The sequence below is a fragment of the Lemur catta genome, chromosome 20 (assembly GCF_020740605.2).
Source record: "Lemur catta isolate mLemCat1 chromosome 20, mLemCat1.pri, whole genome shotgun sequence".
Classification (NCBI taxonomy): Eukaryota; Metazoa; Chordata; class Mammalia; order Primates; family Lemuridae; genus Lemur; species Lemur catta.
The window spans coordinates 31,642,517-31,712,099 of NC_059147.1; the positions used below are offsets into that span (position 1 = coordinate 31,642,517).

General features: G+C 56.1%; 1 protein-coding gene across 2 annotated transcripts; it reads left to right on the forward strand.

Annotated features, from left to right (window-relative positions):
* Window positions 1-243: 243 nt before the first annotated feature.
* CRISPLD2 (cysteine rich secretory protein LCCL domain containing 2) lies at window positions 244-56,553 on the forward strand. Of its 2 annotated transcripts, none has more exons than XM_045533714.1 (15): window positions 244-347; window positions 14,622-14,961; window positions 16,975-17,093; window positions 20,046-20,178; window positions 20,621-20,736; window positions 22,867-22,967; window positions 26,533-26,676; window positions 28,241-28,301; window positions 32,567-32,633; window positions 33,094-33,224; window positions 35,426-35,469; window positions 36,609-36,681; window positions 39,049-39,124; window positions 43,786-43,919; window positions 54,007-56,553. In XM_045533714.1, exons 2-15 carry the CDS (start codon window positions 14,722-14,724, stop codon window positions 54,059-54,061), a joined length of 1,494 nt encoding a protein of 497 aa, XP_045389670.1. In that variant the 5' UTR covers window positions 244-347; window positions 14,622-14,721; the 3' UTR covers window positions 54,062-56,553. The 2 variants fall into 2 exon arrangements, with proteins under 2 accessions (XP_045389670.1, XP_045389671.1); XM_045533715.1 differs by lacking the exon at window positions 244-347 and adding an exon at window positions 13,846-13,919.
* Window positions 56,554-69,583: the final 13,030 nt, after the last annotated feature.

The following is a 69,583-nucleotide window of genomic DNA, read 5'->3' on the forward strand; positions in this document are numbered from 1 at the left end:
CGGGGCCTGGGCAGGGGCGGGGCCGGGCCTGGGCGGGGCCCGGGCAGGGGGCGGGCCTGGGCAGGGGCGGGGCCCTGGCGGGGCCGGGGCAGGGGCGGGGCCGGCGGGGCCGGGGCAGGGGCGGGGCCGGGGCAGGGGGCGGGGCCGGCGGGCTGCGCGGCCCGGCGGGGCGTGGCCTCAGGCTTCGGGCCGCGTACAAAAGGCGGCGCTCTGCACCGCAGGGCTCGCTCGCGTCCCGCTGCGTGTGCGGTGCCCCGCGTCCCGCGACCCGCCCGCCTGCCCGCGCTGCCGCCGCCGCCTCTCCACGCGGAAGACGCCGGCGAGGTGGTGACTGGAGCCCCGCGGAGGTAAGCGTGGCTCTGAGTCCTCTCCTCCTGCAAGCTGAGATCCGCGAGCCTAAACCCGAGCGGTGAGCGGTTGCCGTCCGGGGCTCGCTGTGTGCAGGCGCTCCGCGCTCCGCTTGCGTCTCGGAGCCTGGCTTTGCGGCATGCCCTGTTACAGATGGAGAAACTGAGGCTCAGCTTGCGTCTCGGAGCCTGGCTTTGCGGCATGCCCTGTTACAGATGGAGAAACTGAGGCTCAGCTTGCGTCTCGGAGCCTGGCTTTGCGGCATGCCCTGTTACAGATGGAGAAACTGAGGCTCAACGAGGACATTTGCCTAGGCCCCCACAGCTAGGAATTCCAGGGAGCCGGCATTCAAAGCTGGTCTGAAAGCTGAGCTGTGCTCCTCGGGGCTGTGTCCTCTTCTGCTTGCCTTGTGCAATTCGCCAGCTTTTGTCGCGTTCCTGTGTTCACACGGGTGTCAGTAAATGGAAAGCTGGAATGTGTTCTACCCACATGGGCAGAGCTGGGGGATCCAGTGGCGTGTGCATCATGCTCTGCAGGTAACAGGGTCACATCCCCCTATGGTTTCGTTTGCAACAAACCTGCAAGGTAGCCTTCTTCCATATTTTGGATGAAGATGCTGAGGGTCAGAGAGGTGAAGTGAGTTGTGTAGGCAGAGCCCGGGCTCTGTCTGCCTCCAAAGCTCCAGATGGATGTGTCCAGGTGTGGGGCCATGCCAGAGTTCCTGAAGTTTCGGGGAACACGTTCCTGGGTCTCTTTAGCCAGAGGGTCCATCTGCATAACTCCTTGTGCTGGAGTCCCGGGGAGATCAGCTGCCCGGGTGGAGAGAGCCACATCCGGCCCCGCTCTGGTGCAGACCCAGAGCCTTGTAGCCAAGGGCTGGGAGGACAAGCCAGGAAGGTTTAGCTGATGCCTGCCCATTGCAGTCTGACTTGAATTGGGCGTCTTTCAGCCAAAAGGTGAGTTGCTGCCCCGGCCAAGAGAAGCGTCTGGGAGCTTGTGCAAGTGCCCAGCTTGCCTTGCAACCAAGAGTGGCTCTGTGAGTTTCCCCTTTGAGCTTTTTGGTCCCTTGCCCTGTAGAATGGGGTGAGCCTGCCTGTCTCACCTAGGGCCTGGGGTGGAGAGACCAGAGTCCTGCAGCACCCTTCCGTGCGCCCTCCCTCCCAGGAACTGGGGCTACTGTGTTGTCACTGTTGTCCTTCCCGGGGCCCTTTGTGCTGTGTGCTCCTGGTTTCCTGCCTCTGCCCCTTGTCCGGCTGTTTCCACACAGGCGAAGGAGCAGGAGGCTGGGCTGTAGTGCCTATGTGGCAGGTATGAGGCCCGTGCCATGCACTTCACCTGCATTATCGTCCCCACAGCACACCTGGGCAGTCAGCCTCTTGGTCCCCATTTCACAGCTGGGGAAACCGAGGCTCAATGAGGCAAGATCCCCTACTGGGGCGGGATGCCCTCACACCCAGGTGGGTCTGGCTCCGGACCCTGCACTCTTGATCTCTGGGTCCTGCTTCCTTTCAGACACCTCTCTGCCCACTGCCAGCTCCACCCCTGACCCTGACCTTCACGCAGGTATTGTTTGGCCCAAGAGGGGGCCCAGGTAGAACAGCTGGATGACGTTCCCAGGGAGGAGAAACAAAGAGGATGGTTTTGATTTTCACAGAGTCCCTTAAAAGATGTAAGAGTAGGAAGAGCAATAACAACATTTATGATGATCCCGGCAGCTAACATCTGTCTGGCGCTCACTGCAGACCAGACGTGCCCAGGGTTTTCACGGATGCTCGCACTGGCTGCTCCGAGCTGGGTGCTTTTCACGGGAGTAAATCGAGGGTCGGAATGATGGAGGCATGTACCCAACATGACGCAGCCAGGGTGGGGTGGAGCTGCCATCCCGGCCTCGCCTGCCCCAGATTCTGGGAGAAGGTGCTTGTCAATGACGAGCCACGTGACTGTCACAGCAGAGCTTACTACTATTCAAGGCATCTCATGCCATGCGGGTGCTTTTAAACGTTGCTGGCAATCTGGGTCCCGGGCCCCGGTTGGGGTGGAGCTAGAAGGGGAGGTGCTCACTCTGGGCTGGGGCTCAACTGTGCTGACGGGGACTGGTCTGTACCCACTGAGAGGCTGCCCCGGCCCAGATCAGTGCCGGCTCCCAGAGTCCCGCCTCCGGACTGGGGAGGACAATTGGCTTGATGGGGGTGGCCCGGCGCCAGGGAAGGAGAGTGTGGGGCCCCTTAAAATGCCTGCACTTCATTCCTCAAAGACCCCGGATTGAATATGTGGCCTTTTGGAGGTTGCAGTTGAAAATCTTTAGAGGCAGGAACCCCCGACACTGACCTCTTCGTCCTTGTGGGATTGGGAATGTTTCTTTCCTCTGTCACCAGCGTGATTTGCTGTGTGGGGGAGGTGCCTGTGTGTCTGCCTGCGCCTGACTCAGGAGGCTTCTCTTTTTCTTTTTTTTGTGCAAACTCACTGATTTTTGATCAGTCCCAGATGTGTAAACCCAGCATCACTCAAAGGGGCTGATGGCTTGTCAAGAAAGGAAAATAAACCCGGGCGTCATTTTATTTCCCTTCGTCTTCAGTGTGTTCAGTGGAGTGGATGGATGCTCGGACCTTCATGGACTGGGACCCGGAGCACCTTGTAAAGTCCCAGAGGGAGAACACTCTGTCCTGGGACAGGCAGGGTCGGGTCAGGCAGAGCTGGGTGGTGGTTGATAGGACAGGCCATGTTTTTTTTTTTTTTCCTTGAAAAAAAATTTTTATTGTGGTAAAATAGACATAAACATATAATTCACCCTTTTAACCATTTTAAAGTGTGCAGTTCAGCGGCATTTGGTGCATTTGCAGTGTTGTGCAACCATCGCCACTATCTAGTTCCAGAACATTTTCATCATCCCGCGAGGAACCCCATCCACAGAGACTCCCCAGCCCCTCCCTCCAGCCCCTGGCGGCTGCTAATCCACTTGTGTCTCTGGGGTTGCTTATTCTGACACTTCATATCCGTGGAGTCAGTGATACTCGAGTCTTTTGAGTCTGGTTTCTGTCCCTGGCATCATGTTCTCAAGGTCCAGCCACACGTAGCGGGGATCAGTACTTCTGTCCTTTTTTGTGGCTGAATAATATTCCACTGTACGAATAGAGCACATTTGGGGGAAAGTTTCCAATTAGCAATAATCACACTCCGGCTAAACCCCATTGGCTGTGATCCTGCCACTGCCCAACGCTAAATAGACGGCATTCTGTTTACCCATTCTTCCGCTGATGGAAGCTTGGCTGTTTCCACCTTGGGATTTTGTGGATAGTTCTGCTATGAACATCTGTATACGAGGTTTTGTGTGGGTGTGTGTTTTTATTTCTCTTGGGTATATTCCTAGGAGTGGAATTGCTGGGCCATGTGGTAATTTTATGCTTCAGTTATGGAGGAACCTGTGTCCTCTTTTTTGACTTTGTTCTTGAAGAAGCGTCGACTCAGGTCACCTCATTGCAGAGTGTGTTGAGGTCCGTTGCCATGAGCATAGGGAAACCCCGGCATCTGGGTGTTTTGTGGGCAATGTTGACATCCCACCTGGTCACAGCAGCGACTGGCAGGGAATCCTGTCTCAGACGCTGCCCTGGGGGAGCCTGCTTTGTACCCCAAGCTGTGCAATTGTGGGCACTTTGGACAGACACCCCCCTCTCAAGGCTGTGAGGACATTACAGCCCAGCCCCAGGGAGAGTTGTCTTCTTTGATTATCTCGACTGCCGCGTCAGCTTAGACAAAAACCACAGAGTCAGAGGAAAAAACGTCCGAATGAGAGTTACGCAACTTCCAGACCATCATTTAAAAAAATTAGAAATTATGAAATCCCACATTTTTCAGTCCCAATTTCTGGAACGTGTTTTATTTTGAGTGCAGAGTGGCAACATCCCAAGAGGAAAAAGGATCACACTTGCATTTTGCTTGCAGTCAACTGATCCTGGAACTGACGCTGTCCCCAAATTATCCTGGGCAGGACAGGCCCGCTCAGGCCTCTCTAGGATGGGAGCTGGCATCTGGCGGGTGTATCCTGAGACTGACTTGATAACAGCCTGACAACTGCCAGGGGAGACAGGCGGTGTTGGCGAGGAGGGAAAGACGATGGTGGCTGGGCGGGGGGCAGGGGAAGGTGCACCAGGCGGAGGCACCGTGTGTGCAAAGTCGGGGGTTACAGAAGTGCTTGCAACCTGTGGAGAATGGCGGGAAGTTTGGTGCATCTGGAACCTACAGGTCAGGCTCAGGGCAGCAGAGGTCTGCCCTGCAGGTGTGGTGGGCTGTGCCACTGAGGGGTGCAGGTCACACAGGAGAGTGACACGGTGGCATTCGCACTAGGGATTGCACTTGGGAACGGCTCACTCTGGAATGAGCTGCCTCCCCCAGAGTGTGTGGAGCCTGCCTGGCGGTCCCCATGGTGGCTGAGCACGTGCACAGACCCGGCGGCAGAACCCCTGAATCCCAGAGCTGCCCTTTCCGCTCCCTGCTGGTCTTTCTGCTCACGGTGAGGCGAGTCTCAGGTGGTGCCATCTGTCCCTGACACCTTCCCACACCCCGACCTCCCTTTAAAACAAAGAGCGAACATCTACAACAAATCATCAGCACCCTGCCGGCAAGAAATAACTTTGTTCTTTTTTCATCGTGTTTAATTTTACTCTTGCCTTCCCTTCATGGCGTAGTGGTCAGGCTCTCTGTGAATGACAGAGACAGAAAGTTACCTTTTTAAAGTACATTTCTTGGAATGCGAAAAGCAAGCCACATAAAAATATGAAACGTACTGGTGCAGGGAGGGGTAGGAAGGTGGGCCAAGCTTGGGAAGGTGGGTGTGAAGGGTTGAGGTTTGGGAAGCGCTGGATTGAAGTTGGGGCGAGATTGGAGAGGCTATTCCAGTCTAGAACAGCGGTTCTCAAAGTAGGGTTCCTGGACCAGCAGTGGCAGCACCCGGGTAACCATGGAAGTAACAGATTTTCAGGCCCCACCCCAGACCTGAATCAGAAGCTATGGGGGTGGGGCCCACAGTCTCTTTGAACAAGACATCTAGCACTTTCTGACGCAGGCTCAAGCACGAGACCCCCTGCCCTAGAAAGCCAAGGAAGGCTTGCCCAGGCCGCTGGCGCAAGGATGGGACATGGAGGAGCTGGCCAGCGGGGTAGTCGTGAAGCCGTGTGGATGGTTCTGGTGACAGGGACTGGTGTGAGCAGAGAGAAGTCACGCTGCAAGAATGGAGGGAGTGGTCGGTGCTAAAAGACCACCTCCCTAGGAACAGGTGGTTGGTATATTTCTCAGCCTTTCTTCTGGAAGAATGCTCAGCTTGTGCTAAGAGCTGTCATTCCCAATGCTCTGGGGCCTGAGCAAGTGTCCCAAGGATTCCAGCAAATTCCATGAGGGCATATTTCGTGTCCCTGTGTGCCCAGGACCAGCCTGCTGTGTGCACATTTATAACCCCTGAAAGAACGAGCTGTTTCCTCAAGGGCGTTTAAAACACGTCTATGCCATGTGTGTCCGTCACCTCTGCCGTCCCCGCCCCAGCCAGCTCCCAGCCCGGCCAGCCTGTTCCCCCCGCGGGGCACACTCCTGCCGAACGCCGCTCACTCCGGGACCAGCAAGGTGTGGCTGTCCTGGGACTGAGAAGACACTTTCAGCCGGCCTTTGGTGTCGCTGGACAAAGTGCCCTCTCAGGCCGGGCTGAGCTGGGCCCCGTCTGGGACAGTCGGCGCCCTGGTCCGCGTGGGCGGCCCCGCGGCGGCCGGGCTTTACCCGGCTCTGCCAGGCCTTGGTTGGCTTTGACGCCGGTGACGGCCCGGCCCGGCCTGTCGCAGCCCTGGACTCCCAGGAAGGCCCCGGGGTTTCCGGTCACGGCCGTGTGTTCTCCTGCGGCCACCCCTGCTGCCTTAATCCGTTCTTCAAACCGGGGTCAGAGTGACAGCGAGCTTTTTTTCTAACTTGTTGTTGACACTTAACACACTAGAGAGGAGCCGGGAGACCGTGTGTGGCAGATGCGATTCCTCGAAGTGCCGCGGCAGAGCCGGGCACCCCCGACGCCCCTCGGGGCCCCCCCACCCCGCCCCCCCCAGGGAAACCATTTCCTGACTTCCCACGGCACAGGCTGGTTCCGCCTGGTTTTGAACCTTACATGAGTGGAACCACGCACGGTTAGTCATCGGAGTCTGCCGCCTTCGCCCAACACCGCGTCTGCGAGGCTCGTCTGCGAGGCTCGTCTGCCCAGGGGCCCTCAAAGCACAGTCAGACCCTGTCACCGCCCGCCTGGCTCCCCAGGGGCCGTCTTTGTATCTGTTGTAAAATCCAGACTCGGACCCCCAAGGCCCTCCCCGCCTGGCCCCGGCTGCCTCTGTGAGGGGCAGGGGTCGAAGCTGCCAGTGTTGGTGCCTGGAGCAGGGATGATTGGGGACCCTGGATTCACCCCAGAGGAGAAGGGAAAGAAACAGTCATCAAACACCCTTAAGTTCCCAGAAGTCTGCCGCTGGGCCCTTTATAAACACCGTTCTGCGTAGTCCTCACCCTCCCTCCCCAACCTCATTGCTCAGCCCTGTGCGGTGGAGGCAGAATTCGAACCCAGGGCCGACCCAAAGTCCAAGCTTCTCTACTCTGCCTTCTGGGAGTCAGTAATCTCCTTCTCTTTGGAGGCAGAGGGCTCCTACCATCTCTCTTTTAAAGGTTTGCTGGGAACATTGTTGCCAGGGAAACATGCACACATCTGCAAGGAGGGAGGAAGGAGCCCTGGGAGTTATGTCCCAGGCATGTGAGGAACGTATTGCTTTGTTATTCAATCGTTTTAAAGTGGCTTTTCTTGCATATTACCTTGGCTTGCCTTGAACGCACTTGATTTTCAATGTTTCCTTTTTTTGCACAAAGTAGATTAAATTGTTTGTTGAACCATCATTCTTTTTGTCCAGCATTTTATATATTCTCAGCATAGTATTAAAAAAAACTGAATGGGTTTTGTATATTGCATTTGTTCGATGAACCATCCAGACACATTGTCCCATAAATCCTATAAGGCTGTATCTTTTGCCGAGGGGACAGGAGGAAAGAAGGTGCCCGTGGGCTGGCATCCCCACCGAGCCGAGGGGCTGTTGGCCGTCCTGGCTGTGGGGAGCCCAGGGTGGTGCAATCAGGGAGCTCCTGTCGCCTCCCTCGGGGCTGGCCCTGATCCTGTCCAGAAGGGCTTAAGGGAAACCGCGGGACGCGATGGAGGAGGGGCGACGGCCCCACTCACTAACGGGATGTTCTGCTCAGTCCTGGGATCTGCCAGAGACACCCCAGGGCCGGGGGGAGGGGGCGGGGGTTCCTCCTGCAGCTGCCACCTCATTCCTGGAGTTTCTGGGTGGTTTGTGGATACGACTCCACTCCGATCTGTGCTTGGCCTGTTCCCCACACTCTGAGTTCTCCTTTTACTTCTGAGGAAGAGCAGAGCCTTCGCCAGGGACCTTCCCTCCCTGGCCCCCAACCCCGGCCTTTTAGGGCCAGCTGCTGTTGTGGGTGCAGTGTGACAGTGTGACAGCTGAAGGACAAGGGCAGGGGGTCAGGGTTGCCCGACATTTCGGAGAGTCACGGTGCGGATGGGACAGGGTTGGCAAGGATCAGAGTGTGATGTATAAGTCGACCCGTCCTCAGGCATTCCGTACGACCGCGGGCAAGTTGCTTGTCTGTTTTGAGCCTCAGTTTCCTCCTCTGTAAAATAGGGCTAATAATCGTGGTGAGGCCATAGTTCGTGGAGAACTGGAAGCATGCGGGGCTGGGAGTAGAGGATCTGCTGCCTCCCTGACCCCATCATGCCTCGGCTGGGTCACAGGTAACAAAAAAATCAAACAAGACTCAGCGCTGGCCAGGGATGGGCGGGAGCCGGCTCATACCAGCTCCTGCCAGCCTGTGAGAGCTGATAGGTAGGTTTTCGGAAGGGCTGTGAACCAGTGAAACATAGCCATCATTATATGTTGAATTATTAAAACTTATGTTTAAAGTAAAGGCAATTAATATTCAAAACTTAGCGCTTCCTCACTTTTCACTACATTTTACTATGATCTCTGCTCCTGAGGCTGGTGGTGCCTATGGGATCAATGTGATGGAAAGACCCCATAATGCTACGCGGTGGGAATCTCTTTCCAGAAAGTCCACGTTCAGCGAGTTCACACTGGTTGTTTGAAACTGGCGATGGTGGGAGTGTTTACACCGAGGGAATCGGCAAACACTACGCGTCAGGGGGTTGGTTTGTGTTTTGTCTTGAAGTCGGTTTGCCGGCGCACCACGGGTTCCAGCCCCGCAGAAGCCCGTAACCTGGGCGGAGAGGACACAGTGTGTGCGGATGCAGCCCGGGTGGCGAGTCCCGGGGCTGAGGGACACGCACGGGCCTGTCCACTCAGCTGGGCTTGAGCCATGGAAGGGGACAGAGCTTCATGGCAGAAAGGGCATCTGACCGGGCATGTGTCATCAGCGTGAATTACCAAGCACATCTGTGTGACGCTGGCTTCGGGCCAGAGGGTTGACATTAACCCTCCAGACGTGGTTCATGACGTCATGGAACCGACGTCCTCAGAAAGCTGGAGAAACGGCTGATGCCCAAGGCACAGACTGAGCTTATGCTGGGGGAGGGTGTTCCCCGAGCATTGGACATTGAACAGGATTTTTAAAAACTGGATTTTGTTAAGGCAACAGTGTGGCTTTGAAATAATATGAAGAAGGGAGAATTGTCTCCTCACTGCATTCCACGTTATTAGTCCCAGCCCTCTAAAATTCCTTCACGCAGCCGTCTGGGGGGCAGGTGGCATTGCCGTCATTGTCATAATAGCTGGCACTTACTGGGGGCTTTCGTTACCTTGTTCCTTCCGCAGAGCCGCAGGGCCGGGAGCTCCCCTCTGCCCTGTCAATGTGCAAGTGCTGCGTCCAGCCTGTCAGCTGGTGCGGGGCAGCGTCAGGACCCGAACCCCGTCTCCCTTCCCTCAGTGCCTGCGCTGCCGTCAGCAAAGAACCCAAAACCACGTGGCTCTTCCCACCTAGCGGGGCGGAGGAGGGGCCCCACATTCATCCCGTAAACATTCGTGGGACACCCGCGTGTCAGACACTGGCAGCGCCGCGGGGAACGGGACCGACAGGTCTGCGGGTGTGACTAAGCTCGAGGCTTCTAGGAAGCGGTGACCCTTGAGCTGAGTCTTCCCCGTGAGCAGGAATGAATCTGCCCGGCCTGGGCGGGGCGGGGGGGGGCACGCCGGGGTCACGGGATGAGCTGTGGGAACAGCATGTGCAAGAGCAGGGCGCTGGCACGGCCGCGGAGCCGCCGGCTGACAGGCCGCGTCCTGCGATTCATCTCCCTGGCAGGCGTTCCCAAACACAGCGAGGGCGGCCGGCCAGCTGACGCACTGAACTTGCACCGAGTTCCCTTTGTCCCCCCGCTGCTCGGTGCTGGGCACGATAGCGCGTCACCGGGAGACGCCGTCGAGGAGACCCCCTTGCTAGATCAGGAGCACAGGGTGGCCGATCCCCCGATGCCCGCAGAGCCCTGGCTGGGTGGTGGGCGGCGGGAGGGTGCTGTTGCAGCACAGGGGTGTTGAACGTTCCCCAGGCTTTGGGAAGCTTGATTTCAAGTCTTGGTTCCACCTTTAGCCACACAACCTCACACATGCCAGTTAATGTCTCCCGGACTCAGTTTCGTTTTCTGTAAAATGGGGCTGAACACAGCCACCTCCCTGGCAGAGGCAACACGTGTCTCACAGCTCTGGGTGACGCCGCGGAAACCGGCTCCTACGGCTTGGATTCGCCCGGCGTGGCTCCTGCCGCTGACCCTGGGACTCGAAAGCTCTGTCGGGTCCCCTCCAGCCTCCGTGGTGTCCTGCTCCGATGTGCTCTCGTGAGATCTGGGAGCCGTTACCTGGCTTGTGGTTTTATGGGCGCAGTTTTGCAGCCCTGGCCAAGGAGGACAGAACCTTCCAGAGCGCGTTTCTGCTGTGCTGCGCCGCAGTCCACGGCGGATGTTTCGTGATGGGCACTGGGCCAGGGCTGACGGTGAGGAGGGTCCTCTAGGAGCGATGCTCGCGCTGGACAAACCCGGGACCGGGGCCAAAAGAGCCCGGGCCTCGCTCCCCAGGTACCGAGTGCGAGCTCTTCCAGGACGTCAGCGAAACAGCCGGGGCCTGGGCAGCTGGAAAGCACCTTGTAGGATGTCCACAGGGCCCAGGGCTCAGAGGTCAGCTCGTGCCATTTGAGTCGAAGGCGAGTGGGCAGATGGACGGTGGAGGGTGCTGATGAGGGGGGCGTGTTTTGGTGACATGTCACCATGATGTAAAGGTTTCTTTCATCTCCCGTGGGGGTGACACATGGGTGCCTTCTCATTGACAGAGCCACCGTGTGACCCAGGGGGCCACCAAGCCCAGCAAGCAGCCTCCCCAGGACACAGAGAACCTTAGTGCAAGATGTGGAGGCCCTTGCCCTGCACGGGTGGGGAGGGCTGGGGAGTTTTCAGTCCCGAGGGAAGCCCCTGCCTGGGAGAGGCACGGTGGCCTTAAGGAAAGGGCGTGCATGATGCGCGGACCTTGAGGGTGGGCAGGGCTGAGCTCCAACCCCAGGTTTCCTGCTCGCCGTGAGCAGGTTCCTTAAGCTCCACAGGCCTCAGTCTCCTCATCTGTGGAATGGGAGCGGCAGAGCCCAAACCTCCGGGTGACCAGGAGAGCACACGAGAGAGTGGGGACGAGGGGCTCCCATAGCGATGGGCACGTGTGGGTCTTCCCAGCGCAAACGCCGTGGCCTCGAGGTTTTCCAGCAGGAACAAGTTCTCAGCCTTGGACAGTGCGTTTGTCCCACTTGGAAAAAGCTTGTATTTTTTATTTGTCTGTGGAAAAGGGGCGGAAGTGCCCGGCTCTGTTGGGCTGCTGCGGCGGGGGAGGCAGAGTGGCTAGCGCGGGCCGCGGGGTCTACACAGCGTCCCTGGGAACGGGGCCTCGGCCGGGGCTGTCGCTCTGATGGGCGGACGGCGCCAGCAGGGTCCGGCTGGGGGGACCTTGCCTCGGCCTCCCTCCGAGCAACAGCCGGTGCCTTATCTGAGGGGTGTGTCGTCTGCCAGGCCCCCGGCAACGCACCCCAGGCCGGCTTGCACAGCACGGGTTTATTTGCTCACAGTTGGAGCCCAGAGTCCGAGACCAAGGTACTGGCAGCGTTGGTTTCTCGGAGGGTGGTCGTCCCTCTGCGACGTCTGTGTCCTCATGTCCTCTTCTTACAAGGACGCTGGTGAGACTGGATCAGGACCCGCCCGGATGACTTCATTTCACCCGAATCACCTCTTAAAAGGCCTCATCTCCAAATACAGTCGCGTTCTGAGGTCTCGGGGCCTCAGCCTGGGAGTTTAGGGGAAGCACGGCTCAGCCCGTAACCACGTGCCCGTGTCCTAGTGCCGAGCACCGCGCTGGGCTCTGGGAGTGGGGACCTGACGAGACTGCCCTTTTATGGTTACTTTCCCACTGAAAATCTCCAGTGTTCCCCCGCAGCCCAAACTCAGCAGGAGCCATCCAGATCCCGGCCTTGTCCCCGCCCCAGCAGGGACCCCCCAGGTCCCCTGGGCCCCCAGTGTGCCACCAGCGTGGTGCCCTGCATGGCTTGACCAAGGGCAAGTCTGCGTCTCCCAGGGCAGCGACTTCCGTGATTCGAGGAGCCCTGGGACAACCGCCGTCCCCTCCTTTGCCCGTTCTCTCCCGGTGTGGAGCTGCGGCTGAACTCTGTGGCCCCCAGCTCTAGAGCTCCCTCGAGACTGTAGGTCTCTTTGTGACCCTGGAGAGAAGGGTCAGTCTATAAGCCGTGTAGACACCCCTTGAACACGCAAAAGGAAGGGTCTTGTCGGACGTCTTGCAATCAGGTGGGGGTTGTCTAGAACAGGCCAGAGGGTGCACTGGGGACCAGCACTGGCCTCATTGTGTTGTCGTGCTCTGGCATTTGGCTTTATTTTGTTAAGAACAGGGCATCCCTAATCCAAAAACCCAAAGTCTGAAACGCACCAAAATTTGAAACTTTTTGAGCGCTGAAACGAAGCCACGTGTGGAAAATTCCGCACCTGACCTCACGTGACGGGACGCAGGCAACACGCAGTCAAAACTTTGCTTCGTGCACAAACTGTTCACAAATATTGTGTGAATCACCTTCAGGCTCTGCGTATAGGGTATAACACGCATGAAACGAGCGAATCTCACACTCAGACTTGGGTCCCTTCCCCAAGACAGTCCCACTGTGTATATGCAGATATTCCACAACCTGAAAAAATCCAAACTCCAAAACACTCGTGGTCGCAAGCATTTCGGACAAGGGTTATTCTACCTGTGATAATGTAAAACAATAGAAGATAGACAAGTGCAAGGGTAGGACAGGCCCGTGGGGAGGCCCTGCCCCTGAGACGCCGCCCGGTGGGCACCGTCTCGCGGTTCCTGCCCACTCGGCCTGTTCACCAGACGTGAACAGGTCTCCACATTTGGCATATTTGCTGGAGATTTTAAAAACAGAAATATTGATAAGATCTTAAAGATAGAAATGAAGGCTGTCATATTCTCTACCCTGGAGCAAACCCCACCATGAACTTGGTCTGAATCCAGTCCTGGCTTTGTTATACATATGGACACCCCCATATGCACATACTTATACATACACACACTTGTGTATGTGTCATATACATATATAAATACATAAATTTTACAAAATATGGTTTAAATGTTTTTGAATTTACATAAGTAGTATCATTAGCACAATATTCCACAACTTGCTTTTTTTTAGCTCACCACTGTGTATGAGATTCATTTGTGCCCGAGCCCACCCTTTTACCTGCTGTATAATATTCCACCGCACAACGCCCCGCCCCCCTGCATAATTTATTTATGCATCCCCTACTGACAGCCGTCTGAGTTGTGCCCATTGGCTATTTGAATCAGAACTGGGTTTTAATCCACTTGGGTCACAGTGGAGTCGCGTAAGCAGTTTATGCTTCGTGCCTCTGGGGGTCCCTTTGCTCAAGCATGGGGTAAAACAGATCAAGTGTCACTGTGATGCCTGGGGACACCCAGCGTGTCGACTCTCGCCCTCCCAGATCCTAACCTGACGTCAGAGTCTTCTGGCCTCTTCTTTGAGCCGCGCGGCTGCAGCTGGAAATGTTCATATATGGCGCTGTGACTGACCCGGGAGCGATCGGGGACTCTGAGGAATTCTGCATTCTTGGTCTGGTTCCCAGCGGGGAGTGCACAGAGGTCCTCCCCACGCGTCCCCGGGGCTCTGCCCTCCGAGGAGGCGGCCGGCTCTCACCCGCTACAAAGCAAGCCGAGCCTCTGCTCTCTGCGCCGGGTTATTTTTATCGGAGCGCAGGCTCGGTCAGGACCCTGGAGAGTTGCCAGGGGACAGCGACGGGAACCGCGGCATTCCCATCGCTCTCTGGCCGCGCTCTGCCTGCTGGTGCCAGCGTTTCTGCTTCCTGGGAAGCCTGTCCCGGCCTGGGTCCAGTCCGTGTGGGCCCTGAGGACGCCCTCCTCTGGCTGCCATTTTGCAGTCCCAGCCGGCACGACAGGCACACACCTGGGTGTGCTATGAGGGTGAAGACTGGGGAAGGCTTTTCTTCAAACAACTGAGCCCCTCGGAGCCCCAGACGGGTCAGCTTGACACATGGCTACCACCCTTCCCCTCTCCGTTCTCTGAACAAAAGCCACCCTGATGTGCTCGTTGCTTACTAATCACCCGCAGGAACCACTAACGTATGGCGGTGGGTGGGCGGGGGGGGGGGCGTGATCAGAGGGCTTCGTGCAATGACGGGTCCGATGGGGCCTGTCTACCGCTTTTGGTAAACTGAGTCTCACCTGGCAGGGGCGAGAAGTTTGCTGTTAACGTTGGTGCGTGGCATATCCTTTGGTGATGTGAAGTGACTTATCAATCCCTTTTGGGAGTAGAAGACAAGTCAGTGCGTGCCGCAGATCTACCCCGGTCCCGAATGAGTAAGAAATGCCAACTCACAACCAAAAACACGGCAACTCCCACAGGGAGAGCTTGAGTCCGAGAGAAACCGTTCCAGGATGTGCCCTTTGCCACCCAGACAGCTCGCCCTGCCAGAAACCCCTGGCGTCCATCCCGGCTCCACCACTTCCCGTCCCTGGGCCCTTGGTCATTTGGCGTCTGCGAGCCTCAGTTTCCACATCTGCGAGATGGAGCATGTTCCCACTCCATTCGCTGCTCGAGCCAGCGCGGTGGCGGCTGCGTCACTAACTCGTCTTCTCCCCGCCCCGCTCTCTGCTTCCTTCCAGAGCCCCGAGTGCCCAGCCTTGCCGCAGGAGCCACGGCCAACGTCACCCCGCTGCCATCACCCCCTTGCCGTCACCTCGCTGCCACTGCAGGCGTGGAGCCATGAGCCGTGTCCTGGGCTGCGCTGTCCCCCTGGGGCTGGTCTTGCTGGTCTGCGGGGCCCAGGGCTACTTCCTGCCCAACGTCACCCGCCTCGGGGAGCTGCTCAGCAGGTACCAGCGGGCCGAGCCGCACTCCCGGGTGCGCAGGGCCATCCCCCGGGCGGACAAGGAGGAGATCCTCATGCTGCACAACAAGCTGCGCGGCCAGGTCTACCCTCCGGCCGCCAACATGGAGTACATGGTGAGCGCCAGCCCGGAGGGGGAGGCCTGGGCCACTGCCCCGTTTTGTCCCCCGGTCAGTGGGTGGTGGCTGGGCAGGGTCCCTGGCTGCGTTCTTGACACTCTGCCCCAACAGGGCTCCCCACGTGAAGCCTGCCTCCTCCCCGATTCCTGCGCGTCACCCCTTTGTGGCTGAGCCGGGAGCCCAGCCCGCCTCTCCCGCCGGGGCTCCGAGGCAGGGGGGCGGGGCCAAGGGCAGGGCTCTGCTGATGTCTGTCCAGCTCTGCCACGTGCTAGCCATGTGACCATGTGGCACCGTAGCCAGTTTGAGCCTCAGTTTCCACTTTGAGAATTGTCACTCGCATGGTTCCCATGACCGTGAAAGGAGTGGCCCCCACGGAAGCCGCACGGACGCTGTCCTCCCCGGGCTGCAGCGCCGGCCACACTCTGGGCGGCTGAGTGGAAGGGAGACGGGCTGTGTCCAAGAGGGGACAGCAGGGGACGGGTAGGGGACGGTCCCCTCAGGATCTGGAGAAACCCACATTCTGGCGTGGAGGGGAACTAACACCCCCCCACCCCCGTCTCCGGCTCCCGCCCCACCTTCCCACGTGTATCTCCAGGGTCCGGCGGAAGTTTCTATTTGGACGTCCTCAACTCTGCGGCCGCACAACCCAGGAGGACGTTCTCAACCATGGGGAGTCCTGTCCCACGCGGTGGCCATTATCCACCGGTGGCTTTTGAAATGTGGCCAGCGTGACTGAGGGACTCAATTTTTAATCTGATTTCGTTTTAATTAACGTAAATTCAAGGAGCTGCATGTGGCTAGTGGTTACCAGAGTAGACAGCGCAGGTCTGACGGGCCAGAGAGAAAACGTTTAACCACACCTCACCCCGAAGGCAATCTCCCCTCCTCCCAGCCCTGGCCATGCCGCCCCTCCTCCCAGCCCTGGGGAGTGGGTGCTGCTGTTTCCCCATTTCAGAGACCAGGACCCCGAGGTCACAGCTGGTTAGTGGCAGAACCAGGGTCTGGGCCCGGGCTTAGCTGACTGCGGGGCCCCTGCTCTCGCCACCATTCCCCGTCCAATTTATCCCCGCCCGGTGCCAGGGATGCTTTCTCCAGCATTTTCTGTCCTCTGTCTGCATCCTGTCCCTGCCATACCCCTGGGGCTGCCACCGCCCGCGGCCCCGTGGACTGGATGGAGCCCACGTGCTCTGCGCCTGGCATTCGAGGCTTTCTTCCAAAAGAAGCCCTTGTGCGTCTGACAGCTCTGTTCTCTGACCTTGCTTCTGCCAGGGACGTTGGCCGCGTCCCCTGAGGATGCTCTGCAGGTGCAGCCACTACACCCTTTCCTGGGCTGGTCCCTCCCCGGAGCCTCGGCCTCATCCCGGGACCTTCCTCCCAGGCCACGGCCCCGCTCCTCCCCCTCCTCTGGACACGCAGTCGAGTCTCACTTTGCTTTGACAGCTGTGGCCCTCGTGGTCAGAGGCCCCGTGCACCTGCGCTTGCCTCATGGTTGCTCACGTGGGACACGTGGGATCTCAGACCGGTGGCTGCCCGTCCAGGCTGAGCCCACCCAGCAAGGCTGTCCTTTGGGGACATGTTACAAAGCTGCGTCTTTTTTCCCTCCACAAAATTGTCCAGGCGTTTGTTCCAAAGGGGCTGTGCTGATTTCAGGAGGAAATACAGCACTCTCAAAGTGCTAATGCATCGGGCAGCTTGTGCAGGCTTTTTAAGGTTAAAAGTATAGAAAATTAGCGTAGATTTCTTTGGGGCTTTGGGTGCAGACTCTGCCCGCATCCTCCCTGGGACGGTGGTTGGATGCCGGGGCAGGAGGCCAGGAGACAAGGGACACAGCCCTGGGGCCGGCACCGCTGGCCCAGTGCAGACCTGCCACTTCCCACCCGCCACCGTAGGAACCCAGCGATACGGCGGCTGCACACGGCCGCGGGCTCACTGGAGCCCAGGCGGGGGATGGCTGCATCCTCGCGGCCGACACTCCTTCCCGACCCTGACCTGGTCCCGTTTCCCCCGCAGACCTGGGACGAGGAGCTGGAGAGGTCCGCGGCAGCCTGGGCCCAGGAGTGCGTCTGGGAGCACGGGCCCGCCAGCCTGCTGGTGTCCATCGGGCAGAACCTGGCCGTCCACTGGGGCAGGTAAGAGCCGCAAGCCGCCCGCCAGCTGCGAGGTCCCCCTGCTTGGGAACTGGCTCCCACTGCCAAGCCCCTACTGTGTGCTGGGCCTGGTCCTTGTGCCATTATCAAAATTAGCCCCCAGGGAGAGAGGGAGAAGGGTGGGAGGGAGAGAGAGCACCCGTCCCACTGGCACGTGGGGAAACTGAGGCTCGGCGCCCAGGAACACTTCTGAGTAACTGACGAAACGTATGGCAGCTCAATGGCTGACCCAGACACTGATGATTGGATTAGGGTTCCCAGAGTTGGGGTTTTCCGTTCCCTCTCCGTAGAAGGTTCTGGAGCCCCAGTTGCTGCTGCCAGGCAGGACCTGGTGGGTGAGCTGGGGGTGGGGATGTTTGCTCCTGTCATGGTGGGTCATTGCTGTCCTCGCTGCCACGGCGCATCTGGGTTCTGCTCTGGGTCTGGGACCAAGCCGGGTTCCACCTCGCTGGGAAGGTGCGCCTCACTGTCCCCGTCATCCGTGCGGCCACCGGGAGGCTCGCTGACCCCTCTGGACCCCTGAGGCTTCTTGGTCTGACAGTACTTTTGTCCCCTTCCCGGGCGAGGCGTTGACGGTTGTCTATTGAATGTAGCTGACTGGCCTTCCCCAGAGTCACCCGGGCCATGTATCTGTGCGCCCCGAGAGGTTGGAAGTCCCCTCCCCGGGCTGAGGCCTGGCTTCACTGGGGAAAGTGGAGGAAATGTCTTTTGACCACAGCCAGGGTGACCACTAATGACCGATTAGAACCCAAGGACCAGCCAGGGCGTGGGCCGGGCCCGAAGTCCCGCATCCGCGTTCTCACACCCACCCGGGCCTGGGGCTGCTTCTGAGCGGGCCCCGTGAGAGCAGAGTTGGACTGGGCTGCCGCTGTCCCCTGCCGCGGGGTGGGCCTTGCTCCCGCCTCCGACCCAGAGATCGCGTGGCCACGGGCGGCCACAGTGTCCTTTGCTTGGGGGAGTTTTCAGGACAAACCAGGGCAGGTGTCACGGTGGGTCAGAGGTAGGACTTCATGGATGCAAAGTGACACTGTGGTTTTCCTTTGGTCCATTTTGCTTTTTATAAAGACAGTTTCACAATAACATTAAAAGAAAATGTCCAAAGGGGGCAAAACCGACGAATTCCACCAGCCTTTCCATTATTCTGGGCTCGTCTGTAGCATTTGGCTAAACGCCGACATATTTTTATGTAGTTGTAACCGTGGCCCAGACAGCTCTGAAATCTTTTCTTTCCTTTCCGTTACGATATCAGGAAAGGTTCTGCCATCGCCGTCCTGGGCAGGCTGCCCGGCGGTCCGGCAGTGGGCGGCCACACGTGGGTCCCTTCCGCCCTGCAGCTTGGGTTTTGCGTGGTGTTCTCTGCTTTGGTTCAACGGGCTCCTCTCAGTCGGGTGACTCCAGGGGAGTCCTGGTGGGTCAAAGGTCATAGTGGCTTTTTGCTCCTTCTCAAGGGAGTTTGCTACCTTGCTCTCCAAGAGAGCCGCCTCCCTCCGCACGCCCCAGGGGCGGCCGAGGCCTCATTTCCCGACAACTGCACGTGCACCGGTGATCCGTGCGACCTCGAGCCCGGGGAGAAGGTGGGAGACGGTTTCTTCCTGCTCCGGAGCCCCCCACTGTGCGCACGTCTTTCCCCTGCCCGGCCGCGGGAAGGGAGGCCGTTCCTCGGCATGTCGCTGACCGCGCCGTTCGCGCTGGGTCCAAACAGTAATTGTTACAAGACCTCTAACTGCCTCGCCGACCACACCGCTCTCGCAAACGGTCATTTCCCCTGCGAGTTCGCTCTTTACTGAAACCACTTTGTTTGCACTTGCTGGGGACAGTGCGACCGTGGGTTTGTGCTCAGTTTATTTTCTTTCCTGGTTTAAAAAAACACAATGAGGCCGGGCGGGGTGGCGGCTCCTGCCTGTAATCCCTGGGAGGATCGCTTGAGGCCAGGAGTTTGAGACCTGCCTGGGCAACATAGTGAGACCCCGTCTCTACGAAAAAATAGAAAAATCAGCCAGCGCCTGTAGTTCTAGCTACTCGGGAGGCTGAGGCAGGAGGACTGCTTGAACCCAGGAGTTTGAGGTTACCGTGAGCTATGATGACACTGCTATATTCCAGCCCAGGCAACTGAGAGAGACCCTGACTCAAAAAAAAAAAACCCACAAAGCCACAATAGTGTCAATTTGGCAGCCGGAGCTGAGGCGAGGAGCTGTGGCCACCAAGGTGTGGCCTCACGGAGGACGTCCAGGGGGAAGTGCAGCTGGCAGCTCCCCCAGGAGCTGTCAGTGGTGCTTGGAGCCCTCCTCCCTGCAGGGGTGGGTGAGGTAGGAGCTGTAGCTGATAAAATCCTAAATAAAAAGTTTTCGGAAGCATCCGCTCACTTGACTGCAGAGCTCTGCACACCCGGAGGCTTCTCTTGAATGAGTTTCTGCCTTATGTCTGAGTCCTCGGGTCCCCCAGCAGCTAAGGAATGAAGCCGGTCATGACGACATAGAAACTCGAGGCTGGGGGCTCCTCTCTGGAAGGTGACAGGGACCCCTCTGCCCTGACCCCCATTTTCCAACTTTCAGACTGTCCCCTGCACAGCGGTGTGCTCTCTGCATATCACCTCTTCCATTTTTAATTAATGTTTTTCTCTACGTTGACTTTAAATGCCCTCACGTCTTAAGTTTATCTTGAGCAATAATATCTGTGAAATACGGGGTTCACGGGCTGCATATATTTCACCGATGCACATGAAAATAAACGCTTAATCAACATAAAAAAGGACTCACTGAGAGCCAGGTAAGAGCTCCGTGCACACACACGTGGCGTGCGGGCCACCTGTCTGGCTTCAAGCAGCTTTCCCAGGTGCTGGGTAGACTCGGGGGCTGTTGCCTGCCCCCTGGCTGCTCTGTCTCCGCGGGGGTGTGTGCGGTGGCCGGGACATGACGAGCCGTTTGTGCCCTATAGGTATCGCTCTCCCGGCTTCCACGTGCAGTCCTGGTACGACGAGGTTAAGGACTACACCTACCCGTACCCCCACGAGTGCAACCCCTGGTGTCCGGAGAGGTGCTCGGGGGCCATGTGCACGCACTACACGCAGGTAACTGGCGACGGCCACGACCTCGGCCCTGCACCCCAGACCCGGCCATTTGTCTCTCCCCTCCCCCACCCCGGGATTGTTGCCAAATCCATAAAACTTTAATATTTTTCCTTACGTCACTGCTACTCAAAGTATAGCTGGTGGAACAATCTGTTACCAGTTCACAGCAAGGTCAGAAACTGAGAGTAAGCACTAGAAACTTCTGCGGCAGTTTTGCATTGCTGCAGCATTTTCATTGTGTGTGTGGTTTTTGGTTGGTTGGTTGGTTGGTTTTTTTAAAGAAATGCCCGTATCTTCAATGGGTTAGGGAAGGACGTCTGCCTCAACCTCTCACCACACACCGCTTTAGTGCCAGCACCTTTACTGCCAGATCCAGGCCAGATGAAGTTACCCTGGTGTGCCTTGTCCCTCAAGCTGTGACACACAGATGCTGTCTTTTCAGATAGTTTGGGCCACCACCAACAAAGTCGGCTGTGCCGTGAACACCTGCCAGAGGATGAACGTCTGGGGAGACATCTGGGAGAACGCGGTCTACCTCGTCTGCAACTACTCTCCAAAGTAAGGACACGTCGACACGGTTGTAGGTCTTTGCATTAACACATACAATAGGGAGGCTCGAGTTTGTTGTGTCTGGGGTAGCTTAATAGCTCAGCGGTGTCCATGAAAACCCAGGCTCTTCCTGTCTTCCCACTGTACCATCTTCTCCTCATGGTGCCAGCATGGCTGCAGAGCACCGGCATCACACCTTCCCAAGCAAAAGGAAGGAGAATGGTAAAAGGTCTCTCTCTCCTGAGGGCTTGCTCACCCCCAGCACACTTTCTCCTTCTGTCACTGGCCAGAACTAAACTAATCACAGACAAGGGGGAGCAAGCAAGATTGCCCCAGCTGGCTTTGCAAGTCGTCCTCTGGGACCACCTGAGCAGTCAGAAGCAGGAAGAGCTGTTGGCTGGGCCACCAGCGCAGTCTGCCACAGTGGTATTATGAGTATTTTTTCTCTGAAGACGGGCAGAGGGCGCACCCTAGAAAACACTTGTTCACACCAAGCCTAGATTTCCCTGTTTCCCCTCCTAAGAGGGACCACTTCTGTCTTCCTATGGGAGCAGCCCTCCGTGGCATCCTGTGTCATCAGTGTGTCCTTCAACCCCTCATTCATCCACCTCGATGGCTCATCGGGCAAATATGTGCTGATTCTCGGCTTGTGCAGTTCGCAGCCTGCGGTTGGCACGCTGGCCGAGGCTGCCGCCATCCTCACTGTGCCCTGCCCGCAGTGGGCCCCGGGGCACGCTTGCCCGGTGACTGAATGAAACGGGAATGACCTCATTTATTTGGGTTGGGTCAGCCGTGGCCGAGAGGAGGTGGGACGAAGGGGGGATGGCTGAGGTTTGGAGGAAAACAGAAGCTCTGCAGAAACCACCTGGCACGCCTGCCGTGGCACCGTCCCAGCAACCCGCACGGATAAGAGCGGGGCTACGTCACCGCTGGGGAGGGACACAGGTGCCCTCCGAGGTGGTGGGGTTGCCGGCAGGGCAGCAGGTGGGGAGTGAGGAATAATTCGACTTGGCTCTTTATGTAAAAATATATACTGGACGATCCTATCAGCAACGAAACTTCCTTTCTAGAGCAGCCCCCGCTTCTTGAAAAAGAGGCAACTTAGACGGGGTAAAATGTTAACGTGGTCATCTCAAGCGTGCAGCTCGGCACGTTTGCACCCGGGAGTCGGCCGGGGCTGCTGGACGGAAACACCGCAGACCGGGCGGCCTGAACACCAGCTCCGGGGGCCGGGAGTCCCCTAGTCGAGGGCCGGCAGGGCCAGGCTGTGGTGGGGGCTCTCTCCCTGGCTTGCGGACAGCCACCTTCTCGCCCTGTCCTCACACGGCAGTGAGAGATAAGGACGCTAATCCCATCGGATCACGACCCCACCATGGGCCTCACTCAGCCTCAGTTAGTTTCATCCAGGCCCTGTCTCCAGGGAGTTCTGCTCACCACCTGCCCCCTGGCCCTTGAGTAATCCACGGAGCCACCTCCGGCTCTCCTGCCCTCGGGAACGCCAGAGGGAGGCGGATGGCACCCCTGACCCGCAGGGGGCCTTCGACCCAGCCCCTACGCAGAGCGTGAGAGGCCCTGAGCCCGACAGCCTGGGTTCCAATCCCAGCCCCGCCACTCGCTCCCTGTGTGACCTTGGACAAGTGCTTCACCTCTCTGTGCCTCAGCCTCCTCCTCTCGGAAGGATTGGGGAGGATGTGAGGAGGATGGGTGAGGAGCACAGTGAGGTGCAGAGACCGGGGCCGGGGCAGGAGCTCGGTGAACACGCGCTGCCTCTGGACAAGCTGGCTTTGCCCATTTGCGAAACGGCTCATACGGGCACCCCGGCAGCTTTTCCGCACAGAGGCACGCGGGCCGGTGGGGTTCAGGGTGCGCGAGGGCCACTCTGGTAGAAGCGGGGCCAGCAGGGAGACGGGATAAAGGTGCCAGGTGGAGGGGCACCTCGCAGCTACCCGCTGCAGAATCCCGGGGATTCTGGAATTCTCTGGGCTCTCTGTGCACAGAAGGGCCCAGGACTCCCCGTTTGCACAGGGCGCCCCTGCCCCACCCCGTCAGTGCCTGCTCGGGGCCCCGGTGGCCTGGGAAGAGGCTGTGCGGGGCCTCTAGTGGCGGCCCCCCCTGACGGTGCTTTCGGTCTGTCCTCAGGGGGAACTGGATCGGAGAGGCCCCCTACAGAAACGGCCGGCCCTGCTCCCAGTGCCCGCCCAGCTACGGAGGCGGCTGCAGGAGCAACCTGTGTTACCGAGGTAGGAGACCCCCTGAAACCCTTCGGGTGCTCTCGCTTCCGCCCGACTCACGGAGCATCAGAGTCACTCTCCCCCTGCCCTGTGGCGACCCCTCGGCGCCTCCGTCCTCCCCCTGGGGACCCCGCTGCCCCGGACACCCCCCGCACGGCACCTCCTGGCCCAGACGCCGACACCGCAGTTTGGTAAAAACAGACAGTTGAGCAAGAGAGTGACAGCCAACGGCGGGCTGTTCCCGCGGAGCTCCCTGCCGAGCGGCCAGGCCAGGCCAGGCGGGCGTCGGTCCCCCACCCCGGGCTGCCTGGCGCGCACGGCAGTCCACGCGGGGCTGTCAGAGGCCGCGTGATCCTGCCTCATCCCCCCGTGTCTGTTTCTGGCCTGTCTAGGATGTTTCCACTGTTTCTGCTGCTATAAATAGCGCATGTGTTTGTGCCTAAAGCATTCCTCACGTTTTTGCACTGTTTCCTCGGGATCCAAGAAGTTATGTCCCCGGAGGGGCCACCTGGGCCAAGGGGCTGGCCTTGCTTTCGTGGTAGAAATTGGGTTTTTTTCATGGCTCCGTCACAGCCTCGTGGCGACTAAGAGGGTTTGCAGAGGGCGGGGTAGGCGGGAGGGAGCAGCCCCTGTGATGTTACCCTGCCCACGGGGCGGTCCGGGGGCTCTGGGGTGAAGAGCAGGTGGGCCACGGTGGGGGTCCCAGACCCTCTGCAGCCAGCTGTTCACAGCTGACTCTGCCCCCATATGGGGGGGATTTGGGGGGGCACATGAGGACAGAACAATCTGGACAGCAAGGGAGGGGATGGCTCTGTCTGCAAAATCAGCTCTGATAAACCGGCTCGTGCCTGGTCTCCTGAGTCGTGCATCACATGCAGTGGCTCTGGTGTCACCTCCTCCTCCAGGGAGCCTTCCTGGACTTCACAGACAGTGCACCTGCCCCGTGCTCATGACCCCCCAAACTCCTCGTGAACCTTGAGTGCCCTGTTGTTTCAATGGCCAGCTCACTCCAGGGCCTCCAGGGGCACGTGGCAGGGTGTCCTGCTTGCTGTCTGAGTATATACACCCCCAACACCCAGAGTTGTTTTCAAAGGACAAATACACACAGAGACTTAGATGCCAGTTGACCCACCTGATGATGCTCTGGGTACTTGTTTATTTTTGGTGGAAAATGCCCAACTTTATTGGGCAACCGTCCCAATCTGCTGAGCTAACCATGCGGAATGTCTGTGCTGAAGCGGCTTATCTGCGTAAGCTCCTTAATAGGCGCGTATGGAGGGAGCCCGGTGAGGTCTTGACCTCTAATGGAGACAGCGCAGGGATAAGGTATTAAAAAAAGAGGTTTTCTTTTTTAATACCCCCCAGGCCCTTCCCGTGCGGTGATAAAAGGCGTGGGCTTCACAGAAAGGCGGTTTGGCTCCCAGCCCGGCCACTTCCCAGCTGCGCGAGCCCGGGCAGGTCACTTAGTCTCTCTGAGCCTCAGTTTCCTCATCTGTAAATTGGGGCCCGATCGAGCCTCCTAAGGCAACAGACGTTGACATGAGAAAATGCCGGGGAGGGCCCAGCCGATGCTTGGCCCGAGTTCAGCAAACGTAAGCTCCGAGCTTTGCCACCAGTTTTAGAAGCAGGTGGGAACCCGCGGAGTGATGTCAACGAAGCTCTGGGCCCCGAGACCCCCGGCCCGGAGCTGGGCGGCGTGCAGGGCCACCTCGCAGTGACCTCTGCTCGGAATTTCCCCAGGCCGGCCCGGGTCCACACGGGCACGTTAATTAGGATGTTCTCAAATCCAGCCTGTCCTCTGGGCAACCATTCTGCTTTTCATGTGTGCGTCTGAGGGCAAGGCCCGTCTGCCCATTTTCTTAAATAGTGAGCCCTCAGCGGCTGTAGACGGCTGCACCAAAGTATATTCAGCTAAATAAAGCTGCGATTATGAGGGGCAAACATCCTACAGGCCAGTGGAAGAAAACCCAGCTTATACCGGAGCCAGCTCTGGCTTTCCGTAAAGGGCAAACCTGAATGGGCTCATTGACAGGAGGAGTGGATGCGTGTCCAATGGGCTTTGCAAACCCGGCATCTTCCTGCAGTTTCTACCTATAGCTTTTGCTACCGAGGGTGCTTTCAGAGTTCCCCCTCCTGAATGTCTGTAAGTCTTTGTTGCTGGACATATTTTTTCCTTTAGGGGACAGACTTCTCTGGGGGTTTTGGTTATTCATTCATTCAGTGAATTTTGTTGAGCAACTACTATGCGCCGGGTGCCGGGTGTGCAGTGGGGTGGGAAGCAGGCTGGCCCCGGGTCTCCAGGAGTCTATGGCTGGTGGATGAGGCGGATGGCGGTGAGATGACAGCCATGCCGCCGGCAGCACTGCGTGGTGATCCATGAGCACGTCTAAGAGCTCACTGCTTCTGAGGAGCGGAAATAAGATTTAGGGGTCGATGAACACTTGGTGAAACTTGGATTTTAATCCAAAACCACAAAGAGGCCTGCAGGGGGGCTCTCTCCCTTCTTCCTGAAATCGTTCTCACCAAAACACTTCGTCTTTTTCCTTTGAGCAGCTTGGAAGGCAGGGCTACGTCTGCGGGGCACGGGGGGCGTGTGCCGTAAACGCAGGGGCAGAGGGAGATGCCCGTGGTTCCTCTTCGATACGGGCCACACAAGCCAGCGAAAATCGCAGCCAGTGTCTTTGCTGTGGCTGGAATTTACACTTGGTGCCCTGTGTAAATTCTGGGGGACTGCAGACCCTCGTGGGCAGTTTATCGCTGTTTTTCCAGATGAAAACCGGAAGGTCTGCTAACTGATGTTTAATAAGTGCGATTTGTTCAGTTAATACAAATGTTTCAAAGCGTGAGTGTCACGGTCACAGTTGGGGAGATGATAATATACAATGTCCTTGCGTGGGAGAAAGTTTGGGGCCGGGCGAACTACATTTTTGTTTTTAACCAGGAATTGGGTCTTCGGATACTTCTCCGTGATGACTCCAACGTCACTGGAGAGCAAAACTCCAGCGCGGAGAAAGAGAGTGAGCTGGTCAGGTGGTCCTGACTCGCAGAGGGACGGAAGGGACCGGAATGTGCTGGTGGTGGGGGACAGTGGCTCCCGAGAGCGTTGCCGCTGGCCTTTGTGCCCCTGACGGGTGGGTGCACGATGAGGAAGACCCCGTCCCCTGTGAAAACCCGGGGGCAGGGGCCCCGCCGGGGAGGCGGCCACGGCTTTGGGCCGGTGGCTGAGGCAGCTTGTCGGAGCTGCTTCCTTGGGCGGCTGGGTGCGCGGAGGCGGCGGGACAAGAGCCCGTTCCGATAAGCCAGGGCGGGCGCCAGGGCCTTCTAACCCCCGGTCGGCCCAGCTGCCCTCGGGTCCAAAGCAAACACGGCGGGCAGGGAGCCTGCCCAGCCGTCCCGGCCGGTAGGATTCCACCTGGCCAGGTCTGCTCTGCAAAGTAACTCTCTCTGTGCGGCTGAAATGATTCTTTGTAAAACCAAACCTCAAACGAGTTCAGTTTTCCAATTGCTTTTTTCCCCCCAAAGTGCCTTTTTGTTGAATCCCGTGTGCTATTTTTTCTCCCTCGCCACTGTGAAGAAGAGACCGACCGCCAGAAACCTGAGACGGACGAGATGAACGAGGTGGAGGCGGCCCCTGCGCCCGAGGAAACACACGTCTGGGCCCAGCCGAGGGCGCCCAGACCCACCAAGCCCAAGAAAACCTCGGCGGTCAGCTACATGAGTGAGTCGGCGTCCCTGCCCCGGCCTGCCCGCCGAGCCACCCCTGGGTGGGGGGCGGCGGGGGGCTGGGGGAAAAGGCCTCCAGGTTGACAAACAGCGGGGAACGGGGTGGGGCAAAGCTGGCAAAAGCACAGCCCTGAGACGTGTTTTAAAAATGATATTTTTAAGTCATTTCAAAAACAAGCATTATAGGAGTTGCACTTAGGTGGCATTTTTTTCCTCTCCAGGCAGGTATTTTAAGGTGAGACCTTCCCTTGTCCTTTCAAAGGGGACCTGAGCTGAAACTGGGTTCCTCTGGGGAGCGCTGGCCTCTCTGAGGGAGGACGCGGGGCACGCAGGGGGAGGCTGGCTCCGGTAGTTTCCGCGTGTCTGTCCCCGGCCTCAGCTCCGTGGCTCGCCTGTTACTCGACTCTCTGAGACTCAGTTTGCTCATCCATGGAGTGGGGCAATGACACCTACGCCAGCATCGCTGTGAGCGTTACTTGCAGCGCTGTGGGTCGCCCGGTGTCAGCTGGGGTCTCCCTGTACTTCGAGATCATCACGACGTTGCCTCCGACATCCCCTATGGGATGTTTCCCCCGAGACTCTGAAAATCCCCCAATACCAAGTGTCCCCACGCTCACCCCCTGGCCCTGGGCTCCCCGGGCACTGCAGCGCCTGGGGCTTTTGTCCTTCCTGCCTTCCCCTGCCCAGGGAGGGACTCGCTCCCCTCCCGATTCCCGGGACATGTGGGGCCCCTTGTCACAGCTGCCGTCACTGAGGCTGGGGGCCGTGGAGGGGCGTTTCTTGCAGGTGTGGCAGCAGGCCTGCCCGGACGCCCCTGCTTCTCCCTCCGTGCCCCCCAAGCACCAAAGGCTGTAAAACTGGACTCCCCTTGAGGAGAGGCCCGGCTCACACTCCCCCTTCTCCCCTCTCTCCCCTTTCTCTGACCACCTCTCCCCGCCCACACCAGTCCCCGACAGTCAGTCATGCTGTGGCTTCCTATGACCAGGAAATATGCCGATGCCTTTGTCCAGAAGTCCCAAATGGTGCCATTGTTTCTTTCAATAACATGCAATTATTGTATCTCTCCTCTTCAAAACTGTAACACAACTCCGAGATGCTGATATGTCCCTATACAATAACAAAACAGGAAAGCTTGGCAAACGTCGTCTTGGCTGTGGGGCCGATGGCTGGGTCCCCTGCCCCGCAGGCTCGGGTACGGTGTCCACCCTACCTCCCTGTGAGTCCTGCCTTCTGGAGCCCTATGGGGTCACGGGCCATGTTCACCGTCTCATTTAATGCTCATGAAAAGCCTTGGAGGTGGGTGCTGTAACCATGCCCAGTATGCATGGAATGGAATCCATCATAGAATGGAATTCCAGGAAACGGAACCTCATTTCCACACATGAGGAAGAAGAGAGGAAGAAGGCGGGTCTGAGATTTGAGCCTCCCAACTAGAGCTGCAGCCACTAGGCATGGATTACAGAATGTGCCAGAATGTCCCTCGACGTGGGGAGGGGTCTTCTAACCTAAACTTACCCTCCTGCTTTCTTGTGATGTATGTTTCGAAATTCCTCTCCTAGCCCAAGTCGTCAGATGTGAAACCAAGATGAAGGACAAGTGCAAAGGGTCCACCTGCAACAGGTAAGGCCTGAGCTGGATCCCCGTTGCTGCGGGGGCGGGTCACGTCACATCACGACCTGTGGGCTGACCGCCACCCACAGCAGGCTGGGAAGAAGCTCATGGGAACTGGCGTTCACTGCTTTTAGCACAAAAGCGGGACCAGGGTGAGCCAGAGCTCAGTTAGAGTAGCCAGGACACCCCAGAGTCCCCCTGACTGCTGCCACTTCTGAAGGGTTTGCCACACAAAGACGACCCATTTCTGTCCGCCTAGACCACTGTTTCTCAAGCTCGGCTCTACTACATTTGGGGACAGATCACTTTCTGGTGGGGGCTGTCCTGTGCATTGTGGGGGGCGTAGCAGCGTCCCTGGCTTCCCCTCCCCAGATGCCAGCAGCATTGCCCCCAGTCCTGACACCAAAAATGTCTCCAGATATTGGCAAATGTCCCTTGAGGGGTAGAATCAGCTGTTGTTGAGAACCACTAACCTACAGTGTTGACCCGAGCTCCGGGTCTCCTCCCCCCGATATATGTTCCAGTAAGTATGTTGTCCCCAGTGGGGACGGGGTCACACCCTGCAGACCACCATGGAGGGTTTTCTGAACTAGTGGTGAGCAGAAAACCTCATTATCTTAACCCCGTGGTTCTAACGCTGAGAGGGAACCAGCTGTCCAAAGCAAACAACAGCCAACAGCGGCAGATGACAGTATTTGCTGATTCCCATGGTGTAAACACTCCCGTCTTGGCTGGTTTCAAGCCACCTGTGGGGTGTCACCAGCTCACAGCATCACTGAACGTTTAGCAGGCGGCTCCGGCCAGCCAGGACGCGGGGCTCCAGTGCACTAGTCGTGCATTAGGACCGATCTGGGGAACTTGGTGGAAGTGCTCATTCCAGAGCCTTCTGCCCAGAGACACTGATGGCTAGCCCGAGTCGAACGTGAGTGTCACCTGTGGTTTCGGTGTTTTAATGTGTGTTTGTAAGGCCCCTCCCCATGATTCTGACACGCACCCCATGTGCCACGCCAGGTGGGGGTGGGCCGGCAGGGGTGGAAGCAAAGGGAGGAAGATTCGGGCTCAGTTAAAGCAAGAAGGGGCTGGGCGGTAGCTCACACCTGCAGTGCTGGTGTCTGGGAGGCTGAGGTGGGAGGATCGCTTGAGGGCTGGAGTCCGAGACCAGCCTGGGCAACAGTAGGATCCTGTCTCTACAAAAAACTTAGGTGTGGTGGTACACACCTGTGATCACAGCTACTCGGGAGGCAGAACAGGAGAATGGCTTGAGCCCAGGAGTTTGAGGTTACAGTGAGCTGTGATCAGACCGCTGCACTCCGGCCTGGGCGACAGAGTGAGATCTTATCTCTAAAAAACAAACAAACAAAAAAACCCAAAATACAAGAAGGATCTTTGTTGTGATAACAACCTTCTTACTGAGTCCCTTCATCTCTGTCCGTCCTCTTACACTTCACAATGTCCCTGTGCAACAGGTCATCAGTTCTGGGTCCTGGAGGCTGGGAATAGGTGGCCAACTGGCCTCAGTTTGCCCAGGACTTTGCCCAGATTTAGCCCTGAAACTCCCGGGAAACCCCTGGGTCCTGGGTCAGCGGGATGCTTGGTCACCCCAGCTGGGGATGGGATTTAGTCGGAGTTTTTCTGAGAGAGGCTGTGGGCTTTTGGTACAGAGTCTGTGACGGGCATGTCCCCAAGGCGCTCTCGGTCAGAGAGGGTCTCCCCAGCTCAGCGTCGGCTGTTCACCTAGTCAGGGCTGAACTTCCCAGCAGGTGCCCAAATGACAGATGCTCTGGGTTATCGGTGCGAAAAAAGCTTCCCAAGCTGTAGAAATATGAGATGTTCAAGTAGCAGATGTGTTATAATCATGTTATAAACATGAAGCTCTTGACCAGTGTTTTTGCCTGGGTCGAGGGCTCTGTTCCGCCTCTCTGTGTGGAAGGGAATTGCAGGGTGGCCCAGAGCACTGAGCTGCAGCTGCAGGACACACGTTAGGGCTGGGCCAGTGTCCGGCACGTGTCAGCAGCAGTGCCTTGGCCACTGCTGGCGGGTCCGAGCAGGGCTGCTTCCCCGGTGGGCCCAGCACATCCCCCAGAATGTGGTTGAATGGATCCATCGAGATGATAGAGTTAACATCGTCCGTTCGGATGTCAAAGTGCGTCTGCCAGGAAGAACGAGCTCTGTTTTAGCAGCGCAGCTGCCGGGCTGCTCGTTCTGGCAGTGAACAGCTGACAGGTGCAGCCGCCTCTTGCAGATCTTCAAGTTCATGATGGGAAAACCATGTCATCAGGAGGGGACCTGATTCACCTTCCTACGAAATCTGGCATCCGTTTGTCAAAAGCCGAATCGAGTCATTTAAAGCACATGTTAAAAAGAGGAGGTGGGAGCTCCTGTTTTATACCACGGGGGGCTGGAATTCGGTTTGCCAGGAGAACACTTCGCTCAGTGTGTCGTGAGAGGCACTTTGAACAACCGAGAGTGAGGTCGTTCCGTGGGCTCGTGCACGGTCCCGGGGACAGCTGGCCGCTGGCCAGCAAACGCTGCACAGTGAAGCCAATTAATGTGTTGGTGGGATGCGTGAACTGTAGCAGTGATTGGCGGTGGCATCATCATAGCTAAGACCTGTGTGTCCTTGTGCTCAGAGTTAGGTGACATTTGCACATCTGTGTGCTGGGCAAACGGGGGAGAAAGCAGGCAGCACCTGGAAGGGGTGTCCACTCCTCAAATGCACGGGCCTGGGAGTTTCGGAGCTGGGTTGTCCTTCTGCGATGATGGGCCTTTCTGTCCTCTGAGCTCACCCCGAGAGCATCACACCTCTTCTGTGTGATGGGAAAAAATAAATAAGGATTAGAGAACATTCCTTGCCAGACAGCATAGAAACGGTGCTCGAGTTGGGGGTGGATGGGGCACTCCCCAGGCAGGGAGAAGGCGGGGCTCTGCCCACACAGAGACCGTGAGGGGCCTCCTGCCAGACAGTGTGACGCAGCCCCCCCTGCAACCGTGAGAACACCCCCGTCCTGCTCGCGGAAGCCGCCCCGTGATCTAACACGCCGGTTTCCCGTACGTGGTGCTTCTACAAAAGTAATATTCACTGGACTTTTCCTCTGACTTTAAAAAGCATTCTTGTTCGTTGTAAATGATTCAGGAAAGCAATAATAACAACAAAAATGTATAAAGACAAAACCGTGTCGCAGAATCTCCCCCATACCGGCAGCAACCTGGTGCATTTCCTTCCAGTCATTTTTCTGCGCGTGGATGAGGCTAAGGCGGTTTACACGTTTTCACTTAATGCTTTCCAAAGTCGATGAATAATTCCTCTCTCACGTCACGGCCAGTGGCTGTGTCATGCCCTGCCACACGGCCGCACCAGGACATGTTTGGCCATCGCTTTGATGCCTGTTGACTCATGTCCGGTTTTCCACAGTTACGAGCGGCTGGAATATGCTCTTAGATCTGACTTTCTGACTTGTTTTTCTTGGGACATATATGGACAAGGGAAACTGAAGAGTCACTGGTGTGAATTTGTAAGGCTTCCTTAAAGGTCAGGATGATTTCTCCTCTAACACCACCACTGAGTTTTATCCTATTAAAAATCCTGGCAATTTGATACCTAGAAAACGAACGGCATCTCCTTTTAATTTGTACTTCTTTGATGAATGGGGGCTGAGCGTCTTTTTGGGGGCATTTGAAGCCATCTGTCTTGCTTCTGTGAATTGTCTATCGATTCATACGCCTGTAACACCAGTCTTGGGCACCGGAAAATAGCGTTTTAGACCACACTGGGCCCTCCTCGTCTGTGGATTCCACCACCCGCAGGTCAAAAATAGTTTTTAAAAAAACAATACAGTTATGTTATGGTAATTTAAAAAATACAGATTTAAAAACAATGTAGTCTAACAACTATTGACATGGTATTTACATTGTATTGGGTATTAGAAGTAATGCAGAGATGATTTGCAGTATAAGGGAGAATGTGCCCAAGTTACATGCAAACACTATGACATTTTATACAGGGAACTTGGGCAGCCACAGGTTTGGGTATCTGGGTGGGGCGTGGTCCTGGAACCAATGCCGTGCGGATATCAAGGGAAGATTATGTTGTGTTAGTGGGAACATGAACTTCAGTCTGGGTCTGGGGAGGCTGTGACTTGAAGCAGTGGAATCTACATTAACGAGGCTTTTCTATGTTGAATAACAGAGCTATGGAGGAGCAAAACTGTAAAAATCTTTGTGTGACATAATGGACATGTTGGTCTCAGGACATCATCTCGTTTCTTCCCCGGCAGGTACTGGTGCCCCGCGGGCTGCCTGAGCCACAAGGCTAAGATCTTTGGGACTCTGTTTTACGAAAGTGTAAGTAGGGCGGTGTTTCTGTGAGCGGCCCTGCCGTGTGTTTTGAAAGAGGGTTGGTGGTTTTGCAGGATAAGATTTTCTTCCCACTCCTTAGCCAAGCCCGGCCTGTCCAGAACTGATCCGGGTGTGTGTTTCTGGGCTCACACACGCATGAAGCCACTTCTGGGAACGGGGCTGATTTCCGGAGGCCAGTCCCCCACCAGGCCAGGCATTCACATGCTCGACTGGATGGGGAGAAAGGGCCATTTGTCGCTGTTCTTAGTTCGTAAAGCGACTCGGATGGGTTTTGTAGATAAGCGACCCCAGGAACAAAGACGCGGTTATAGACAGAGGCGAACGTCCGAAGCCGGGCAAGTCCCTGCCGTCCTTCTGGCTGCAGTGGGCTGAGGACAGACATGCGGGTGTTTCTGACAAAGACTAAGTCACAAGACGCGTGTGGTCTCCCCTCCCCCTCCCACAGGCCTCCAGCATATGCCGGGCCGCCATTCACCACGGGGTCCTCGACGACCAAGGGGGCCTGGTGGACATCACCAGGAACGGGAAGGTCCCCTTCTTCGTGAAATCTGAGAGAAACGGCGTGGAGTCTTTGAGGTAACGATCCTGCGATCGGGGTTCCTTAAAGTGTTTTTCCCTGGTTACGAAAGTGCTGTTGTAACTTTGAAAAGTATTGGACAATATAAAGAAGTAGAAAAAATAAAGACAACCCGGATCGCGTAACTGAGAAATCACCGTGGTAGGCAACATAGCATGTTTCATTCCAGTGGGATCTTCCCGGGTGTGTGTTTGACTTGGTTGAGTTTTGAATCCTCCTTTATCTACGTTCTGAGTCACCAAGAACGCTTCAGCCTGACAGAGTGTCTGTGAATGTGTAGGCTCATTCTTTTTTTTGAGACAGAGTCTCACTCTGTTGCCCAGGCTGGAGTGCCGTGGCGTCAGCCTAGCTAGCTCACAGCAACTTCCAACTCCTGGGCTCAAGCGGTCCTCCTGCCTCAGCCTCCCGAGTAGCTGGGGCTACAGGCATGCGCCACCATGCCCGGCTAATTTTTTCTATATATTTTCAGTTGTCCAGCTAATTTCTTTTCTATTTTTTAGTGGAGATGGGGTCTCGACTCTTGCCCAGGCTGTTCTTGAACTCCTGACCTCAAATGATCCTCCTGCCTCGGCCTCCCAGAGTGCTGGGATTACAGGCGTGAGCCACCGCGCCCGGCCTAGGCTAGTTCTTGATTAGCGCTTTTTCTACTCCCTAGAGAATGAGGGTTTTTGGTTTTTTAATGTACTTACTTTTCCCCCAAGATAATGTTTGTCACCGAGGGTGGACAGATGGTGGGCGGGTCCTACTGGCCATGTGAGTTCCTGGGTAGCAGGGGGGAGGCGTGTCCGGCTTGCTCCCTCCCCCCATCTGTCTGTGGAACCAGAGGCGTAAGGGGACCCAGAGCCGTGGGACCCAGTGGGGGCCACAGGGTCAGACGGACCCGGTTCCTCCTCTTCCCACCTGTGTGATTCCAGGCCAGTCTCTTCACCTCTTCTGGGTGGCACTGTCCTCATTTGTAGTGAGGGTCACAGTAGGAGCCGGTTGTCAAAACATGGAAACAAACATTCCCACAGGGGTTAGGAAAGAGCTGTCACCCTGAGCCCTCGGAACACTCACAGCCCCCTTCCAATCCGGGACCTGGAGCCTGGCATGGCAGAGTGCGTTGGGGACCTCGCGTACCCTCACCGCAGCCCCCGCTGTGCACAGCTCTGGTGCTTTGAACATCGCCCCTGGGACATACCCTTGCAGGGGAGACTCAGGGACTCCCCCGTGTCAAATGCCCACCCCAGGGTCGGTGACAAAGCAAGCTTTGAACAAAGCCTCCTGCGATGGTTACAAGGTAGCGAGTCCTGTCCCAACGGTGAGGCTACTTGGAAATTTTCAAAAGCGAGAAGAGTAATTGCCCTTTGAAACATCTTGCTTTTCAGGGGAGGCTGCGATATCCCTCTTCTGTCTTAGCTGGGGACTTGGGAGGAGGGGCTAGGTGGAGCACAGAGCAAGGAAGTCCAGGCAGGTATCCGTCGGGTAACCTCAACACCGGCCGGCCGCGGGGAGCCTCTGCTCAGGCCACTGGGAGCTCAGCGAAGCTTCCCATCCTGTGTACCCTGGGCTGCTTGTCCTGGGGGCAGCCCGGGTCCCTTCCAACGGCCAACTCTGCACCCAGAGCAGGGGTTCTGCACGTTTTAGAATTCAGGGGTCTGCGGACATCAATGCAAAGCAATTTACGGTTTTATTCTCACTAATCTCTAATTGAAATGTAGTATTTCCTTCCATCGTGAATGTTGGCCACAAACCAGGCTGGCATTCGCAGAGCCAGCGACTTTCTCCAGTTGCTGCAAACATCTTGACACCCGTCCCTGCTGCCCTTCTCCTAAAATGACAGCAGTTAAAAGATCTGCTTCTAAATTCTGCTATTCAGTGCGTTGATAAGGAAGCACAGCTTTAACTCTGATGCAAATGTGCTTTGACGCTTTGATAATGGTATTAATAATAGCTGATTTCCTTTGTAATGTTTTAAATTCATCTTAGGCATTTTTAAAACCATTATTCTGAGAAGGGATCCGTAGGCTTCACCACACTGCCAGAGGAGTCCTTGGTACAAAAAAGGTTAAGAAGGCTTGCTCTAGAATATTCTGAGAGCTTTCAGGCTGGTGGGAAACAAGTGGGAAAGTGTGAAGTTGAGGCCGTAAGTAAGTACCAGAGCAAGTGTGCACTTTCAGAAGCAATTCTGTTGACACTTACCTAATGTTTTCTTTTACAGCAAATACAAACCTTCCAGCTCATTCATGGTATCAAAAGTGAAAGGTAAGCTGGCAGCCTCTTATGTGACCACAATCCCCAGGTTATCTTGGATTTCCCTGCAAATTTCACTTCCTTTAATCGTGGTTTTCATGTTAATTACGCCCGGTTGTTCTCAGTGTTGCAAAGGCATTTTAGAGAGTTTCCTGAGGAGGTCATTTCTTTACCCAGTTTCTAAATATCTCTGGACTTGAAACTGGCCCTAGATTGCTGAACCTGAAGCACAGGCCTGAGCTTGCCAGCTGAATGCCACAGAAATACTGACAGCTGGGGCTAGGGCGGCTGAGTTTTCACCGGGAGTGCCAGTTTCTATCGATTGCTAGTGGCCCCCTGGAGCTCGATTGATTAGTAATGTCTGCCATGGACAAGGGAGGGAGAGTCGGGAAGTGCGTGGCGCATATCAGCCCTCTCCTGCTTCTCACACTGCGTAGGGTGTGTTCTTTGGCAGGGCGGGAGGCGTGGGCGGGAGGGCATGCTCCGGCCGGAAGTGGATGGATGGGTTACAGTTGCCCAAACCGGGCCCTTGACTGGAGCAATGTCGGAGGCCGGGGTATGGGAGCACCATGCCGTGTCCTCCCTGGAACGATGCCACCCACCACGCCTGTCCTCTGGGAAAGCAACTCTTGTCATTGGCCCTGGAGGCAAGAATAGCTCATTAGCTAGCTTTGTAAAAATGTATAGTAGTGCTTTCTTCTTATTACGAAAAGAATGCCTGTTTATTCCAGATAATTTAAACATAAGGAGGAACAATTTTTAAAAAATGACCTACATTTTGCTAGTTAGAGATAAACACTGTGAACATTTTGGTGGATGTTCCAGTTTATTTTCTCTATGTATTAAAGGTATATACAGTGGTAATATATATATATTTTGATAGCTTTTAAAATTTGAAATGGAATCACATACAATTTGGCAGCCTAATTTTTTTCTTAAATAATTATGTGTCAGGAATATATTTTCTGTGCCTTTAAATGTTCTTCTAAACCTGATTTTAGTGATCGCCCCATCATCCTCTTGCATAGAAGTCCCTTGAGGTACCGACCCAGTCCCCTTTGTTGGAAGCTGCATAGACCCATGTTACAGGCATGTAGCCTGAGGTCCGGGCTTGCCGGTTCCTGACCCTTTCCCTGTGTTCCCGTTCACAGTGCAGGACTTGGACTGCTACACCACCGTCGCTCAGCTCTGCCCGTTTGAAAAGCCGGCGGCCCACTGCCCGAGGTGAGGCTTGAGGAGGGGGCAGGAAACAGCTGCCAAGTGGCAGGGCGAGCTCGGGGGTCTCTCCTCTCAGGGGCAGGGGCATCACCTTCTCGCAAGATGTCACTGGTGTCTGGTTTTGCCTACGCTGGGGCTGAGAGAAGGGGGGGACCGTTCCGGGGTCCACCCAGAAATCAGTCACTTTGTGCTCAAAGTCAGGGACTGCTAGACCCTTTATTCAGACGCTGGCTTTCAGTCCGGGCTGTGTGTTGGAATCTCTCGTCAAAGGCCTAAAAAAAAATTCCCAGGGCCCTGCTCAGACCGCAGAAGGCCTCGCCGGTGACTCCAGTGTGCAGCGCGGTCCCGGAACCCTGCTCTAGCGGCATAACTGAGAACGGGACGATGCCGCACTTGGCGTTGCTTTTTCCCGCCGGAGAGTGTACTGGTATCAGCGACTTCATCGGCCTCTGAGCTCCTCCCAGCCCGCCTGGTCATTGCTGTCTCTTAGATCAGCTCTGTTCTGGAAGCTGAGGGGTCATTTATCCCCTGTAGATCAGCATATCCTTTCTTGGGCTCGATCTGTAATACCTTCTATGGATCACGTTAGAAGTAGCTTTTTAAAAATCAGTTTCATTGATGTACGTGATAAATTCCGTGCTTTGTAAGAATGCAATTCGATGTATTTGGGCAAATGACACAGTCGAGCCACCACCACCCCATCAAGACGTAGGACGTCGTCCTCACCCCAGAGAGTGCCTACACGGTCGGTCCCCCCACCCCCCTGCCCCCATGGCGCTCCTTTCGGTTGCTATGGTTTTGCCTTGTCAGCAAAATTACAGAGCTGCCACCGCCGTGCGTGGATTTTTATGTCTGGCTTCTTTTGCTCCGTGTCATGCTGTGGAGACGCATCCGTGCTGTTGAGCGTGTCAGTGGCTTATTCTTTCATGTCTCCGTGCAGCCCATTCTGTGGACATGCCACGGTTGGTTTGTCCAAGGAATAGGTTCTACCGGCATCTGCCCAAACCTCAATTCACTGATTCTTGGAAGATGATGCCCCATAGCATAAAATAAAGGTGATTTTCCTCTCTAAAGTGCCTGGGAGAGCGTCATGGGGAGGGGACACAGAAAACATCCCCCTCAGCAGAGTTGGTCCCTTAGGTTAAACAGGCCCAAGTCGCTAGGATGTACCCACGTTCAGAAGATACATTGTAAGGCAAAGGTGTCCTTCAAACAGAGCAAGCTTTCCCACTTAGCTCTGCTGTAAAACTAGAAATATCGTGGGCGTCCCCGGTACCCTGACCAAGTCCTTTCCCTGTGCCAGTGTCCCCTGGGGCTTCTCTCTGCTCCCTCCATCCCCCTCGAATGTTCCGGTGCGGATAACAGCTTTGAGTAGACTTCCCCAAACATTAAAGAGAAGCAGAAGAAAATAAGTTCAGAAAATACAAACAAAAAGAAAAACTGGACAGAGTGCAGTATCTAAAATGTGAGTTTCTGACCTGCCATTCCAGGAGAAGTCGGAAAGAAAGTTCTTAGACTTCCTAATTCTTTCTTTTTTCTTTCTTATTAACTACGCCCTGGGCTACCTGAGATATTTTGCTTTTTAAATCTACACATACATACCCTTTCTCTCTGCCCCCAAGAACTGTTTCGACTTCTCTATCCCTGGCCTTCCCCCTCCAAGAGTCCCAGGTGGTGTGGCCAGATCCCACGTGGTTTACGGCCGCCATTTTGGTTTGTTGGTCCCTGGGCTCCAGCCCACTGTGGACTGTTCTAGAGAAAACCAAAGACCTTTTCTTGAGTAAAGTTCACTCTCTTTTCTGGTTTGAATCTCTCAAACCACCTACGGCCCACCCATTTCCAGTTCGAGGCCCCCTCATCCCTTGGGCCATCTCGGTGACTGACGCAGGGTGATCTAACCCTTCCCGCCGGGGTTATCAGTGCCCCTCCTTGGAATATTCTGTGACTCACTGAGGTGAGGGCCTCCACCCTTTCCTCCCCCACACCGGGAAGCGGCCTTAAAAACACCCTATTATTGATTATAATCTCCATAATGTACTCGTGGTATGAACCGGCCAACACCCAAGAACGGTCGGCACAAGCTCACAATTCCACACTCATCTCTCTTAGATTCATATTCCTTTCCACCTCTTTGTCTGTGTGTGTCTTTTTTGTGCATGTTTTATTTTGTTCTATAGGCTGTTTCACAGGAGCAAAAATATCTGGACCGCAGCTAGGGTGGGAGAGGTGTCGACTTTCTCAGAGAGTAAAACTATGTGGTAGTTTCCTTTCAACTGAGAACTTAAGTCCTGAAACTCAAATAAAGGGACCTAGTACAAGAAGCTTTGTTTTCCGCCGATCCCGCCCATGACAGAAGTGCCTCTTGTTTTCCAGAGTCCGTTGCCCGGCGCGCTGTAGAGACGAGCCTTCCTACTGGGCGCCCGTGTTTGGAACCAACATCTATGCGGATGTGAGTATGCGGCGTTTCTGACGACCGCTTCTCCCGGCCGGTTAAGACTCAAACGCCAGGTTGCAAGGTCTGGACACTTGAGATTTTATTCCAGTGCCTCCAGCTAAATCCAGACTGCTCACCTCTGCAACCGCTGCCCTGGTTTCCGCATTTACAGAGGCGTGAGCGCTCCCGCCTCCCAGTCCTGCCGATGCAGGTGCAGGTGTGCCCGAGTGACCCAAGCGTTTTCGTGGTGTGAGGCCGTCCTGCTTCCCATACTTCCTGCTCCCAGAGAGTTGATAATCTTTCTGGCTCTCCTACTGCGTTCATAGCGACCAGCCCACCCTCCTAGCTGCGTGTCTTTTTGGCTGTGCACACACTCAGGTATAGGCACACAGGGGAAAACACACTGTCCCTAATTTCCTACTTGTTAATAACCACTCCTGTTATACTGGAACCTCGTCTTCCATTTTTCCCTTCTGACTTTAGTGAGGCAACTTTAGCCTGGGTTTTCTTAGGTGACTCACCAGAATGTGGTCTGTTCCCTCCAGTTGTCCAGGTTTTAGGGACGTGGTGACCCGGAATACACAAACGTGGTCCCATCTCTGTCGCCAGTAGGCTGTGGGGTCTCACCAAGCCGTTTTCCTCTCTGTAGAATGGCCGAGGGCTGGGATTGTCTAGTTGAGGGAATCTTGTAGATCTTCCAGAATCCCATGATTGGATCAGCATCGCTGGTTTCCAGCTGACATTTTCCTCCTCCTTTTCATCTTCATTTTACGGTTCTTCCACCCACCCCACCGTCTGCCTTCGCCTGTTGCAGATTCCTGTAAATGTGAGGTCACTGAGCTCTGCAGAGTCAAAGCAGCCTCATGACTCAGCTTTGTCCCATCCTTTTTCCTCTCGAAAGCTATTCGGATAAAATTGAGTTCAGTTGGAATTTTTATGATTCAGTGAAATTAGATATATCAATTATTACAGTGAACGTTTGAACCAAATTCAGCTATTAAAAGAGATTTAGATTGTAAAATGATTTAAAAATAAAGGGATGGGCAAAGCTGGTCCAGCTATCTACAGACAAAAGCAGGAACGGCACTATCACCGTCTGATAAGGTGTAACGTAAGGGGAAACGTGCTGAGTGGGGCAAAGCGATTCATCATGGAATGGCACAAAAGGTACAATTCATGAAGAAGATGTGAAAATCAAATCTGTATGCACCAAACAACATAGCAGCTAAACGTATAAAGCAAAAAAAAAAAAAATTAGAAACAAAAGAACTTGATGAATATTTAGTAATGATATAAAGCTACCTTTTGTCTAACACCTACTATGTTTTAGGGTCTTTAAAAGCACCATCTCTAGGTATCCTCACCCCCATTTTATGCAGGTGGAAAATAACTGCGCAGCTAGCAGGTGGCACAGGTGAGACGCAAATGAAGGCATGTCTGGCTTTAGACTGTCTGTCCCTACCCTGTCCTGCCTTGTTAGAAGTTACCTGCACCGACAATTACACTGACACAAGCAGGCACGTGGCTAAAAGCCCGTGTGCAGCCTTTAATTAACATGTTCACTGGAGTTCGGAGCTTTTGGAACCACCGTGCTCATGACAGGGCTTGGTGTACGGTAATTGCTCAATTCAGTGTTTGTTGAAGGAATAAATAAATGAAGATACTACAGTAGTCAGTGATTAAACAGCTCTTCCAAAAAGAAAGACAGAAGGAAGGAAGGAAGGGAGAAATAGCGACCGAGGGGGCCGGAGGGAGGGAAGAGAGCCACCTCCGTCTCAGAGGTTATTTTCTGGCCCCGGTTTCTAGGTCAGTCTGTATTCTGGGAAATGATGATGCCTTTTGGAAAATGTCTGTTTGGCTAAGAGATTTATTTTGGGAGCGCTGTCTCCAGACCTTTGAAGGGCCTCGCCGTGCCCACAGCTCCTGCCTGTTCACCGGGAGGCATTTCCTGGCAGACCCCCCAGCTTTGTGGTGAGCTGCGGGCGAGAGAAGCATCCGGGCGTGGCCCCGAGAACAAAGCCCGGCTGTGACACGTACCAGCTGTGGGGTGTCGGGCAAGCTCCCCCACCCGAACCTCAGTTTTCTCATCCGTCCTCCCCGTCTTGCTCGGGGCTTGGGTGAGTTCTCACGCTGTACGTGCACCAGAACCCCCCCAGGCCCGGCTCCGGGAGATTCCTGGGCCCTGCCCCTAGCGTGTCTGAGTCAGGGAGTCTGGCGCAGAGCCAGGGAATCTGCATTTCTAGCAAATTCCCAGGTGGTGCTGACGCTGCTGGTCTGGGACCGCATGCGGAGGACCACTGTGTTAGTGATGACACCCCCTTGAGCATTTTCAGTAATGGTGACAGTGACGATTATGGCAGTGGTCTTTGTGTTATTAACACCTACTGAGCACCAGCCTGCATTAAGCTCTCGATCTTATTTAAGCTTCACAATAACCCTTTAACTGCCACTGATGACCCCATATAGGACGGGGTGCAGGTTGCTCTGGGTGGCAGTCCTGGCCCTGCCGTCTACAGCTGAGGGACTTTGGGCAAGACCTTCAGCCTCCCGGACCCTCGGTCTGCCCGTCCACTGGGGAATAGTGATAATAGCTGCCTCGGAGGTTTAGTAGGATTACTGTGTCGATGCACGAGGCACGCTGACAGCCGGGCTCCCTCGTAAATGCTCACAGATGTTCCCTGTGACGATCCGCACTTCTTACTGAGAAAAGGGGCTCTGGGGTTAAGCCAGGGCACCCCAGGTGACACAGCCGACAAGCATCCGAGGCAGGACAGGTTGCCAGCCTCTGTGCCGACATCGGTGAATAAATATTCAGGTATTCGTGTTGCATCAGCAAAGAGAGGACACTTCGTACCTTTCACAGAGGCCTGGGGCGAGGACGGCCGTGGGAGGAAGGGAGGGAGAAAGAGGAAGGGACGTGTTTGCCGGCATCTGCGGTCGGAGTCATGTGCGTGCACAGTGGGCGGGTACCAGGCCTGCGGCGGGGAGGGTCTGGCCATGGGCGCGAGCCTTTCATCCTCACGGCCCGCAGCTTGCTCTTATCACAGAAAACCTGTCACGATCCAGACACCCTCCAGGGATAGAAAGCAAAGCGCTGTCACCAAGGCTGCAACCAAAGCCCCTTGGCAGCTCTCGATGGAGAGGATGCTCCTCCCTGGCCAGGGTGTGTCTGTGACACCACAGGGACCTGTCCCTCCTGGTGCCATCGGGAACCAGCTGCCCCAGGGCCTCCCTGCTGGTACGGCAGGCGGCAGAGTGGGCCGTGCGCGGACGCAGAGACAACGCCGGTTCCGCCTGCCAGGAAGAGCAGTGAGTGCCGTCGGGCTCACTCACAAAACTCTCCTGCTGACGGCAATGTTAGAGGGATTCTAGAACAATCGGGTCACGTCAGCAGTCTCCCTGCTTCTCGTTGAGATGGACTTGGGAATAAGGGTAGTCACCACTTTGCTTGAAGATTAAATGAGATAATACGTGAAAGGCAGTCGGCACAGGGCCTGGCGTTTCCTACACGCGGCATCTGCATCAGCCCTGCTCGGGGCCACAGACCGATCAGCTCAGCTCCGGCCGCACAGCCCGGTGGGAGCGGCCGGGGACCCGGCATCGTCCTCGTGGCAGGAGCCCGCAGGGGGTCCCCAGGTGCAGCAGAGGTGGAGACCACGGCCAAAGCCAGTGTCAGATCTTGGCACAGGCCAGTGGGAAGGTCACAGGCAAGGCAGAGGGAGGAGCCTCGGCCGCTCCTAACCGTGCATGCGATTCAGAAGCCCCCGGTCCCCGCCGGCCGACTGTGGAGCAGTAGGTCAGGGTGGGGCCCAGGAATCTGCATCCTTAGCGAGCACCAGACGCCACCCGGCCCCCACACGAGTGTCCTTAGATTTGAGAAACGTCAGTTAATTGCTCTCAGACAACCCATCCTGAGGCCCACTTTTCTGTTAGGTAAGTTAAGATCCTAATGAAAGTTTAACTTGAGGGTTTCATTACCCAGAAATTGAACTACTGATGGCGTTAGAAAACAACACAGCCTGCCCCTGGTTGAAACTCAGTGGCTCCCTTGGCACCTAAAATAGCCCAGACTCCCCAGTGGTCCACACAGCATGACCAGCCCTCATTCCCCCACCTCCCTACTCTGCCTGCCTCACTGTATGCTAGCCCCCCGGCCCTCTTTCTGTTCCTTGGACATGTTGAGTTCACTCCTGCCCCAGGGCCTTTGCACGAGCTGTTCCAGGTGCCTGGGTGCCCTTCCCATGGCTGTGACTGGTTCCTTTTTGTCATTCAGTCTTCCCTGATGAGCTGTTCTAAAATAGCCCCCTCTACCCAGTCATTTGACCTCATGACCTGGTTTTATTTTCCTCATAGCTGAAGCTACCTTGTCTGTGTAGTTGATTACTTGTCTGCGAAGGCGGCATCTTTATTTTCTTCGCTGCTGAATGCCCCAAGTGCCTAGTACAGTGCCCGGCACATAGTAGGTGCTCAGGAAATATTTGTTGAGCAAATGAGTAAACAGATGATGCCAGGTCTCTGGAGAGACCACTGGGGAATCGAGGTCGCGATAGTTATTTCCTAAGGGTCGACGTGGTCAGCACACCACCGACCAGGTGGCCCCGTCACCGTGAGCGCCGGCCGGCTGGGACCCGGAGCTGGAATCCCCGGCGCTGACCCAGCCCTTCCTGTGCTTTCAGACGTCAAGCATCTGTAAGGCCGCCCTGCACGCCGGCGTCATCGGGGACGAGAGCGGGGGCTTTGTGGACGTGATGCCCGTGGATAAGAAAAAGACCTACGTGGGCTCGCTGCGGAACGGAGTTCAGTCTGAAAGGTAGGGCGGCGCCCGTGGGGGCCTGGCGAGGGGCCACCGTCCTCACCCTGTAAATTACCCTTGGGTAGACTCGCACTGACTCCTACAGCACGCCCGGGCCGAGCTGGGCTCTCTTCTCTTTCTTTCGTTTATCAAAATAAGAGGCTTTTTTTTTTTTCTACTACCAATGCATGCTTTTGTAGAAGATTTAGAGTCATCAGATAAGCCCAAGGACAAACAATCCGCTAACCTGTCGCCTGGGAGAACTGCTGTGAGATTGCTGCTGTGTGCCCGCTGGTCCTTGTCCTGTGTGTGTGCTGTGCACTTTTCCTCCCGCAGAACAAACGGGATCAAATTGCAGTTGCACAGTAGTTCTATAAAGCCAGGTAATAACGTAGTTACACAGAGTTAAGTAAGAGCAAGGAGTCGCGTCCAACAGGCCTAAGTGCTGCTTCCTCCCGGCTTTGTGACCTTGAGCGAAGCAGCCCGTTGCTTTGCGCCTCTGTTTTTCTCATCTGTGAAATGGGAACCATAGTCCCTGCCCCGTAGGGTGGTTGGGAAGAGTGACTGACATGGTGCCTCTCCAGCGCTTGGCAGCAGTAAGCACTTGGTCAGGGGGGTTATGCCTATTGCTCTGTATTTTCACATGAGAGATCATAGATGCTTCTAGAACCTGCACCCACATGTCCTTGGCAGTGACCGCTCAGGACTACGTCAACTGGTGTCCGTGCCTCACTGCAGAGTGGGATGCATAAGCCCTATACTGTCCTCACCGTGCAGAACATCCTCTTGGGGGGCCATCTCTGTGCCCTGTGACTGCTTCCTCAAATCCCTAGAAGTGAAATTTCTAGGTCGAAGCCCGTGCAGGCTTCTAAAGTATGCCTTTCCAGAATGTTCTTTGGAAAGGGCCGAGCCCTGGTTCGGGCTCCCAGTCTGTTTTCTGGCACGTGCCACTCGTCCTGACATGCATCGTTACTGTCCACGGGAGCCAGTCGGGGGCTCGGAGTCCAGAGACCCGGGCCCCAGTCCTGGGCCTGGTGTTGGGAGCTTCGTGCCCCAAGGACGGCACCGGGCCCTCCCGAGACTTGGGTCACGCGTCTGCACAGTGGGCGTGGTTGGTAAGCTCGGGCTGCCACGACGAACTCCCGCAGACCGGGCGGCTTAAAGAGCAGAAATTTATTGTCTCTCAGTCCTGGAGGCCCGAAGTCTGAGATCAAGGTGTCGGGCAGGGGTGGTGGTGGCCTCTGTCCTCGGCTCGCAGGCGGCGTCCTCTGTGCTCTCTGCGCGTCGTCTTGTCTCTGTGCAATGTCTGCGTCCTAATCTCCGGTTCTTATCCAGATTCCAGGCAGATTGCATCACGCTAGTTTTATCTTAATCACCTCCGTAAGGGCCTGTCTCCAAATACAGTCATCTCCTGAGGGACTGGGGTTAGGACGTCACCATAGGAATTTTGAGAGGACACCGTGCAGCCCATAACAGGGGAATGCGGAAGATTTTGTATCTGAGCGGTCCTTTTTAGAAAAGGAGTATAAGGCCGGGCGCGGTGGCTCCCGCCCGTAATCCTGGCTCTGGGAGGCCGAGGCGGGAAGATCGCTTGAGGCCAGGAGTTCCAGACCAGCCTGAGCAAGAGCGAGACCCCGTCTCTACAAAGAATAGAAAAATTAGCCGGGCATGGTGGCGCGCACCTGTAGTCCCAGCTACTCGGGAGGCTGAGGCAGGAGGATCACTCGAGCCCAGGAGTTGGAGGTTGCTGTGAACTATGACGATGCCACCGCACTCTAGCCCAGGTGACAGAACGAGACCTTGTCTCAAATTAAAAGAAAGGAAAGGAATATAAAATCAAGAATATGACATACCCTAGCCCCCTCGAAGCTTAAGCTCTTGTAGCTTCCTGGGGCGTGCCACCTGCCAGCCTCCCGGGGGGCTTTTGCATGACAAGCACGTGCTGTGCGTAAAGACACCGCAGTGTCGATGACTCCCGGCTTGCGCTCGTTTCTTCCCGGGCCTGGGCGGTGAGTGTCAGCCAAGCCGGAGTTAGCGGCTTCTGCGATCCTCCTCCAACATTTGCAACCTTTGTTTGGGCAAAGCTTAATGAAGGGAAATTCCACTGGGTTAATGGCAGGGAGGGAGGCGGCTGATTAGGTGGAATTTCCTGGCCAGGCCGAGAGAAACCCCAGGACACCAATTCACTGAGCCCCCTGTGCCCCTTCGGAGAAAACGCTCTTCCTGAGGAGCGCGGTGGGCTGGGCTTTGTTCCCTCTGCCTGGCAATCCGATCTGGGGACATCGGGGCAGCTCCCGGGGTTGGGAACAAGGGCCAAGTTGTGGGGCCCCCCCGGTGGGTCCCTGGGGACCAAAAGAAGGTCCCCGAGGTGGCTTCTCTCGCACTGTCACGGGGGCAGAGGGGCTGTCATTCGTTTTTCTCTTCCTGTGAGACCCACTCACATGGCCACCGTCCTTGGAAGCGTCTTCCAGGCCTCCTTCCCAGGCACAAAGTCCCTGGCACCTTCTGCACGGTAGAAAGATTGCAGTGACTTTCCGCAGCTTCCCCGAGTCAAGACTCTGCCTCCCTGCCTTCTCCAACCCTCTCCTCCTAAGTGCTATGGGCCAGAAGCTTTTCTGTGCCTCAGTTTCCCCATCTGTAAAGGGGGGCAGTGAGTCTCTAGTGGCGGTCCCCAGACCAGCAGCGTCCAAATCAACTAGGCGGTTAGAAAAGCACATTCTCAGCCCCTCCCAGACCCGCTGAGGCAAGCACTCTGGGAGCGGCTGCACTCTGTGTCCGAACTCGCCCTCCGGGGACCCTGACGCGTGCCCGGGCGTGGTGGCTGCTGTTGTAAGAGTCACATGAAGGTGGCTCCGTACCCGGCACACAGAGTCAGCACCACACGTGATTCTGACATTTGCTAAATGCTCATCGGGCACCTACGGTGTGCCGGGGCCGGTGTGGGACCCAGGGGCATGGAGATGACCAAGACACACAGGCCGGGCCAAGAGGGCACGTGGCACCTGGTGGCATTTGGGACGCTGCTCCCGTGTTCCCCAGCCGGTCGCCTCGGGCGGGCAGCCTCCCCGAGCCTCCGTGGAAGGAGGGAGGCTGGGAGACGACGTGACAGGGTGGCCGCTGGCTCACGGTAAGCGCGCGATAAAACCCGGTGGCTCTTGTTGCTGTCACCTGACTTCTCAGGTCTGTTTCGGACCTCGGGTCGCTGTGGTTCTTGTCACCCAGGGCAACGGGGCTCGATCGTAAGAAGCAGCCCATGTGACTCCCTCAGGACCAGGGATCCCGCGTCTCACAGGGACACGCCGTCCTCGCCCCTCCCTGCCGACACTCTGACGGCTAGGAATGCTGGCGTCACGCCCATCGGGAAGTAGCCGGAGCTCTGCCCTCGAGGGACTTGCCACCTAGTGTGGGGACACTCGAGGGGGTCCAGGGAGGGACGGTGCAGGGGGCTGGAGCAGCCAACAGGGCAAGTCTTACATCGGGAGGGGCCTCCTTGGTGACGTGGCCCACAGAGGAGACTGCAGAGACCCCCGGGCACGGCCACGCCCGTCCTCCGCTTGTTGAGATGGGGCTTCAGCTGCCCTCGCTGCAGAGCACAGGGCTGAGATTTTCCCGGAGCCTGGAGCCGAGCGTGGCTCTTCCCTGAGCAGTGCTGGGACCCTCGAGGGGTCACAGACAGTCCCAAGGGAGACACAGATGCTGGACGTACTGAGACCAGCTCATGGCAAACTCGATTTTAAGTTCAGGGAATCTCCAGTCAAACACACGAACAGCCAAACCCTCCTGAACAGAGTTCTCGGCACACGGGCCAGATGTTGGCTGCGCTTCAAAGTGGCTTTGGTTTGGCAATGAGAGGATTTCCTGGGGGTTTCGCAAGGAGGCCGCGCCGAAGCGATGACATGAGAGAATAGGCCGCCTCTCTGCCCCCCACGGGGAGAGCAAAGGTGTCAGGAAGAGCATTCAGTGTTGGAGTGGGGGTTCGCCTGAATATTCGTGGGGGAAAGCTGGACATCTGGATGTCGGTTCAGGGTTTTCTCATGGACCAGGACCATTTTTTAACATGGAGTTTGCAGGGAGGTTGGGAAATATACCAACGGTGTCAGCCGGCACTCGTGGGCACTTGATTTTTTAAAATATCTACAGGGGTATGTGTGGGTGGACTTTCAGATGAATGGCGAATTCGTTCACCTAGTATTTATGGCAGCTCCTCTGTGCTTGGGGACACAGCAGGGGACAGCAGAGATGAAAACCCTGTCCTCAGAGGGCCACTGTCTACCACGGCACGCCCAGCAGACGTGCGCTGAGAGCCTCGTGCAGGATTCTCAAGTCCCTAGTAGCCAAATAAAAGTCACAGCAGGGAGGTTTTAGAACATACTTTGTTTAACCCAGTATGTCCGTACTATTATTTCAATCTGTAATCAAGAGAAAGATCACTGATAGGAAATTTACGTGGGAGGACAACAGCTTGGAGATCTGGTGTGTGTTTTACACGACGGCACATCTCGGTTTGAACCAGCCCAGTTCAAGTGCTCGGCAGCCACCCGGGCTGGTGGCTGCTGAATTGCACAGCTGGCTCTGAGAATCCCGAGAGTCAAGAGTCGAAGGACTGAAAAGCTCTCTGGGAGTCCAGAATTCCAGGAAGCAGAACTGCTGAGCTGTTGTTCCAGATCTAACGGGCCCCATACTCTTCCCCCAGCCAGGCTGGGCCGGGCTGGGACAGGATCATCCCCTCTGCTGTGCGGAGGAGCCACCGATGGCAGACGGTGGGTTTCCGTCCTTCCACCCACTTCTACCATCTCTATACACATTATTTTGAGATTTTTTTTTTTCCCCCTTAAAAATATTGTGTATTTCATTCAATGAGGGGAAGAGACCGTCCCCTAGCGTTCGGGCTTTCTTGAGGATAACTCGCGCACCCCTGGGCACCCCCGCCGCGTGCTGGGCACGAGAATGAGGTCTGAGCCTAGGAGGGATGGTGCTGTTTGTAGCTCCCGGCTATTGAGCGCCTTCTGGATGCTTGCTGCTGTTCCAGATGCTTCTCTAGAGAAGCTCATTGACTTTCTATAACGTCCCTACGGAGTGGGCACTTTTATGAACTCAGTTTTTACAGATGGGGAAACTGAGGCTCAGAGAAATGGACTACCCGGCCCAAGGTCCTGCAGATGAGATCTGAGCCTGTCTCTCTCTGACTCTGGAATATTCCTGAAGGGTCAATAGAAGGGTGAGACTCTGGGAGAACAGGATTGAAATCCTTCATAAAAAGAAAAACATATACACACCCACAGATGCCTGAGGCTTAGGGTGGTTTGACTTGTGATTGTCAACTTTGCAATGGTGCGGAAGCCATGTGCATTTAGTGGAAGCCTTCTTCGAGCTTTGAATTGTGATTGGAAATTCTCTATAATAACTGTATTATAAAACAGGCTTTGTGTTGGATGATTTTGCAACCGTGAGCTAACGTAAGTGTTCTGAGCACGTTTAAGGTAGGCGAGCCCAGGCTGTGACGCTCGGTGGGTGAGGGATGGTAAATGCATTTTGACTTACGGTGGGTTTATCAAGCACTTGTCTATGTACCCGCGTACATACATATATGGAGGGATACAGATATGTACATATGTACATATAAATGCATTTGTTAATAATAAAAAAGAAATTGCACTTGTAAAAAGTCAGAAGAATAAGTGCTCAGGCGTTCCTATTCTGCCGTCCTTTTAATGCTGGCTTCTGTGACTCCGTGGGGCTGGCTGACAGTTTGGGGACAACTCTTCTGTCCCTCCAGGACGGGGCACACAGCTCCCGGGACCAGCCGTCCTCTCCCCTTAACCCAGCCTGTGCCGTGTGGAGCTGCAGGGCAAGCTCTTCCTCCCTGAGCAACTTTCAAGGCAACCAGGAGGGACAAAGCCAGCTTGGCCCCAACTTCCTGAGCGTCTCTTTAGCGAGGCCCTTGGGTCATTCCCTGCCCCTGCACCCTGGCCTTCAAAAGGCCCTTCTTGGAAAGAAAAAAGTATTTAGAAACGTCCCTGCCCGCGTGGCCGCACAGTCTCAGCGGGTGCCCGGCCTCCGGGTGCCGAGAGATCGTCACTTATGTTGCCTTTTTTCTTTTACTGTAATAAACACCCAGAAGGGACACCTTTGCGCAAGCCCCGTGCACTTCCTGACGTCTTTCGGTAACTTCCTTTTAGTAGAACACCGCACAGTGTCACCGCAAGTCTCCTGTCTGACGCCCCACCCCCAGTGGCTTTCCACTGTGCTAAGAACAAAATCCTCCCGTTACCACCCGAGGCCACACCTGGTCTGGCCCCTGCCCTCTTCGCCACCCTCTCTGGGCACCTTCCTCCTCCTCCTCCTCCTCCTCCTTCTCCTCCTCCCCCCCCCACCCTCCCTCTGCTCCTCCGTGGCACCTGGACCATTCTCCCCCTCTGCACCTGCTGTCACTCACCCCCAGGCCCTCTCAGCTCTGTGTGTTCCTGTGGCTGGAGCCCCCGTGTCACTCGGATAGAGACAAAAATGCCACCTCCCAAGGAAGCGTCCTCTTACCCTCCTCCTCCAGCTGCTCCAGCTCTTGTCACCCCCGACACTGCTTCTCGCACATGTTTAACGGCTTCTCCCCCACCCCAGACTGTGAGCTCCACGGAGCCGAGACCCCCACCAGCCTCGTCCACCCCCGTCCCCGACGCTGAGCCCAGCGCCCGGCACACAGCAGGTACGCGGTAGCTGATGACTGTCTGATGCGTTAAGAGATCCTCACCCTGCCCAGCGGGGCCGGCTCTTGCCTCCGAGGTGGGGGGGTTGTTTAATGAGGGTGCCTGGTGGTCCAGGCCCCTCGGGCTGGCAGTCCCCACATCTGGATGGCAGCCTGAATGGCCCCCCTGTCCCTCAGTTGTTTGGGCCCCTGTGACTGTGAGAACACACTGCCCCATCTGTAGAATTGCCAGCCCCACAGTAAGTCAGAGGGACACAGTCCCAGGTAATGTCCCCAGCGTGGCTTGCACACCATGCGGAACAGCCGGGTCCCTGGGGCTCTGGTGCGTGGTTCCTCCGTCTGCTCATTTGGGCAGAGAACCCAGGGGAATCTTGCAGCCCCAAAGCCTGGGGAGGGCCCTGGAATCCGAGCTCTCTAGAAACCAGCGGGGCTGCCAGGGCCACCCCGCCCCGGGCAGTGTCTCTCTCCTCCCGGGCCGAGGCTGCCGGGGCCGATTGCTCTGCTTGTGTCTGACCTTGGCTTCCCTCCACGGCTCGGCTCTCCCCGCGCTCCCGTCTGATACACACCTCAAAAGTTCAATTCCAGGGTAGCCAAAAGCATGAAGCTGCCACGGAGAAAGGCAGACAAACAACGAGGAATTCTAAGCAGCCTGCCCTCGGAGAACGGGGTCTCTCTCGTTAGGACCGTAAACGGAATCTGCTTGTAAATCACGACTAGGCTGTTAATCTTATGCTCAAACTCGTTCATGATCAAGTGAAATGAGAATTTAAACTGTGTCTGGATGCCGTTCCCTACCTTCAACTGGGCGAGAAGCAGAGCTAGGTGCCAGGCAGCGTGGGGTCAGACAGGCCGGCTGTCCTGGTGGTCGGGGAGGGCAGCCTGGCAGCCGTCAAGATGTCAGATGTATGTATCTGTCCTTCGCTCCCGCACTTCCCCTCCCCGGGGCTGGTCTTCAGGTGCCTCCTACGTGTGCAGAAAGCCCCGCGGACAGTAGTGGGGTTGTTTGCAAAAGCGGAAGATTGGAAAGAACTAAACTAAACCAATAGGGACCCGGTTACATATATTCAACACTTTAATACAATAGCAGACTGTGCAGCTGAACAAAACCAATGAGGAATTCTTTATGTACAGAAAAGAAACAAATTCTAAAATATGTTATTAAACTAAAAAAGCAAAGTACAGAGTATGTATATAATATCTGTGCAGCAAATGCGTGGGGGGAGCGTGTGTAACTGTTTGCATGTGCGTAGGATGTCTCTGTGGGGGGAGCCTGGTGCAGAAAGACAGGGCTGGGAGAGTGTTTTGTACCTTTAAATTTCAGGACAATGTGCAAAGGATTCTCTATTCAGAAACTGAAAAGCACAGCTCTGCCTATTCTTCCCCGTTCAATTCTGATGTAAAAAGAGCACCTCCTTTGGGGTCTAGAAGGAGCCCTGCTGCCCCCGTCAAAGAACAAAATTTCAACAAGTTCAGTTTTAAAGACCTAATTGGCTTTTATTAACGAGATTCACGAATCAGGCAGCATCCCGTCTCCAGAACAGAAGGGCACCCGCCGCCGGGAGGGGTGGGCTCCACGGGCAGAGAAGGCTGCGGAAGGAAGGAACAAGGTCGGGTGGGTGGTTTCAAAGTGACTTTCCTCTGGGGATAAAGCAGAGGGGACCTCCTTACCCGCTGGCACTGGCTGATTGGGCCCCTTTGATTGGTTGCTGTGAGTCTCCCATTCTTTGCAAAACCACCTGGTTTCTCAGTTCAGTGTGATTTCGTGGCACCTGGCACTGGGGGCTCCGTCCTGGTGTGGCCCGGTCTGTTGGGCCTGATGCGGAAGCTCAGTGCAAATGTCCCATAACTTCAATTTCACACGCCTCCCTGCCACCTTCCGGGCCTCTGTACCTCCTCCCTGGACCCCTCCCTGGCCCTAGGTACCCCTGGGGGTGTGCAGTACTATCCCGCTGCGGTTTCCCTAGTGACTCAGGACACTGAGCCCGTGTTCCTGTGCTGTCAGCCACCGGCACATCTTCACGGTGAGATGTCTGTTCAGATAACCTCCCTAGTTTTGACTTGGGTCTTTGGCTTAATATTGAGTTGAAAGAGTTTATATACATGTACACACACACACACACGCACACACACACACTCTCTCTGGGAAATCCTTTATCAAACACATGATGTGCAAAAATTCCCCCCAGTCGATAGCCTGTCTTTTCATTTTCTTAATGGTCTTTTTTAAGGCACAAATGTTTTAAATTTTGATAAAGTCCAATGTATTGATGTTTTGCATTTATGGACGGTGCCTTTGGCATTATATCTAAGAAACCATTGCCTCGTTCATGGTCATGAAAACGTACACTTGTTTCCTTCCAAGAGTTTTATAATTTTTAGCTTTTACATTTAGGCCTTTGATCCATTGTGAGTGAATTTTTCTACATGGTGTCGGGCACAGGTCCACCGTCGTGGCTTTGCACGTCAGTGCCCGCTGTCCCGGCACCGTTTGTTAAGAAAACTATTGTTCGCCCATTGAACGGTCTTGGCACGCTTGTCCGAAATCCACTGCCTGTAAATGCGAGCGTCTATTTCTGGACTTTCAATCCTGTTCTCTTGATCTACGGGTCTTCCTTATGCCGGTCCCGCTGCCTTAGTGACCGTAGCTTCGTAGTGAATTTTGACATCGGGACGCCTGCCTGCTCCCGCAGCTGTTCCCGCCATTGCGTTGCACGGGCTTCCGGAACACCGGGGACCGGGCGGCTGGGGGCTGTCTCGTCCTCTGGACCCTCCTGCAAAACGTTTCTGGTTTCTGGCTCGTCTCGGTGAGACTAAGGCTTGAGCCCCTGCTGTGAGAGGGTGGTTTCACTAGCTGTGACCCCGAGGGAGCCACTGCGTGTCTGGTGCCCCGACTCTTCCCCTGTGGGGCAGAGGGAACGGGTAACACCAGCGGGGGCCTTGGGAGGAAGGTGACAGGCCGATGAACAGCAGCCGGCGCAGCGCTCGGCACCAGATCCGAGCCCAGTCCGGGTGCCAGTTTGCACAGCAGCGGCGGGGACACCATCGTCATAATGCCATCCTGTTAATCTGTCACCCAGATGGCCGCTGTGTGGGCTGACAGGTGGTAGCAAAAACCAGGCAGAGTCTTGGAGGGCGAGTCCAAGTCAGACAGACTGGGGCCAGTAAATCCCTGAGTTGAAAGAAAATAGCTTAACTGCCCTGACCTAGAATCAGGCTGAGGCTCATTTGCAAAGGAAACGGGACTTGCCAGCTGTTCCCGGCTCTGGCAGCTGCAGGGGAGGGGCCCTGGGCCCGGTTCTGCCACTGCGGGGACAGGGACATGGGGGGTCAGCCCTCCCTTCCCACAAGGGGCCCTGCGGGAGCCCCCAGATCTCTCGGTAACACGCACTCTCCCCTCTTTTTCAGCCTGGAGAGTCCTCGGGACGGAAAGGCCTTCCGGATCTTTGCCGTCAGGCAGTGACTTGGCAGCACCAGGGGAGAAGGGGTGTCTTCAACAGTGCTTTGGGGTTTTGCTTTTTATTTTTATTTTTTTATTGGGGGGAGGGGTATATGGAAAGTCAGGAAACTTCCTTCAAATGGCATTCGGCGTCCACCCCTCTGTGGCCTTCGGGCGAGTGAGGGTGACGTCTCATCCCTTCCCCGGGGAGGCCGGACCACTGGCGTCCAGTCCTGGCGAGGCCCGGGGGTCTCCCTCTGGGTGCCCTCTCTCCTTTAGGGATCTGGCCCATGTCTTGAAGGGGACAGTCACCAAGATGATCCTTGCCAGGTGTTCCTTTGTGGGTGGAGGGAGAGGGTTCCAACCCCCTCCCCAGGCTTTCAGGGCTATGGGGAGGGGGCGTGTCGACCAAGTGCAGGCTGAGTTTCAGGAATGGAGTAGAAGGTAGTTATTTAAAAATTTTCAAAAAAACACAGTCCATCCCTATCAATGGAGAAAAATGGGGTTCATGTTTGCTGGTCAGACAAATGGGCTAGACGAGAGACCCCGGCTCTGCCCTGGCACGTGTCCTCGCTGGTGTCCTGCCGCAGGTCCCATTTCAGTGGCCACACGCGGGTCGGTCGTATATACAGCAGTGCTGGTTTATTTAGAGTTCAGCAGAAACTCCAGAGATTTATCTTGTCTTTGTCGTCCTCTCCGTCCACGTCGCCCAGCTGTTTCCTGCCGTGACCTTTGGTCCCGTTGAGGACTGATGAATGCGGATCCTCTCTTTACCCCCTACCCATTGCGGCTCCCGCCCCACCCAGAATAGTGCGTGCGTCCTAGTTCACACCCGGGACTTTGCTTTGCGAGTGGTTCGGTTTGCAGCCCACTTTTTCTTAGCTCCTAGTCTCCTAAGGTTCCTGTGATGTGTCGGAGAACAGCCAGAGAAGGGCTGCTTTGCTGCTGCTGTTCAACACGACAATTAAATGTGCCGATTCCCCATGTGTCGGCTGACCTATTTTTCAGCAGTGGGAGGAACAGATTCCTCGGCACATTCCTCCCAGAGGTTAGCGGCCCCGTCTGTGGTTATGAAACCGTCCCGCGGCGTAGTAGCGGCAGCGAGAGACGGCAATGCGCTGGAAGGGCTGCTTTTCCTGTTTGTGTGCAGCGGCTCCCCAGGCCTCCCAGCCCCGAGGAGAGCGGCGCGCTCTGGCTCCCACCACACTGCAAGAGTTCTTCCTAAGCCCAGACCAAAAGCCCGCAGGGACATGAAATACCCTTTTGTAAATAGCATTTCTTTGCAGAAGGTGAAGGTTCCGCCCTCCACCACCAGACTAGCCAATATATCACTTTTCTGAACACTGGTTTCCAACTTGATTTTGTTCTGATCAAAATATGTCTTAGGCAGAAGAACTAGCAGAAAGCAAAAAACTCAGATACTGTACCTGGGTACCCAGGAGGCACTTTCTTGCTTTGATTGCCTCCTTAATGCGGAATCTGACGATAAACAGCTTGTTTTTAAATCCCCTTTAGGGAGTCTGTAAAAAGTGATTAAACTCTTCGCTTGGCTGAGCTAAAATTAGCAGGGCTGTCTGCTCTGTGCATTGCTCGCAGTAATTCACTGATCCTGACCGTCCAGCCCCCAGCAGCAGAAGGGGAGGCTGGGGTCAGCCTGTCAGTAGGGTTCTCGATAGCACCAGACATCCGGAAACTGCCGGATGCGAGGTGTCGTGCTGCCGGACTTCTGTGGCCGTGGCTGTGTCCAGACTGCAGGTGAACGACAGCCCCTCGTGGGGCTTTCAGGATTAGTGAACAGCGCAGGGCACTTGCAGCGAGCTTGCTTCTGAAGCATCCCGCCCGCGGGAAAAGCAAACCTTCCAGTGTGAGTCAATCTTGTCATCTGAAAATACAGTTCCCAGGGTCCCCGGCGCCCCCTTACCCAGGCCCCCGGAGCAGGGTAGGCAGGGCTCGCCTGGGGCAGGACCTAGCTGTCTTTTTCATCCGGTGAACATTTTGAAACTGGAACCATTTTTCTTTAGAAACTGAAAACAAGAGTACAAATTTCAAGGGATACAGACAAGGGTTACAGAACATCCCTTGGACACAAAATATTCCTTGCCATCAGGGACCGCCTCTCATGTCACATGTGTGACGGGCCCTCGCACTGTGGGCGTCCGACCCGGGTTTGGAGAGATGACCGGTCCACCAAGCCACCAGCCTCCCTGGGTCTCGTGCCCCCACGGTGCACAGTTCTGGCTTCTCTCAGAGTTTTGCCCTGTCGTGTTCTGACGTGTGTGCTGCAGGCTCTCCCGGCCCGCAGTTTACGTGTGTGCTTTTTTCTATGAAAAATGATGTATTTTGCTACTTCCTGTGTACAGACGTTTATTGTGAATGTCTTTTGTGCTTCGCGTGAGCAAGGGCCACATTGTTGCAATCGTTTCAATAAAACTGGTTTGATTTCTAAAATGTTTCTGTAACGTATCTTTTATGGACGATTCTGAACAATTTGTGAAATAAAACATTTGACACTGTCACGTGGGCTCTTGGCTGTTTCGTGTGTGCTTTTTCTACCGGGATGTCAGGTGTGCACGGAGACGCTGCCCACAGCGCCCCAGTCCCGGGCTCATGGAGACCCCACCCCATCGGCGGGAAGAGACGTCAAAGTGTGCGGGTCTCGGGGCGCGGGCAGCTTGCCAACACGCACGATCTCGTTCAGCCAGTCCAGGGGGCCGCCCAGGACTCTGCCTTTCTCACAAGGTCCTTGCCTGTCCCCAGGTCATGCTCTGAGTGCTGATGGCTCAAGTTCATTCTGTCACTGTCCTAGTCTCCCGGGATGCCCCGATCAAATACCACAGACCGGGTGTGGCTTAGCCCAGCGGCCCCCAACCTTTCTGGGACCAGGGACCGGTTTTGTGGAAGACAGTTTTTCCGGTAGAAGCCTGAGGTGCCGTCTTTCCTGGCACAGAGCTCCTGGGCCGGGTGCTTTGGCTGCAGACAACAGAAACTGCCCCGCTGGTCCCCTCAGCGCTGAAGCTGTGGTTCTGAGCACGGTCCCACGCCAGCAGCCGCAGCCTCAGCGGGGGCTTGTTAGAAATGCAGATTCCCGGGCTCTACCCCAGACCCCCTGGACCAGAGCCCCTGCAGTGGGGCCCAGCACCCTGTGTGACAAGTCCTCAGGGGGAGTCTGGTGCACGCTCCAGTCTGAGAACCGTCACTCTAAAGACATTCAAACATCTCACCTGAAAAGTCAGCGGGGAGGGCTCCAGGGGCAGCAGCCTGGTGACACCAGGACACCCAGCTGGTGTGGCTACAAGCTTCTGATCCTGTCTGCCTTAGTCACAGGACACCCCCCCGCGGAAGGCCGTCCCCACCCGAGTCTGAGACAGGAAGAAAGGAAGGGAGCGGAAGGGGCCATGTCCCCACAGTGTTCTCTCCTTATCGGGAGAGAAAATCTTCCCCAGCGTCATCCCGCCGGCTGCTTTTACGTCCCTTCCATCCCTCATGGCCACATGCCCCTTCCTAGGTCTATCACAAGCAGCGGTGGACAGACCAGGAACGCTTCCGCGGAGAAAGACCATGAGAGCCGTCTCTATAAACGTAAAGATCCGCTCTCATAACACGCAGGACGATGTACTTGCTACGAGCTGGGGCTCAGACGTAACTGAGTTTGAATCCCAGCTCTGTATGTCCCAGCTGTGTGACACACGGCAAGTTACTGAACCTCTCTGAGCGTCACCCATCTGTAAAGGGGTGTGCCCACAACAGCTGCCACGCATGGTTGCTCTCGTTGTTTTGCAATAAAAACTCATTCCAAAAGGTGCGTGTCACAGGGACACAGATTTCTACCATGTAGTAATAAAGAACGTTCCAACGGGCAGAACCACCCAGTGACGCACCTGGAGAGCGGGTTCTCCGTGCCTGCAAGGATATGCGCAGGAGCTGGAAGAGCCCTGGACTAGGTCGACTGTAAGGCCCTCCCTGATTCTGACTCCCAGCGTACACCTCCGTCCCCTCCTCTGCCCCCCTGGCACCTTGGCACCCAGGAAAGGGGTGACACGGAGCTGTGGCATCCTGAATCCTCCAACCATGGCTACTTTGTTCTATAAAAGGAAAAATAGAACCTCCGCAGTTAGGTAGGTGGTCCTGAAACGGCTGGGTTTTACCGGGCTGGGTGTTTGTGTGTTTTGTACACCCACCTTCCTGCAGATTTTTCATGCCAAACCGAAACCTGTCTCAGACTGCCACAGGGGCTTAAAACATCTTTTAGACCCTTTAAAAAAAATAAAGTTGGTGCTGAAGGCAGGCACGGGTTTTGAAAGCCTCCAACATTCCTTCTACCCTTTCATCTTGGCCGAGTCAACTGGCGGCGGCCTTCGTCCGAGAACCAGGGAGACAGGCCCTCGAGCCAATTCCCTCAGCCAGCCCCTGGCCTGGCTCCAAGATGGGCACAGTCCTCCCTCAGGGCCCTGGCTGCCACCACGCTGGGCGGGAACGGGTTCCCAACTGACCTGCTTTCACCTTCTGACAGCAGCAGCGGCCGTGGTCTCCAGCCACTGTCACCAGCCTGGGCCCAGTGCCCCCGTGGCCTGATCCAGGAAGACAGCAGAGAAATTCACCTGTGCCAGGTGCCTACCATGTGCCAGGTACCGGGTGGGTGTCGAGCATATGCTGTTTCACTTAATAAGCGCACGTCTCTTCCAGTGACTTGCAGGTTCTCAGATGCCACTCAGTTATGTGTGTCCAAGTCCCGGTTAGGAATGTGTTTGGCTGCATGTAACGGAAGCCCAGCCACAGGGGAGGTGGGCAGTCCAAGGTGGGTGTCGGGGAAGCCGCCAGTGGCCGGTTCCTTCCCACTGCCCACTCTGCCCGTGGCATCCTCTGCATGGGGCATTTGTCCCGCAATACACAGCTTGGTACTGAAACTCCTGTCATTTTTCAGCCAAGGCTTCTGGCATTCCCAGGATGTCTCTCCTCCGAAGCTGCCCCAGCCTTCCCTTCAGCCACTGCTCTGCCCGCTCCGCCCTTCGGGAAGGGAGGTCACCGAGGAACGGCAAGAACAAAAGCCTCAAGTTTAGCTTTTGACTTTCTAAACAGATTTTTTTGTTTGTTTTTTTAACTTTCTATTTTGACCTCATTTCAGGCTTGCAGAAAAGTTGCAAGAAATAGTACAAAGCATCCCCCACCCCTTCATTCAGACTCCTCAGATATTAACATTTTACCAGATTTACTTTATCATTTTCTGTCCCGATCTCTTTTGTTTTCTAAATTATTTAAGAGGAAGTTGTAGACATGAGGCTCCTTTTATCTCTAAATGCTCAGTCTGTGTTTCCTAAGAACAAGGACTCTGCGCACGAGACATTCTCTCGCAGAGACGTGGTGCAATTCTGCGTCAGGAAATCGAGGTGGCTGCAATAGGTTAGCTAATCTATAGCCCCGACTCGGTCGCCAACAATTATCCTTCCTTTATGGCAGAAGAGAATCTCAGGTCATGAGCCGCATCCAGGTTTCGTGTCTCGTTAGTGTCCTTCAGTTCGGAAAGGCTCTTCCGTTTATCTTTGCCTTTGTGGTGTTGATTACTGGCCAAATGTTGTGTAGAATGTCCCTCAGATGGAGTTTGCCCCGGCGCTTCCTCGTTGTTAGGTGCAGGTTGTAGGTTTTTGGCAGAGACACCATGCAAGGGACGCTGTGTCCTCTCAGGGCTTCGTATCGGGGCCGCGTCTGTCTGTCCTGCTCTCGTAGCTGTCCCTTCTGACGGCTCGGCTAAGGCGCCCGCCAGCCCGCCCCGTTGCGAAGTTCCCAAATTTTAACATAAATACTTATGCGGAGATGTGTCGAGACTATGTAAATGTCCTGTTCCCCATAAAACCATCACCGACTGGTTTTTGCCTCTGTCATAACCCTTGCCTGAAACAAGTATTTTATGATGGTCCCCAGTTGGTGACCTTCTGATTCCACTGTTCCTTCCATGTTTATTAACTGGCTTTGGGCTATAGGGACAGTTTCCCTTCTCCCCCATTTGTTTATTAACTCACACACATGCATATACGTGTGTACCGATACACGTGTGTGTGTGTGTGTGTTATATCACTGATATATAATGTACACGTATATACACGCATAGGTATAGACTCATTAGTTCTTGCTGTATGCATTGGTTACGATGCTTCACTATCGATTTTATTTGGAGGCTCACGTTGTCCCAGATTTCAGGAGAGGGAGCTCCGTCCAGCTGGCTCCTGAGTCCTTCCGACGCGGCCCCGTCATTTTGAGGACTTCCTGACTTTCTGGCACAACAAGATGTTCCCGGCTCATCTTGTACTGTCCTTGCCCAGCCCTGGAATCAGCCACGTCTCCCAGGATCCCTGGTCCCTTTCAGTGGAGAAGGGTCTCTAAACAGACACACGAAACACTCCGGCAGGGAAAACAGGTTCAGAGCAGAGATGCTCGGGTCTCAGAAACTTCAGACCGGGGCGAGTCTGGTTCCTCGCCCTGCCGGGCCCGATCGTGGGAGAGCAAAAGCCTAAAACCAGATGCTGGCAACGGTCTGGCGGCCCCACAATCCCGAGAGGCAGAGACCCCCACCCCCACCCCAGGTAGAAACTTCGAGGGTCTGACACTCACTTTCCCAGACTCCCTTGCTGCTCAGGTGCACCATGTGCCGTCCCCCCGTGACTTTGAACTGGGAGGCCCTGGTGCAGGGAGGTGGGGCCCAGAGACTTCTCTCAGGGCAGCCATGGGGCCTTCAGGGGCAGCAGGTAGGGACGCCAGGTTTGGCAAAATAAGTTAATAATTACAATAAAATACCATATGAGACATACACTAAACACTTGTTGCTTATCTGCAATTCCAGCTGACCTGGGCCTCCCGGGCCTTGTCTAACAGGAGGCAGGGCTCCCGCCCGGGAGGCTGCACGCAGCAAACGGCACAGCCCAGGCTCAGCCACCCAGCAGGTGGGTCCCCGTCCGCCCCCACCAGCTCCGTGGCATGATCTGGGTGTCATTTCTGTCTGCTGCGCCTCCCCACCTCTCCCTGAGGTTCTGTGGGACCCCAGCAGCCCTGTAGCAAATCCCTTTTCTGCTTACATGAGCTGAAGGTGCTGGGAAGGGTCACCTGCTCCCATCTCCCATGGAGCCGAGCCCAGGTGGGGAAGAAGGGAGAAAGTCACAGGTCAGGTCTGGAAAACCCAAGAGTAGAAGGGACTTGCTCCCCTACTTCTGTCCAGAACTTGCAGAATCCCCCAACCTTTGAGCTGTGGAAGAGAGGGGGCACTAGTGGAAGAGAGGGGGGCTAAGAAGGAGAAGCCCCCCAAAGAGGCAGCCTTGTCCTGGGGTGGCACGGGAGAGCCCACAGGGAAAGGGCACAGAGGGGACACCTGGCCCCCTCAGCAGATGCCAGCACAGAGAACCCACCAATGGTACCTCATAGCTGGTGGCTACCCTGAGCAAATGGTACCCGTAACCTTATAGCCCCCTGCAGACCAGGATGCTACATGCACCCTGACCCAACTATCCATCTCTCCATCCCTCCATCCATTCTCTATCCATCCATCCACCCACCCACCCATCCATCCATCCATCCACCCATCCACCAATCCATCCATCCATCCATCCACCCACTCACCCATCCACCCATCCACCAATCCATCCTCCACCCTCCATTCCAGGCCCTGCTCTAGGTCCTAGAGATCCCACAAATGCAAAAACAAAACAAAACAAAACAAAACCCAACAGACATCAGTGTGTCTGCTCCGGCATGGAGCTTCACTCCCATGGAGGAGGCAGGCGGTGAGCAGGACTGTAGGGAACAGGAGACCAGGAGGGGCGGGGGGACAGGCCCAGGCAGGGGCTGTTGGTGTTTCAAATAGGATGGGCAGGGACGGCCTCACTGAGAAGGTGACAGTTGAGGGGCGGGATGGAGGGGAGGGAGGAGTGCTGTAGGCAGAGGAAGCAGCAAACCACACAATGCCACCGCCCAGAGGGCGTGCGCCCAGCCCAGGGACTCAAGAGGTTGCAGAAGGAGAGAGCAGGAGAGCGACTGCAGGGAAGTGGGGAGCCATGGAGGGTTCTGGGAGGAGGGATAGGCTCTGATTCTGTTCCTAAGGATGTTAAATGCAATCCAAAGCGGAAGTGTGCAGGAGTGTGTTCTGAATTAACTGATTGACCTTGAAATAGCAAGAAAACTGGGACGCACTTGCCCGAATGGCTGGATCGAGCTTTATTCCACCACATTTGTTGGAGGTGGAGAGAAGGTCTCAAGATCCAGAGGCCAAGTTTCGTCATCGAAAAATTAAGTTGCAGCTTTTCTCGCACACCTGAGTATGTGGCTTGAAAACTTCAAGGTGCCTCACCTGTGTTCTCTGATTTTTCCCTCCCCACCACCCCCCGGGGCAGGTGTTGCTGACTCCATTTGCACACGAGGAAGCTGAGGCTCGGGGAGGCTGGGCTGCTGCTGCCTGGGCACCTCGGCCACGGCTCCGGCGCCAGGCCCATGTGGCCCATGTGACCCGTGTGGCCCGTGTGGCCCATGTGGCCCGTGTGGCCCGTGTGCTGACTGCCAGCTCAGCCTTCCCCACGGAGGGGTTTGTTCTTCAAGCTCCCTTCCAGCGTGAGTCGCCTCCACCTTGCCCCTGCGTTCTGCGGGACTTCTAAAAGCAAAATGGAAACCACCCCGAGCCCCGCCAGCCCCTCCGCCGGCCGGCACCGCCCACCCTCCTGTCCACGTTGGCCTGGAAACGGCTGCTCTGGGCCAAATGGGTCAGTGGAGATGAAAGCGTTTGCTTTTGGGTGGGGCTTGTGCTAACTCAGTTTTGCCGTACGAATAAGACGGCCTCGTCGCACGGGAGTCGGGGGGGAGTTGCTGGGGGTGGGCACAAGTGTGCAAGGGCAGTGTGACTGTCCCAGGGGCCCCAGGCCGGGGTCCCTGGAGGGCTTTCCCCGCTGGCTGGTCTGGTGGCCTGCGTGGGCCAGGCCAGGGGGAGGCAAAATGGTCCAGAGCTACCTCCCCCCGGGCTCCCCCAGGCTGCGAGGGGACCTGCCCTTTTCCAGAAGAGGCTGGCAGAGCCACAAGGCGCATGATCCCGGATGGAACATCCAAACCACGCTTCCTGTCACTGCCGCCGTCTGTTGCTGGCCGAGGTGCGTAAACAGCGTGACGGGAATCACACTGCCCCCCACCCCCGTTCCTCCCCAACTCACTCCGGGAAGGTGGCACATGGGGGACAGTGGCACACGGGGGATGACCGCATCGGCTGCTCCTTTCAAGCTGAGCCTGCAGAGTGTTGTATCTTGTCTCCATCACAACCCCAGGGCATAAGAACTATTATTGTGTCCATTTCTTGGATGAGGAAACTGAGGCTTGAGTTAAGTCATTTGGCCGAGGCGACGCAGGTAAGAGGCAGAGCCGAGATCCTGGCCGCGCCTTTGTGGACGCCGGGACCGTGCGGCTCCAGCAATGACAGAAGCACCCACTGTGTGGCAGGCACTGGAGTGACCCTAGTGGCCAAACAATCACCGAGACAGACCCCGCCCCTGCCCTCAGGAAACCGACAGAGGCAGGACAAGGAATGACGAGAGTGAGGAGAGGGGTGAGGTGCTAAGGGAGCCCAGCGGGTCTGGAGAGGGTGGGCGTCGGCTGGCAAGGGTGTTTATGTCGAGGCTGAAGGAGGAGGCCGTTCTCCTAACCACCCAGGAGCAGAGGAAAGAGGGCAAAAGGTTTTTCAGCAAACCTGCGATTTAGGTACTATTCGCCCATTTTATGGGTGGGAAAACCGAGGCTCTGAGTATGTGGTTACCTGGCCCACAGTGTCATGGCTGGCACGTAGGGGCGTGGGACTTCACGACGGGGCACCGCCACACCCCTCATTTAAGAAAGGGGGTGACATCTGTGGGAGACTGGAGCCCATGGGCACTAGGTCCCCGGCCTTAACCTGCTCTCCCAGCTTCTCGGTCTTCCCCAGCCGGCGCCGCCTGCGTGTCCTGGGCCCGTGCAGGTGAGGAATCGGGACGCCAGCCAGGCCCGGCTCTGCCGGTCACGAGCCTTGTGATCGTGGATTTCAGCTTCCGTCATCTTGTCGGTGAAACACACTCAGATACTGACAGCACCCGTGTGGCTGTCCCGGCGCCCGGCAGGCTTCACAGCGACGGTGGTGACGTGGAGCAGAGTGACGGCCACTTCAGGGCTGAAGCGCTTGGTCATGCTCTCCGTCCTCGGCCCAGATGCTCACAAAGTAGGTCCAAATCCTAGTCCTCGGCCAGCTCCGTTTCTTCCAGACTGTGTGGGTTTGCTTTTCCCCCTGTTGCTCGGCCAAGTCGAGAGCAGCAAATGCCACGACCTGCCGCTTCGTAAGAGAATTATTATTTCACCCAAACGGACTCTGCATGCGGCAGGTTTTAAGCCCTCATGAGTCCCAGCTTGGAGCGACCTCAGCCCCTCCGTGTTTTGCCCCACGGTGGCCTCTGCGTGTGCAGTTCCTGCCCTGCCCCCAGGGACTCAGTGACCGAACCCCAGAGTACAGTCAAGGAAGGGGAGTTTGTCGGCTGCCAGCTTCTTGGGGCTGGATGCGTGGCCTCAGCTTACCTCGCTGGCTGCCCCTCCAGCGGCCCTGGGAGCTCCCTCACGGCTCAGTCCGGCCGTGTGACAAGTGTGTCTCCCATCTCCAGCTGGCAAGGAGACGCGGGCTGGGAGGCAGGTGGCAGCGGACATGTGGGGCTGGGGGCCGCCGTTGGCAACTGTGATCACCCTCCCACTCCAGGAAGCGAGGAGTGGAGGTGACCTAAGAGAGTTTTCGGGGACCGCTGTCTCTAGCCTCTGCTTTTTGCTGAGCTATTTCCCCAGGATCTCTCTAAGAACCAGCTCTATTTGATCACAAAATCGGAGCGACTGTGCCCTCCTCGGCACTTAGGAGGGCAGACGCCACAGTCTGTGGGCACACGGAGATGCACCGTGCCAGGTGGTCACGTAGCCTAAATTCCACCAAAAGGCAAGGACAAAGAAAACGGCGAAGTGGCCACAGTGTGAGTCGTGATGCTGCCTGACACCGTGTTTATGGATGTTTGACGACAGCTTTCGCGTTCAGCCCACCAGCAAACGCGAGTTCGAGTGCAGGCTCTGGGCTGAGCCCTGGGGGTGCCGTGGTTCCCAGAGGCGCCTGTGGTTCCTGCTCTCGGGGTACATGCAGTCAGTGCAGGGGCAGGCAAGAGTCCCACAAACATCTGGACAGCAGTCAGGGCAGTCTGTGGCATGTGGTGCCTCGCAGTGGGGGATTTGGTGTGTAAAGACAGGCGGGCCTCCTGGAGGAGGAATCTGGTTTTTGTCCTGGGAGCAATGGCCCAGGGGTGCCGTGGGCAGATTGGCGTCTTGAAATCTCCTCCTGGTGACAGCGTGGAGAATGGATTGGAGGGTCTAGAGTGGAGCAAGGAGACGAGACAGGAGGCCACTCCCCGGCCCTGTGAGAGAGGTTGGCAGCTTGGGCTGGGGCGGTGGCCGCTGGGGTAGAGAGAAGCTGAGAAGCCGATGGGTAGAAAGAGAGAGGCAGCAACAACGACTTAGGGGCTACACCGGCTTTGGGGAGCGGGAGAAGGCAGGGTCACACGCCTCCTGGTTATCCGGCTTAATGAAACTGGACAGTGGCGTTGTCAGTCCATCCGGGTAACGATAGGCTGGGGAGGGAGGCAGAAAGAAAATACAAAATATAGTCTACACTTAGGATAGCATCTTTGTTTTAAAATGTACAGAAAAAAGACTTAAAGGAAATTCACTACAGATTAACAGAGGTTCTCTCTGAACTGGGGATTGTCTTCTTTCTGCTTTTCTCCATTTCTCAAACTGTCACTAATGATCATGCACAGTTTTACAGTTACGGAAAATCACGCTTGAGAAAACACCGGTGTATTTGGTCAACTCTAGGAAAATCCAGGCCTCTTAGGGAGATAGTTTTTCCGCTTTTTCCAGAGTGACTCTGCCGGTCAGAGCAGGGGGAGGGAGCTCGTGGCGCTGGGACTCGGTGACCCTTGGTTTAACCTCGGCCATTTCCAAGAGACTCACCAGCCAGGCTCAGCCCTCACCAGGAACAGCCTCTCTGAAGCAGGTTTTTTTTTTTTTTGCTCCATTTATTAAATCTGGGTTTCTGCGTCATGTTCTAAATTCTAGCAGTTCATTGCAAATTTCTTTTTAAGTTCAATGCTATATTTTCTCCCTTTCTCTCAGAGAAACATATAAATCGAACTAACGCTCGATGCAGGTGACATTTCCTGCAGCTCTTGGGCCTTTTAAAAACTATGAGGAATTAATTCCCTTCCCCGGCTTAAAAAGAGGGGAGGCGTGTTCTGTTTCGTTTCGTTTCTGGATTTGCGCAAGGAAGGGCCACTGTGAACAAACCCACCGCGGAGCCCGTCTGTTTGCTCGGGGACAGTGACTAGCTGGGATCCCTTTAAGACACGAACCTGAGAGGTGGACAGTCGTGCGGTGGCAGCGCCGACACCGGGAGCCGCCAGGGGAGATAGCCAGTTGCTCCCCAGACGCGAGGAGGGGGCAGCGAACCGCGGCCCCTGCACCCGGCCAAGGCTGTCCACGGTGCTCGCCGGGCCCTCCGACAGCTCCCGGGGTGGGGGTCCCGCGGGCTCTCAGCCCTACCGAGGACGGGACTTGCAGTTGGGCTCCTGCTCGGGGACCCAGAGCCGTCCCCACGTGGAGGGCCGAACTCCTCTGCCTCCACAAAGTGAGCAGTAACAGCGGAGGTGGCGGCAGTATGGGAGTAGTGATAGCAGTTGCAGTGCTGGTTGTGGCAGCAACAGGGACAATACTCTGTGGTGGCAACAGCCCTAGTAATAGGGGTAACCGCGGTAGTAGCGCCAGCAGGGGTGGCAATCCCGGAGCGGGTAACATGGCAGTACTAGCAGTAACGGCAGCAGCAATAGTGATGCTAACGGTCCCCTCACGGAGCGCTGATGGCAGCTACCATCTGTGATTCACTGCGTCCCCAACACCGTGGTGGGCACATCCCACAGACGGCAGCGTTTGATCCCCACCCCTGGAGGGGGGCAGCGCTGTTACTACCCCCCGTGTGCAGGGGAAGCAACTGAGGCACGGGGCTGGCATGGGACTCGCCCAGGCTCCGCGCTGCGGGGAGGACGGCCAGGTCTGGAATCCACATGTGCGTCACTTCGTCCAAACCCGCAGTGTCCACCCCGCCGCCCACACGAGTCACTGGAGACATCTGGCCCCGCCTCCGGGACTCAGACCCGCGCAGCGGAAGGTGAGCGTGGTCGGGGCGGTTGTGTTTTGGACCCTAAGCTTCCCGGGTGACTGCAGGGGTGACTGCTGCTGCCCTGCTCCCGCGTTGTCACCCCAGCTGCACCCAGACCCCTTGAAGGGCTCACCCAGGGTTTCTGACTCTGGAGGGCTGGGCTGGGGCCCGGGAATCTGTGCTTCTGACACGTTCCCGGTGACGCTGACGCGTTGGGCACCCTTTGTGGACGCTGCTCTGGGCCAATCTCCCCCCCACCCAGGACCCCCTGCTCGCGCGTGCGCGTGCAACTTAACACTCGCGTGTGCCAAGCGCTGCGCAAAGCACCGAGGGTGACGAAGCAAAACAGACAGCCTGTGCCCTAGTGGCGCTTAATCCCACGTCCCGCGCCCCTGCCCTCGACAGCGCGGAGCTGGGTGGGGACACCGCGAGGACCAGATAAGACGCGTGGGTGGGAGGGGACCCGCCCCAGCCCGCGGGGAACACGCAGTTTGTTCCTGGCCCCTAAGCTACTCCCTCATCCAAACTTCCCCTCTCAGCGGTTACATAAGTGTTCCCTGAGGCCCGGAAACTTCCAGATGGCCCTGCGGCCCACCCCACCAGCTGCTCCGGGGATGTCAGGCCCGGCCACTTCCTCGGGCCTGGAATTCCCAGAGCAGCCAGACGCGCAGCAGCTGTTGAAACGTCGACAAGGCCAAGCCTGCCTCTGCGAGCCGCTGGCTCTTCCCGGGGTGCCGCGGGGGTCCCAGTGCCAGCGAGGGCGGAGCTGGGTCCCCATGACCCCAAACATCTGGGCCCACAGCACAGCTGTCTGTCAGCCTCAGAGGGAGGCAGGTCAGCAACCTTCCCCCTCGGCCAGAACAGTCTGCTCCTTGTCCCCCCCTTTCTGCCCAGAAACATCCCTGGTCCCTTCCGGTTGGCGACTCTCACCCTCCTTCCCCACCGTCCTCCCACGTCCGGAAACTCCCAGGTCCTGGACCTCCAGGTGCGTCCGCGTCCCGAGGGGCAGCCTGTTTAAACACCCACGCAGGGACCCACGCAGGGCCCACCCGGAGAGTCTGATCCCAGGGGTCTGAGAAGGGGCCGAGCATTGCTTATTTTTGGCGAAGTCCCAGGCAGTTTGGAGCAGGAGTTCCTCCGGCCTTACTCTGGGAAACGCTGGTACAGATGGTGCACTCGCATTTATGAGACACGTGATCTCTGCACGAGGGACAATCACGTATATCCATGTATGTACGTGTCTGTAGCCGTCATCTGTTTACGTACAGACAGATGACGGGTTGACAGATACGATTTGTATCGTATTAGCCTCTGTGGGTTGCCGTGACATATCACCGCAAACCCGGGGGGCTTAAAACAACACAAGTTTATTCTCTCGCAGTTCTGGAAGGCAGAGGTCTGAGATCCGGTGTGGGCAGGGCCGTGCTCCCTCTGGTGGCCCAGGTGTCCCTTGGCTTGTGGCTGCATCACTCCAGTCTCTGCCTCCGCCTTCCCGCGGCCTCCTCTTCTGTTTCTCACAGGAACAGCTGCCGCTGGACTCGGGCCCACCCTGACCCAGGATGACCTCGTCTCAAAAGCCTCCCAGGTGGCAGAGCCAGCGGGCCACAGGCATCTGCCCGCCCCGGCAGGGCGGACATGAGGGCAGCCGCCTGTCCTGTCCGAGCTCTCATTGCCTCGTCCGTGAAAGAAGGACACAGTAGCCGTGACCTCGGAGGAAGATACAGCCATGACTCCTGGCACACGGTGGACACTCCATGTCCGAGGTTCGTGTCTTACGAGGCAGACACAAACTGCACAGCCCCTCCCCCTAGGCGCCACGTTCAGGGATCAGGGTAGGCAGTTGCTCTCCCGGGCTCTTGAGAAGACCCTCCTCTTCCCTCTCTGGTGCGTGGAGCTTAAAGACAAGGGCAGAGCCTTCCCGTCCTTCAGTGACGAGCCATGAGATTTAAGTGTAAATCTCCGCAGGAGAGGAGAATCAAAGATTTTGAACTTATTCATACTAAGGTGCAAATGACTGATAGAGGATCAGTTCCCAAGAGACAGCAAGTATGAGGACCCTGGTGTTGGGGTCCGGGAGCGGGTGTCCCGGCTTCTGTCGGTTTTCAAGGGGCTCACGCCTTGCTCACAGGGGGCCGTGCAGAACTGCCCGTCGCTAGGGGGCAGCAGAGCACCAGGGACCAGTTTATGAACATTGGCAGAGGGGCCAGAATGAATCCCTCCCCGCCTCACCGGGGCAGTCCCTTCTTCCTTCCAGTCCAATACCTGCCGTATCCGTGCATCCCAGATAGGACGCCAGGTGGGGTCCAGAAGGGTCCCCGGGA

Bases quoted from the DNA above. Each gene is read 5' to 3' on its own strand.
- CRISPLD2 (XM_045533714.1), top strand. From the start codon at position 14,722: ATGAGCCGTGTCCTGGGCTGCGCTGTCCCCCTGGGGCTGGTCTTGCTG. The intron at 28,302-32,566 runs GTAAGGCCTGAG...CTTCCCCGGCAG, and splicing joins AAAGGGTCCACCTGCAACAG to GTACTGGTGCCCCGCGGGCT. The intron at 36,682-39,048 runs GTGAGGCTTGAG...CTTGTTTTCCAG, and splicing joins CCGGCGGCCCACTGCCCGAG to AGTCCGTTGCCCGGCGCGCT.